Source organism: Anas acuta, chromosome 2, assembly GCF_963932015.1.
Source record: "Anas acuta chromosome 2, bAnaAcu1.1, whole genome shotgun sequence".
Classification (NCBI taxonomy): domain Eukaryota; kingdom Metazoa; phylum Chordata; class Aves; order Anseriformes; family Anatidae; genus Anas; species Anas acuta.
The window spans coordinates 77,353,932-77,426,020 of NC_088980.1; positions in this window are offsets into that span (position 1 = coordinate 77,353,932).

Here is a 72,089-nt window from a genome sequence, read left to right on the forward strand (position 1 = left end):
CCCTTTTTCTTGCCTGTTGTCCCAAAATATTACTATAGAAACCATCAAATATTTTCTTTCGGCCAAGTACATAAGGATATTTAAGAAAATTAAAATCAAAATAATTATTTGCTAATATATTTCTGTGACTATAAGAATTGAGAAAGTTTCCACTATAGAAGCTCTTTTCACTTGGCATAAATGAAATTCAATCAACAGTGAACACTGGTAGCTAAGGGTGGTGAATAAATATAAACCATAACCAATTGTCCTATGTTCAGTTTAACATATTTGGGTTAATAGGCTGCTTAATCACAGAGGAAAGAAAATGTGAAAGCAAGAGAATATTTTTGAATGGCTTCTCTAGACCTAGGAAATGTTAAATTGGGGCAGGGTGGTGGTGGTGATCAGAACAAAAGCATACATTTTTAAATTTAAAACATCCTTTTTTAGTTTTAAGCATTTTCAGTCTTTATATTTCCAAACCTGTTCTTTCATAGTTTCCCTCAGTTCAATACTTTGCTCTCCTCATTTCAAGAAATATCTTTGCAAGATATTGTTATAGATATTATATTTTTATTATATTTCTCTTATTTCTCTATCATATTCACCACACATTTACTAATTATTTTTATTTTATGCCCTCTTTCAGAAGGATTATTATTATTATTATTATTATTATTATTATTATTATTATTATTATTATTATTATTATTATTATTATTATTATTATTATTAAAATAAAGTACATGTTTTAGTGGAACTTCTTTAATGAAATAAGAAAATTTATCTGGGAGATAAGCTTTGTTGAATTATAGAAACTTGTTTAAGGAGTTGTCCTTTCGGTTTTCTTCATATACCTTATTTAAGTTTGCCATTTTTGCTGGAGGAGCCTACACCCAAAGTAGGGTATATTATCTCCACTTACAGATTATGCTAAGACATCTACTTTGTATTGTTGTAGAGAGATTTACACGTATATATTACCTGCTGAAAAATTCTTTGTGGGTATAGAGAGATTCTCTCAGTTGAAGTGGTATAAAAGAATCCAGGACTACTATTTTCTTCATTTCCACAGCACAATTTGCTGAGATGAGAGAGAAATATACATATATACATATATATGTTTTTATTACAATTGGTAATGTAAACTAAAAATTGAGTTAATTTTCAGATTCTTGAGATAGTTACAAAACCTCTTATATCTGTTGAGACAGACTTGAAACTTCTCAAATGAAACATGCAAAGTTTTATTTAACCTAATTTTTAAATATCAGAACAATAGTCTGTCTGGAAGTCTAGAATTTTCAGTCACCAAGAGATGACAAGACAGTATCTAAAAACTTAAATTTCATGAGAAAATATAAGAAATAATAATAATAAAGTAGTATCTTCTTTGAGCTGTCTTTATCCTAAGAACAATTGAGAAAAGATAAACAAGTCTTCATTTCAAATTCAAGAATCTGACACCATGCAGATTATAAAGTCATCTTTGTGATTATAGCCATACGTAAGTTGCCATAATAACAGGTTTTGACTGAAAAATTTGAGAATAGTTCTAAAGTTAAAATGGTAGTTCTTACACAAAATATTTTACCTTTTCCTCCTTTGGCACTCTTTTCAAATAACTTTCAACAGAAATGTTGTTGATTAATCAAATTTAGAGTTTGGAGCCATGAGATGATGAGAGTATACAGCATAAAAATAAAATTAATTATTTCAGCCATCTTGAGCAAGTTTCAGTTCATGAGCAAACTTGGTTCATGAACAAACATCCTTAATGTCTGTAGTCCCGAAGCTTCCATCTCTACCTGATATTTGCAGCTTCACAGAATCACAGGATGGTTGAGGTTGGAAGACTTATCTGGATACTGTATAGTGCATCTCTCCTACCCAAAACTGTCAACTAGAGCAGGTTCCTAAGGGTCATGTACTGTTGGGTTTTGAATATCTGCGAGGATGGTTACATACAATCAATTTTGTGTCCATCATGATGTTAAGGATTCCTAGTGATGTCATTGGAGCTGGATGGAATTGATATGAGGGATTGGTTTTACAACACTACACCAAATTCATTAATCTAGCACCTGCAAATTTTTGCCTCCATGACTGTGAAAACAAAACAAATTCAACTGACAGTTACAATGGTTAAATAAAAGTTACAATTATGATCTTACATATAAAATAACCAAAACTCAATACATAGTAGCACATACAATTAAAGCAGAGATAAGAAGGAAAAAAAAAAAAAACTACTTCACCTAAATTTCAATAGTTTACCAACACAGAATCACACACAGAATCACAGAATTAATCACAGAATTTCTAGGTTGGAAGAGACCTCAAGATCATCGAGTCCAACCTCACAGCTAACAGTCCCCACTAAACCATATCCCTAAGCTCTACATCTAAACGTCTTTTAAAGACTTCCAGGGATGGTGACTCCACCACTTCCCTGGGCAGCCTGTTCCAATGTCTAACAACCCTTTCGGTAAAGAAGTTCTTCCTAACATCCAACCTAAAACTCTCCTGGTGCAACTTTAGCCCATTCCCCCTCGTCCTGTCACTAGGCACATGGGAGAACAGACCAACCCCCACCTCACTACAGCCTCCTTTAAGGTATCTGTAAAGAGCAATACATCAATATACATTTAAAAAAGCCCAATGTAAATGACAACGTGGACTGATGAACAAGATATACAAGGTCAGAAACAAAAGCACTGTGCTTGGATCTGTAACCCACATAATGTACAAAATAAATTATAGAATTGTTTTCTATTTCTGTTCTGAAGTGCTTTCCCCTGCGCTGCCACTGAGGTACTTGAAATTGCATGAGGAAATCTGCCACTGTGATCCATAGACCCAAGTACGGCATCCACACTAGGGTAATCCTCTCTAGGATTCCAATCCAAAATCCAGTGCAAAAAAATCCAGTTTGTAATATGTGACATCATGTTTGCAGTTACAGAGTAGAAACTAGTTTTTCCTTTTATTTTTTTTAATTATTATTATTTTTTATTTCTGTAGGTGGCACCACACAGCATTTTTTATTTGGGGTGGAGATTGACTTCAGCAGTTTTATTATTACAGTTTACACCATTTTCCACAGAACTCCAATACGTTCACAGCAAAAGAAGATTGGATTTCCCACAACTGCTTAGATCTGTATGAAACTCAGCACTTTCTGTTCAGAATATAAAATGCCAAACCTTTTATATAGTTAGACAGATGACCATTAGTTTTTCATAGAATTTTAGGCTCTTGGATTAATGTAAATGAAAAACAAACAAACCCAGAACTATGGATTTCCTAGAACTTTATCACCAAACAATAAATCATCTATTTAGTCATATTCTTAGCCAAAGCTGGTCCACATTTGAGATTAGCTAATAAAATCTTGCACTTCTGTTGATGGGTTAGTTCTTCAGCTGATTGTGTAATGTTCTTGCTTTGGCATTTCTACATCTATTTTCCCAGGAGACAGAAACTCTACAGGTCTTACTGGTAGTACACTAGATCAAACTGGATCAAACTAGATCATTGGTGGAAGATTAAAAAACATATTAACTAAGTGCAAAACCACAAAATCTGATACACAGAGAATTAGGGAGGATTTTTTCTTTGAGAAATTGCTGCTTCTGATGGAGATGATAACTAGGCAGAATCACCCAGGTGGTGTGAATGGCTTTTAATGTATAGGGAAAAAGGCAGGGAGAAGACACATAACTACCTCCAAATTACATCCTTCTGGAAATAAGAAAGGATAGAAAACATCTTTTCTGGTAGTCACTACCAAAATTTTAAAGATGAGGAGAATAGTCTTGTGTTCATATCCTACTGATGGCTAGGTAACAAAGTCTCATCTCATAGTGATGCTTTCCTAAATGGTTCTGTTGAATTATGTGAAATATTTAATAGGGACCTTAAGGATCATTTACTTCCAACCTTTCTGCCATGGGCAGGGACACTTCCCACGAGATTAAGTTGCTCAAAGCCCCCATCCAACCTGGCCTTGAACACTTCCAGGAATGGGGCATTCACAGCTTTTCTGGCTATTCTGCTCCAGTGCATCACCACCCACACATGGTGAAGAATTTCTTCCTAATATGTAATCTAAATTTACCCCCTTTTAGTTTAAAGCCATTATCCTGTCACTACACTCCCTGACAAAATGTCCCTTTGTAACGCTGCTAAAAGGTTTTCCTTGAGCCTTCTTTTCTGTAGACTGAACAACACAATCTCTATGCCTGTCTTCACAGGAGGGGTGCTCCAGCCTTCTGATCATTTTCATTGCCCTCCTCCAGACTCACTCTAGCAGGTCCATGTCTTTCTTATGCTGGGAGTCCCAGAGCTGAACACAGTATTGCAGGCATTCCTCTGCTCATGAGAGCAGAGTAGAGGGGGAAAATCACCTCCTTTGACCCATTAGATATACTTCTTTTGATGCAGCCCAGGATATGAACAGCTTTCTGGGCTGCAAGTGCACATTACTAGCTCATATATTATTATTGAAGTTCATGAAGTTCAATAAGAACTTCATGAAGTTCAATAAGAGCAAGTGCCGGATCCTGCACCTGGGATGGGGAAACCCTGGCTGCACGTACAGACTGGGCGATGAGACGCTGGAGAGCAGCCTAGCAGAGAGGGATCTGGGGGTCGTGGTAGACAGCAAGTTGAATATGAGCCAGCAGTGTGCCCTGGCAGCCAGGAGGGCCAACCGTGTCCTGGGGTGCATCAAGCACGGCATCGCTAGTAGGTCGAGGGAGGTGATTGTCCCGCTCTACTCTGCGCTGGTGCGGCCTCACCTCGAGTACTGTGTGCAGTTCTGGGCACCACAGTATAAAAAGGACATGAAACTGTTGGAGAGTGTCCAGAGGAGGGCTACGAAGATGGTGAAAGGCCTGGAGGGGAAGACGTACGAGGAACGGCTGAGGGCACTGGGCCTGTTCAGCCTGGAGAAGAAGAGGCTGAAGGGACACCTCATCGCAGTCTACAACTTCCTCGTAAGGGGGTGTCGAGAGGCAGGAGACCTTTTCTCCATTAACACCAGTGACAGGACCCGCGGGAACGGGGTTAAGCTGAGGCAGGGGAAATTTAGGCTTGACATCAGGAGGGGGTTCTTCACAGAGAGGGTGGTTGCACACTGGAACAGGCTCCCCAGGGAAGTAGTCACTGCACCGAGCCTGTCTGAATTTAAGAAGAGATTGGACTGTGCACTTAGTCACATGGTCTGAACTTTTGGGTAGACCTGTGCGGTGTCAAGAGTTGGACTTGATGATCCTTAAGGGTCCCTTCCAACTCAGTATATTCTATGATTCTATGATTCTATTATTTTTGTCCACCAATACTTCCAGTCAAGTTGCTGTAGCATGTAAGTGCCTTAGTTTAATCTTGAAGGAATTAGCTTCTGCCACCTGGGATTACTTGAATGTAGTTGCTTTCACCCCTTTTTTTACAAGAACAAAGTTGAGAGCATTTTATATATATATATATATATTTTTTTTTTTTTTTTTTTTTTAAGGTAATCAGAGGAACACACCTAGAATATATTGACATAATTTTACTCCTTACAGAAAGGCTACAGAAGATCCCTTTTTAGACAGCAACCAAGTGGTGTTTGGCCTTAAAATCAGGTTTATATTTCACCTATCGGAGGATATTCAATATTGTATCTTCCACTATGCAGAACTGTTGTCATTAGTCTCCTAGCAAGGAAGAGGTAGGATTATTTCTTGGAGGGAAGTGAAAAAAATGTCACTGCCTTAGCTGTTGAAGCTGATACATGCTCTACTTGTGAGACAACATAAACATAATTTTCTAACCTAATAGCAAGGACATAGCTCTGAAGGGTGGCGAGGGGTGGTGGTGGTGGTGGAAGGGAGGAATTCTGTGGTTCTGTGTACCACTAATATATTTTATACAAAACACTTGATAGGAATATAAACTGTTTCTTGGAACCAAATCCAAGAATCTGATACTCATTTCTCGCAACAGAAATCCCTATTTTAGTTGTCTGTAGTGTCTTCTGTGTATCACATTTACCTGCTTGCAACTCAGGGCAAAAGATTTCCGAGATGTCCAATTCATCTGGTAGAGATCAAAATTGTATATTGTATATTGTAATTGTATATTGTATATAATTGTATATAAATATCTCCATATTCTGCATGATTACTGCAACTGGCCACTACCTATCCAGACACAATATTTTTACAATCTTCATATAAGTTAGATATATTGAGAGCTGAAAGAAAAGAATATATAGTTTTTAGGTGTTGATTAAACATTGTCATAAACAAAGTGCTGAGCTATGCTGTCAGTCTGCCAAAACTGAGAAACTCTGGAGAAATCTTTAAGTATTAGAGGAAACTAGGGAAAAAAAAAAAAAAAAAAAAAGTGATATTGAAAAAACAAAAAACGTGAAATTCAAAGCAAGGTTTCAAAATCAGCAGTTTAAGTTGAAGAATATGAATTCTCCATAGGCTCTACATTATGTAGTGAGGTCCTTTTTTTGATTCGCCATCTCTTATTATATATCTGCTGCTTCCAGTTTTTCTTTTGGGGGAGATGACAGAAAATTTTGGTGAGGAAAGCATAGACATAAGTCCATTTCTACTCATCTGCACCACAGACGAGTCTATTTGGTCTGCTCTGAGGCATTCTATAACCTCATAAACTCCTGTCTGAATGAGATTCAGGATTCTCCTGTAAATTGCCAAAGAACTCACCGTCCAAAGTTACATCCAACCAGTTTCCATACAGGGTTAGTATGGGATCAAGACAACATAGGCATACATCTTCTGTATCCTAGTTCCTGATACACAGAAGTTACAAAGTGCAGTAACTGACCTCAGACCAGTTACTGTAAATACAGTAAAGTTTTTCACATACTCAGATACTGTTTTGAAGTTATAGTGAGTAAATGTTGTACATAAACATATTCTTCCTTAGAACATCTCTTTCACACCTTCCAGTCTACCAAGACTGGACTGTCAGAAAGGCTTCCATACTGAATGTGTAGCTCTGCTCAAGCCTAGTGTTTCTGGATCTTAAAGGCCCAGTAGCCTTTTAGGTATTTTTAATAAAAAATTCCTAATTCAATCAGATTTTACAGTGGTAAACTAAACAGTTTTGTACTAGGGAATAATGCTGTGGAGCAGTGCTTTACCATAAAGTTACATGAAGAATGATAAAATGTCAAACAAACATGCCATAAAGGAAGGCTCAAGTTGTCATTGATGACAGCTGAAATATAGCTGTTGACTCATTTTCCTTCAGTGACTTAAGCAAATTTAAATTATATACATGTGCAGTTTGATTGATTTCCTGTTAAGGTAGGTCCTGTGAAAAATTCATTCAAGTTAAATCAGCTAAAATACTGATCATAAATCAGCTAAATTGCTGGTCATATTACTGTTAACCTTTGAAAATCTATAGAAAAGCAGCAAAACTGTGACCATACAAAATGGGATGCACCTGAAGTTTTAGTTTAATTCTGCAAGGCTAAAGGATTAATAACTTAAGTGTCTTGGAATTTGTCACCATATTTGATAAAACAAATTGATATTTCATGCTGATTCTTCTAGCATTCCTAATCTTTCCCAGTCTTTCTTTCTTTTCAAGAGTATAAAATATAAATGCTTTAATCTCAGTTTCATGTGTAGACCTCTTACCTTCCTTTCTCCCAAGATCTCTACTTTGCTTCTGCCAAATACATATCACCACTAGCTTTTTGAAAGCTACCTTCTGTCTCACTTTACTGTGCATCCTGACTTATTTAATTTTTGCACTAACAGCAACAATCTTGGATTAAGTGTGTTATTTTATGCTGTTTATGTTCCAAATCATTCTGTTTTCTGTGCATGTCCTGGCAGGAGTAGACACATTAGACGTTGTGTCTGCCAAGGAGTTAATAAGATTTGAATTCCACTTCTAAGTGGTTCTAATAGTTTGATGCTTTGATATTTAGAGTGGTGTCTAGCATAAAACAAACGTTTACCAATTTTGACGCTTCATTAGATCCACTAATTCAATGCTGTGATCTGGAGGAATTTGTTGAGGTGCTAACTTCCTTTTGGCTCTTGTCTTGTCTTGTCTTGTTTAGTCATGTAGTCAAAATATATTTTGAAATGGTGCACTTTTCTGAATTAACAAAAAACAAAAAAGATATAAATCAACATATATTACAAGACTAGTAAGAACATTTGTGTATACTTCAGCATTGCTATAGTATTTAAATGAAAATGAAAAAATAATGCTAAGTGACAAGAAGAACAATTCATTATAAAAATGATTTTGTAGGAATATTTGCTTCACTTCTGAAAAGACAAAAAAAAAATAAAATTCTACCTGTATCGTTACACAACAATAAAATGCAGGGAAACTGACTTGTGGCTTAAAATTAAGTAGCTTTTAAAATAAGGGAGAGAGATCAATCTATTTCCTTAAGCCAAATACAGTGAGGTGCTTAATCTCTTGAATAATTTTCAGATCATGTTTAGTCCTGTTGTAGCTTAAAGATCACAAAATCATGTGACTGAACTGTAAAGATATATTATTTTGGTAAATAAACATCTATATTTCTAGTTTCTCTTTTAAGATAATACTTATTAAAAACATTTCTTTGATTAATCTTCGATTAATCTTTGAGTAAAGGTACCCATCCCTGAAGGTACCTGAAAATCTGAATCCTACTCTTCTTTTGTACCAAGTTAGGAAGTTTGGTGATAAAGTTATGAATTTTATTCAGAGAATAAATAAATAAATAAATATTAGGATTTAAACTCTTCTAAAAGTAAACACTGTAAAATATATTATATTTTCTCATGAACTTGTAAACCCCAAAGTGACGTATTAGTTTTTCTGGCGCTGTAATATATCATAATGTTTTCTAATGTAAAGTTCATGAGTAAACAGAGTGTGCAAATACTCAGATAACTTGTAGATCTGGTAGAGGACAGTTTTTCATAAGTAGAAATATACCCCAAATGAATTGTCTTAATAAACTGTTCTAAACAAGTTAAGTGCAAGAAATACAACATTTTGGAATTCCTTTTCCATAAAATACTCCATGAAAGAAAGTATACCTATAGTTTTATTATTACTATTATTGCAAATGTCTTGCTATAGGGTCTAAAAAATAATCTCTAATTTTTAAAGAGGTAGCTTTCAAGCTGATAGTGTAATTCATTTGAGTAGAACTTAGAAATTAAATGCATATATTTTCTTTACAAGAAACCCAGATTCTTCATGCTCTAATTATTTTAATGAAGATTTTTCCTTTACTACCTGGCTTGCATTTTTGTTTTTCATTTTCATCCATGTTATCTTGTGATAGATTTCTTATCTGTTATTGCACACACACAAGCTAATAAACTGTTCATTTGTAGCCTTTGAATTGATTTTCTCATTTACTGATTTTGTATAAAGGTGTAGGACTATATACATATAGCTTAGATGGATACAACAGAAAGCTCCTCAGGCTTGGCTGTTTGTATTTTCCAGGCAAAGCCAGTACTGCTGCAAAGCAAAAAGAAGAAAGATTAAATATATATATATATATATATATATATATATCAAGGTGGCTTTATTTTTAAAATGTGGATAGAGAAAAATCAGGGAAAGTCAGGGGTTCTAATTCCATCATGGTTTATAAATTTTACATTAAACAGTAAAAAAATAGAAATTACCTTGAAAGTAGGCCTGTGTTTCTCACTTCTTTAATACATGAAATCTCAATAAATTTAAAAATAGAGAAAATATGGCTGAAACCAACATAGATTGTATAAATCCAGCTTCCAAAGTGTGTTTAAAACCTCAAATTTATTACATTAAACTTAGGTGGTGTGGTGTCATGAACATTGATGTAATGGCTCTTTTGCTCTTTTGGCAGCCAAAATTTGGAAAGGATAAAAAAAAAAAAAAAAAAAAAAAGCTATGTTCCGTTCCTTTGAGATCCTAAATCGCAAAAATCTCCCTCTCTGCAAGCCTGAAGGAGGTACCTAAACTCCAAGATAATTTCCTATTAGCTGATTGTCTGCTCTCCACTCAGCGTGAACGTGGTTCTGAGATTGTTATGCAATTCTTTTTCAATTCCAATTTTTTAAACACACTGTGCAGTGAGCCTAGGGATGTAGATTCAGGTTTTGCATTGTTCTTTTTGGACCAAGCAGATGGTGAGGTGCTTAAAAGTGCCTAAGCCCTTTTTATTTGGCTCTAATTGCTGAGAACCATTTGAGGATAATATTGTATTCCAAAAAGCATTCGATTGTGTCCCTTAGCATTTTGCAAGAAAATTTTCTCTAAAATTCATGTCTCTTTCACAGTTCCATAACTGGAGAACTGCAACAATCTTAAAATGGAAATATCCTTATAGAATAAACAAATTTTATTATTGAGGCGCTGATTAACTGCCTGCCAATCATTTATGTGATCACACGTTTTCTGCTATGCACATTCACTTATAGACAAATGGATGAATGTTATATATAAAAATAAAGAAATACGTGATATATTTAATGTTAGTCTAATTTTTTGAGCTATTCCTTAAATGGGCTGGTTTTCTAAGAATATTACTGCAAGCAATCTTAAAGTAAGAAAAATGCATTAAAAAGAATGATATTTTCAGGAGATTTTATAAAGCCTGATTAAATGTGAGTACCTAGTAGCATAAACTATTTTGTGCAGGAAGTTCTTATTTCACCTCCCACCAAACATTCTTTTCTTGGCTATCACTGTTCTTTTCTAACTCTTTCTAACAATACATATCTATGTTTCTTTCCTCTTCCTTTATGTTTCTGCCTACTATCTAGTATTCACCTTTTGGAATCCTGTCATCACTTTTCAGTTGCTCATATTTACTCTCCTTTACTTTTAAATATTGTTGCATTCTTTCTTTTTCAAGGTATTTTATAACTTTTGTATCTCAATATTCAGAAAAGCAAGATAATTAAGCAGAAAATAAACGTGATGGAAGCAGATAAGAAATTTACTTTGAGGATTAATGAAATGCCTATAACTAATGCTGTAGGAATGCAAATATAATAACTAATTTTGAATTCTATATTCAATTGTCTTTTTTTTTTTTTTTTCAATGTCCTCCTCTTTATTTATTTATTATTTTTTTTCCTAGCTCAAAAACAACAGTATTTGTCAATGGATTTTCCTATGACAACTAATATATTCTACTATTTTTTTAAAACGTTATTTTCTTAGAAGGTATTTTGAGGAGACATTCTTTAAAATAACTTCTAACTTCTTACAGTGTCCGGATGGCTCTTGCATATTGTGTGGCTTTTTTGACTTGATATCTCAAATGTTGAATCTTTTTGGACATGGCAAGATCTACGAAACACATTGTATTTCATTACAGGGTTTACACCGAAGTAAAACCTACCTGAAATATATGGGGTTTATATTCTACTGATTAAAGGTACTTATACATAAGAAAACTGTCCTTTATTTGATCATTGTTCCTGCTCTTTTCTTAAACTTTCAACCAGGAAGGATTTAACTTTTAACTTTCTGGATGTTGTTGAGTTTATAGACTAATAAATTGTGCTCCATTACTCCCTTCTACACAAACACCAAAATGAATACCGTTAGGAATAAGCAAAAAATGAAGTCTTCCTCATAAACTTCAAAACATCACAGAAATGTATTGTTTTCAGCAAACCTTCTTTACACCAAATGTTCAGATATTTACTAGGAGAATAATGATAATCTATTTTACTTTCACCTGTACCAAAAATGAAGGTCAAGGGTCTAAACTTTGATCCTCTGGCTTAAATTTGCAAAGTGCAAGATGTCTAGTAATTTACTTATGACTCAGCTGCAAATAACTTTTGGAATTTAATTGGGAATTAATTCTCCAACTTAGCAACTTCTGAAAATCTCAGAGGGTGTTTATGTTCATATTTTGTCATCTAAATATCCCTCACACACATTCTTAGAAGTCTGGACTCAAATTTTCTTTATATTTTTGGTGAATAATTTGTATTTAAATGGTTTGCTGAATATCGATTTTAGCAGTTGTTAAACTGCTTTTCTGAATTGGGGTCAACTTGAGACATTTTAGATATATGCTAAATTGAATGGGTTTATTCATGTAGCTTCTGTACTTAAAAAGCTGTAAAACTGCTGCTGCTGCCTATATGTAGGTCCAGAGAATGTATTTTATTTTATTTTATTTTTCCTGTGGATGTAAGTACCTTAAAAAAAATAAAAAATTACAGACATTTTTTAGCCTGATTTCAGTGTGAACATGCCTAGGTCCAAAGTCACTGAGCTCCCAGTAATAGTTCCTCAGTGAAACTTCCATTACTCAATCACTCAAACATACAAATTATCTCATGTTAAAGTGTTGTATCTGCATTGGTGTGCGTAACTATTTTTATTTTTTTTTTCCCCTTGGTATCATCTGAGCTATTCGTTATTTAATAACGTTTATAAGGTATTAATTGTTTGTAATAAATTTATTATTAAACTCTTCTTTATAAGTCTTTAACTACATTATATAATTATATTTATAACATATTTATGTATAATTATAAATATATTAATATATTATATATATTATATATTTTATGTATTATGTTATATTTTATGTATAATATATATAATTATATATTATATAATTATAAATATATAAATAATCATAAAATCCTAATATAATATAAGACTTTGTAAGTCTTTAACTACATTACTACATTAACATTTTCAGTAGCAGGAACACTATTTTGTGATATTGTACGTCACTTGCATCTTAGTATCATAATTACAGTATAACGTAGAAGGTTTGCCACTCAGGTGTTCATGTAACAAAAGCACTTTTGTCTGCGGTACAGAAGCTTAATTCTGTAGCTCATGTTGTTCTGTATTTAAAAGAAAAATAATCCAGAAGCTTCATGTTCTTACTGTCTCTTCTGAGTAACTGTTAGTCATACTGTTATTTAAGGTGATTAATTATTTTCCTGAAAAGGAACTATCTGTCTCTTTGGTCAACAGTAATAAATAGATAACAGTAATAAATAACAGTTAATGAAACATGTTGTTTTCTGTCTTTTTAGTGCTTGGTATACATGTAACTGAGGTTTTTAAGTCAGATAACAGAGTAAACAAAAAGAGCCCAAACCTCCCAAAGAAATCATAATAGTAGTATTAATGTTACACTTTCTAAATATTTCCAAACTACTGTGTTAACTTTCCCCATAGCATTTGGCATAAGGACTGAAACAGTCAGATCATGTTTGCTGGAATCTAAGTGTGATTGTGCATGGTATTGCTTATGCCAGCTTACCCTTTATCTAGCCCAGCAGCAGTGGCTTAGGTCCTTTTTTGTTTGTTTGTTTGTTTGTTTCTAGAAGAATGTGGGAAACATTTCTAATAATTTTTCAGTGTTCAAGTGCTATTTCTTGCTGCTAGGAAGGCTTTTAACATTTCTAATCACCAACTCCTCTAACTTGAGGTCAGAAATGGTAATTACATCTTTAACATATGGTAAGACATTTAAAGTGCAGTCTAAGACAGGCCTACTAACATTGCAAAATCAGTCCATGAGTACTACAGAAGCCCATGGAAATACCTCACATAATCTGTGTACAGTTCTATGTGCTTCTGTATGTTTCCAGCATAACTCTCCCTCTCAACAGCTGTCCTCTCCAATTCCACATGGTTTCCAGAACTTGCAAATACTCATGCTGCTTCCTTCCCAAGGCCCTGCGCTAGGGAAATCAAGCAGAAACAGTTACATTGAATGCTTTCTCTGAACTGAAGATAGAGAGAACTCTTTCAGGCAAGCAGACTCTCTCTCTCCCTCTCTTTTTTTTTTCTTTTTTTTTTTTTTTCCCATATCCTGAACTTATGTCAAAGTAAAACATGGGAAAACACCACAGAATTTCTCTATTTCCTCTCTACTTGTTTACTGTGGATTCCTTGAGAAGTAAATCGACATGTGCATGTCATCCGGTGCTTTAATTTCAGTGCAAATACAATTTTGTGCAGTGCTGAGACTGGGAGAAGAAACTTCCTCTTGGATTTTCAGTAAGCAGAAAGACCAAAAAGACCACTGCCTGAAATTTTGATTCCAAAGCACCATGTGAGAAGAGTAACTTTAGTACGCATTAACAATACTTCTGTGGATTATTGGAAGAACACAACAGGTACTTACCTAGCATTTTTAATATTAACCTTAAATTAAATCCTATTGTCTCCATTTCCTTTACTTTTTCAGGCCAGGAGTTTGCAAGTGAAGAATTTATGTTTTGCTATGATTCGCCCACTGACTTGTGATTGTTGACATTACTGTTAATTTTATGCATAAAACTTACACCATATTTAGTAATGAGTTCTCAATGAACTTCCTATTTACATAATATTTGATTAATTGCAATTGTTTTACTGAAGGGCTATACGTGTCGAACTCGAACTTTTTTATTGTGTGTGCCTCTGTGTCTTCTAATATTTTTATTATGTGGCCAATGTAAATGAAATGGAAATTAGAAGTGAGAATAAAATACCCACAAAAAAAAGTGTTCACCTTAAGCTCCCCTCCATTCAGCTGTCCTTGTACTTACCTTCTGGAAATATGCCGTGAGTTTTTATGAATTTTAGTGAAAATGTTTTCTTAACAGAAAACCACTTGGAGAAGCCACACACAGTGATGATTCAGACACGGGCTTTAACTCATTCTAAACCTGTTGTGTCCTGCAAGGAATGGCCTGCCTTTTCTCTCCCTGGTCTCCACCTCTCTTCCTTTCCATAGCAATAGTATGAGCAGCACTGAGTGTGTCTGCTCAGTCACAGATGCAATCTGACTGGACATATTGTTGTTATGTGTATTTTATTTTATTTTATTTTATTTTATTTTATTAGTTTACTTTTTTTTTTTTTTTTTTTTCTCAGGGGGAAGTAAGGGGATCTTTCATCAGCAGCATAAATTTAGGCCAGCACAAGCTGTTTTCTTATATTAAATATTCTTATAGGCAAAAAGGAACATGCTGTATATGTAGAGTTAAACATTTAGTGTTTTTTTAATTATGTTTTGCAGTTTAACAAAATATACAGGAACTTTATTGTCATTAGTTTAGTTCCAATAATTGCAACAGTCACATAATTTCAGAGGCTTCACTGTCTTACCCACTGTATCTACCGCTTCCCTCTGATTTTGAGCTAACTCTTTTTGGGTCCAAAGGTCTACACTGTCTGTCCTTGTCAAGCAGAAAGCTGGGGCTGATACAAGTCACCAGCCTTCCAGGCTCTCCAGCAAGAGTTCATTGCTTGTGGTGGCACTCTGGTTATTTTTATACTTCCTCATAGCAAAGTCTACTTAATTTTAATTAGTTCCCAGCTAAAACTTTAGAGCTTTCTCCATCCCTTACTAACAGAACAGGCTACTGGTTGTTACACAGTGACTCAACTGTTTGCTAGATTTTAACTATATATGATATCCACAGAGTAAAGCTAAAAAAGGTTAAGCACTTGACTTGATGCTTAGATAAGTGTTATCACAGACAACGTGAACTCATGCCAGGAAAAACTCAGATAAGTCCTGAGAATCTGCACTGTCGGGTTAATACAAATTCTGTGGACTTTTAATATTAACAGCTAGAATCTTATTTATCAGGATAGAAAGCTGATATTGAAATCACACCCTAAATCCAAGATAACACTAAAGAGTGTTAACACTGTATCCTTAGAGGAAAGAAAAAATTATTCTGAAATGCACACACCTACACAACATTCTAGATAATAGTTAATTAGGAGAAATTGAGCAGTTTATCCTGTCACAGCTAACCCATAATATTGCTTTGAATATTTTCAATCAAAAATGCATAAAACAGAATTAGTCATTAGTAAACAAACAAAAACACATCAGAAGAAATAGCATGCTGTAGTAGGCAGCACGCTAAATAGGATGCCATTAGATTTTCTTAGATGGCTTAGAAGCCATCTAAGAAAAAAATGTGTTTTGAAGATAATGGATGAATTAGAAGTGAAAGAGATTTTTATATTTCTTATTGCAGTTACAAGCAAAGTTTATTAATTTTATTATGATCAAGATAAGTCATTGCCATCTTTAGCTCTGGAGAAACCTATTACCTATCACCTATTACCATCTTTGCACCTATTCTTGCAGAAATAAGTAGTCTGCCTGGAGAAGACTTTTCAACATTTAGGGCTTCAACTGAGAAGCCAATACATTATTATTCATGACAAAATATTTTTTGTGTGTGTACGTATATATTTTTGTGTGTACATATTTCCCTCCTAAGAGACATGGAAAGCTGTCTGGACATGGTCTTGGGCAAATTGCTCTAGGTGACTCTGCTTGAGCAGGGGGCTGGACCAGATGAACTCCAGAGGTTCCTATCAACCTCAACCATTCTGCAATTCTGTGAACACTATTATGCCAAAAAATCAAAGTAACACTTTTTGTCTCAAACACTAGTTCCATTTGAGGTCATCAATATCATTAAGCTACGTCGTGAGGCTGGTGTTATAACAAACAGAATTGCATGTTACTGCATTATAGCATTCCACCAAGGACTAGGAGTGAAGAAGATGGTCTGAATGAGGTGAGCATTGGGAAGACTAAATAAATGTGTCAGAGACTGAAATTATTGTTTTATAGTTGCCAATATCTGTGTTTATTAGAATGCATAGCCATCTGATTTATTATTTGCTTATATACATGATTTATGCAGTAGTCCCATTTTCCTGAAGATGTTCACTTGTGTTTTCCAGCAACAAGCTTCTTTGTCCACCTGAAAACTTTTTAAAGCACTGATCTTCAGGCTTATGTCTAAAGTCATTGGTCATTATCTATTTATCTAGCAATGGCAACACGTGCTAAACATTCTAACGACCAGATGAGATAACCAAAATTCTAATACTTTACAAGAATTTTTAATGTCTGAAAATTCCCTACTTTGGATAAATGAAATCTTCTTTCAATTTCAATTAAGTGAGGTTGGAGAAATATTGAGGGTGGGATCAAGAGAAATGTTGAGTATACACATTACATTTGCAGCAACTTCCATGACACTTTTTATCATGACTTAAACTTCCAGACATTAATAAAATCTATTCATTTAGAATCTATCTCTTCTGAATATGATCTCTATAGACTAAGATTTATGGCATTTAATATATTTTAAAGTTATCCCATAAAAGTAATCCATCTTTCTAAAAAAAAATATTTATATAAAAATTAAAGGATGATAAAAACTTTGCTATATTTTAAGTCCAGAGTCCTCTCTGCCTCGTTTTACAAAATCAGTCTATTTCTGTGGACAAAAACAAACAATCTCAGGGGAATCTCTGAAATATATTTTTAATAAAAACATTAGCAAAAGAGAAAGAGAATTCAAGCAGTAATCAAATAACAACTACATAGTCATTAATAGAGTAGCTAGTTGTGAAAACTGAATCTTTGCTTAACCAGGACCTTTAAAATCTACTAGACTGTTCAAAACATTAAACAGATATTTTTATGAGACATAAGCTTACTGTCAGCATGTCACCTTAATTTCTGTGATGCAGGAATACAAGTAATTTTGTTACATGTTGTATGCTTTTTGAGCAAGGAAGAAGAGGAATTCTGATGAAGCAAACTGCAACTATGGCAACATCTCTGCCTGTTTAGAGCATCATAAGGTTCTTAAGAAACTTAACATAGCCAGGAAAGTACCAAAACATGTCATGGGATCTCTTGAGTGTCAAGCAACCATGCACTGGCAAGGTAATCTCTTTCACATAAGCCTCATTTGTAGCTTCCACATCTGAGTTCCCGAAACCCATTCGACAGCAATTTGACATCCTCAACATTCATATTCAATATTTGAGCACATGGGGTTAATAACGTCAGTGTTAATCCCTGTAATCTGTGGTCCTCTTTGATTTAGGTGCTAAATTTATCCCTATGTTCCTTGGAAATTAGCCACCCTTCCGTTAATTAGAAATTCATTCCAAATATCGACCAGTAGGAGGCAGCAAGTGCCCGCAGACCCTGAAAGACCCGACGTTTTCTACGGACGGTAGATTTGAATTAGAGTTGCAAAGTTCCTTCCACCACGTGAAGGTCTTCTAAACTCTCTTGTTTCTAGGTGGAAATGCTTCTGATGTCTTTTGGAAAAGGCTTTAATTCTATTCTGTCAAAGCCCTTAAGGAAGAGCGGAGTTGCTTTGGACATTTGAAGTCACCTTTTTCTAGAAAAGGGAACAGGTGGGATGCTTCCTCCTGCATTGTGAGAGCTCTCAGATTTTATTTGTCTCTCATTCTCCCTCTCTTTTTTTTTTTTTTTTTATTTTTTTTTTTTCCCTGTCAATTCTCCATGCTCTAAGATGACAAAACAGAAGACTGGGCTGAAGGCAGTCACCTGTTAAATACTTCACTTCCATTGAAAAGTCACAGTAGGCTGCCAGCATGATTTCCCTTCCATATCAGAAGCTGCAGTGTAGGAGCACAGAACGAGAAGTGAAGAGAGCAGAAAGCTGCCAGACCTCTAGCTTTCTGTGCACTGGTGGAATAAAACCAAATCTCTTCTGATCATCTAAGTAAGCTTGTAATATCTCTAGATTGGAACTTGATAGTGTAATTTAAGCTTGAGATGGTTTGGTTAACAGGTACATACAGGAGAAACTTTATTCATTCTCTGACTAGTGACCTAGTGCTGTTCTCAGCCTCTAGGTAAAGCAAATTGATAAGTACAAGGCAAAGCAACATGACTGTACATAACTGTTTAAAGCCTTTCCTCGTTCTATTAGTCTCAGAAATTATTTCTGGATAATGCAAATATAAAAACATCATTATTATTTTTTTTCTTCTAGGGAATACCCCAAAAATATTGAGTAAGTAGTGGCCTGGCAATACAATGACAATAAAAATACATCTTGATTTCTTAAGCTGACAAGGTCACCATTTTCCTGTTATCTCATTTCCCAAGATTTTTCTAGCTCAGAAAAGGCTTTAAATTAAAGGTTTTTATCTAAAGACATGTGTTGCTCATTAGCTCTGCTACAGGCACACCTGTGCTGTTCTACAGTTTTTAACATGTCCTTGCTCAGACCAGCCCCTTGAAAAGTACTATATTTGCTATTGCTGGGATGGTTGAAGGCTTTCTCTGCTGTTATTGGTATTTCACAGCTTTGGTTAAGAAAACTAGTTGGAAGGAGGGTAGTTTAAGGAGGCTAAAGGGGTCTGACTTGGTGAGTAAAAGAAAAGGTCTGTTGAACTAAAAGTTAGGGAAAATGATTTGTTTGTGACTAAGTTAATGTTCAAGAACAGCTGTTCTTTTTAAATAGTCATTTTCTATGAAACTTTATAGAAACTTACTACTAGGAGTAATTTATCTTTTCTTAAATTGCCTGGATTGTAGAGAGTAGATTAAATATTTCTGCATTTTTTAGCTGGCGTTTTTGGCTTGAAATAGAGTTGTGGTGGTTTTACTCAGGTGGGCAGCCGAGCTCCACCACAACCGCTCTCTCACTCCCCCTCTCCTCAAAGAGGAAGGGGGAGAAAATACAACACAGAGAGCTTGAGGTTTGAGATGAGAAAGGTTTAATCAAAGGGAAAGAGAATGGGGAGGAAAAACAGAAACAAAAGAAACAATCAGTCCGCGCGGAAGCACAGAGAGAGAAAAAATTATTCTCTACTTCCCATCAGCGAGTGGTGTTTGGCCACGTCCTGGGAAGCAGGGCCTCAAACGCGTCATGGTTGTTCAGGAGGAACAGCCCCTTCCCCCATGAGAGCCCCCCCTTTTATTGCTGAGTGTGACATCAGGTGTTATGGAATATCCCTTTGGTTGGTTTAGGTCAGCTGCCCCAGCAATGTCCCCTCCCCATCACTTGCCCACCCCCAGCCTGCTGGCTCCTGGGGGCTTGGAAGGAGTCCTGATGCTGTGCCAGCACTACGCAGCAATAGACACAACGCTGGAGTGATATCAGTGCTGTTCCATCTACGAGTGCAGAGCACAGCACTGTGTGGGCTGCTGCAGGGAAAAGGTGACTCCAGCTCAGACAGACCCAACACAAGAGTTGCCTAATAATTTAGGCTTGGCTATGATCTGTTTATTCATGCTTTAAAAGCAGGTAGGTGTATTCATCTCTTCTGTCTTCAGTTTTCAAGTGTGAAGCCTGGGTATCCATGCTATACAGTCAACAGGTAAGCAGTTCTAGATTTATCATGTCCTGAGGAAGATGCTTGAGTCTGGCAGTTCTTGACTATGTGAAATCTAGATGATTAATGGGAGTGATACACATTACTTACTGACAATGAAGTCTGATGAACCTGGTATAAGGCAGCTATGTCACCTAGCACTAAAAAACTGAAATTAGCTGTAACAGGAAGCAAGAGGAGAAATACTGCTTGTAGCTGGTGAAAGAATCAAGTGGATGACATCTTGGTCTTGTTCCTATTCAATGAGGTAGTATTGTGCTTGATTTTACTCCCCTCCTTTCAGACATGGTTCCTTTTAGAGAAATTTGGGAAGGAGGGAGAAGGAAGGATATTTTTATATAGAACTGTCTTTGGCTATTCTTGTGGAAGAATAAAATATCTTCTTTAATAATATCAGTAAATGGAAGTTTCATGTTTTAGCTTTGCCTGCTGTTCAGCATCCGTGCTTAGTTTGTTCTGAATTATCATTATGCTATATTTGTCTACCATTTTGTATGAACCCTCTTTTTGTGGGACCAAGAGGGAAACACTTCAAATTAATGAAGTTCACTTTCTTTCTTGAAACACTTACAGAATATTTAAAAGTGAATTTTCTGAGACATTTAGGAAAAAATTATCAGCAGCAAAACTTGCTATCAGGATGGAACTCTTAGTGCATGCAGGGTCTGTGGAAATAAGTGGCCAGTACAGTTTAGGATGGGAATAATAAAAACAGTGCTTCCAGTGAGAGGCTCTGCCATAAGGTCCGATATTAATCATTTAAGAACCCAAAGCGAAGATGTCTATAAGAATCAGACATGATCATTTTCAGTGCAGTTACTTTAGTATGCAGGAAGTCTGTTGAAGTAAAAAAGCTGGTCTTCATGTAATGGCAGGGTAGTTGCAAGGGCTGGAAGTAAAACTGTTCAAAGAAACTGTAAGGAGGGCCAAGGGGGCAGTGTCCTCTACAGTTATGAGTATTTAACTGAGATTATTTACTGTAAAACATCTGGTTCTAAATGTCTGAAATCCTACGTATCTTACTTTTCCTCAGTTCCATGTCTGTAGGAGGACATGAATAATTTTGCTTTGATCAAGTTTTCATAGTCATTGTTATTCTTTGTGAAGCACTTGGATGTTGGAATAATGAGAGCTATAGAAAAACCTACTAAGCAAATTAATAATTCTGTCTTCATAGCAGAGCCTGAACAGGAGATAATAAATAAATTTTGAGGTCATTCACTATCCTTTCTGAGTTTCTCATTTAAGCAAGGATCTTGTGGAAAATAATTTCATGATTTAAAATAGTCATAATACAGGTAGAGAAAGGAACCAAATTAGGATTGAAAGCTGTCTGACATTTCTGAAGTTCTGAACACCTCTTTTATGATCCTAATGTCCCATATGAGTATGTGTGTTTGTTATCGTATTATCAATATGATAATTGATTTCTGCATTTCTCTAATGTGCTGCTGTGGGAAAATAGAATTCCCAAAAAATGTGTTAAAAAGAGTTGGGGCCGAGTGGGGGGTGAGGAGGAGGAACACACAGCACATGACCTAAGATGCAGATCTGTTTACATTAACTAATTTTGGCAAAAATATACCCTCTTCACTACAGTTTCATATCGCCCTGTTACACAGCTCTTGAATCTGAAAGCAGTCAAGAGAGCATAGTTTGACAGAGTGAAACAATGCTGTGACAACAACAAGATCAGGAGCCTTTGTTCAAACTCATGGAAAGTGACTGATTGATAGGTAACATGGGTAATCTGCTGCTGGGAGCTCTCTCACATCTGTTTGTGGCAACAAAAACACAGCTGTTCAGCTCCGGCTAGGGTAGTGGCTCCTTGGCAAGGCTTTTTTTTTTTTTTTTTTTTTTTTTGGTAATGCTGTATCAGCCTTTGAAGTATTTAAGATAGAATATTAAATTCACACTGAAATGCACATATATTCAAATCTTTCTCTTAGCAAATGCTCTCATAAACATGCATATTGGTTTCTGTAACTGACCTTATTATAGGAAATACATGGAACCAAAATTTGACTGGAGACCTTTGCTCTACCTCTGTAGTTCCATGCAAATAGTTGCTTTGGGTTCTACGTGTTATTACTATCCTTAATCTAATTATAACTCACAGATACATTGTTTTCAGATATGTAGAAACAGAACAGAAGAACAAAGAGTTATTCAAAATAAGTGCTTCCATTTCTTCTATTTTTTTTTCTCAGCGTGTTGGTTTTGTACCTGTTTACCCTCCTTGTTACTTTGAAAACTTCAAGAACAACTTGTACAATGGTTCAACTTGGTGACATTCAGCCTGCACGTCTTCATACAGAGGATTCAATACAAGAAACAAGCTGTGTTGGAAAGTATGAGACAGCTCTGTGCCACAGCACGGCTTTGGATAACTTTGCAGGTAGGATAGGTGTGGATCTTTGTGTTCTGCCAAGACTGCCACCAGGTACTGTGTCTTGCAGAGATGGTGTTATAGGTCAGGCAACTTGGCTGAATTATATTTTTAAAGGGTGTGATGTCATGAGCAGCAACATCAAAGGTACCTGTGGTGCTCAAGTTCCAGCTGCTCATAGATCTGGTGGTCATCCATTAATGGAGCACAGATGATTTATGAGTGGAAGTGTAGGGACCTGGCAAACACTGTTCTTGAGCCTTCTTCTATGCCTATAGTCTATCTACTGGTGTTGCATTGGGAATGAACATGGAAAAACAATATGAAGAATTGTATAATTTATGTAATTTGTATAATCCAAATAGGTAGGAGATGAGAGGGTTTGAATTAAAAAATGTGTTACTAAGGTGGATCTAATTGTGAACCTTCATCCGCTCTTCCCTTTATGCAAATGTTACTTTTCTGTACATACTGCTGGAGGCTCCCAAGTATCCAGTCTCTGTCCTGTTCCCTGGCATTCAGTTCACCTAGCCTTGGTTCCCAATGAGGAGTTTTCAGTAATGCCTTTAGATTAAATGTATAATTCTTCTGCAGTAACTACACACCTGAAAATGTTACTGAGACTATAAAATGAAATATTAGAGCAATATGAAGAGAGAGACATATTTTATTTCAATGTATCATTTAATTGGGTATTTGTCCAGACGTGATTTATCAGGGAAACTAGAATGTTTCAAGTAGCTTAAGTGTTATTTCCTGTTTTATTCTTTGGGCAGGGGAATAAAATGAATTTGGGAAACTAACTGGTCGCTAAATCTCTTGCTTTTGCTTCTTGAAGTACCTAATCATTTCTCATCTGCCCTTTCAAAAATACATCTGATGCTCACTTTAACTATTATTCTGCTTCCTGCAGCTGTCTAAAATGGCAAATCATCTTTTCTTGTTAATTTTCATGTATGCCTCCCACAAAATGGAATCATGTGATGTCTGCGAAATCTTTTTGTCTTTATAAAGAGTTTTTCTGTGTCTTCAACTGTTCCAACTAACTGTATTCTAAATTTCTGAAACTGTTGACATTAGTAGTGCGACAGACTCCAAAGGCTATTATAGGCAGGCAGGTTGGTGTTTCTTCTTCTTCATAGAATCATAGAATGGTATGGGTTGGAAGGGACCTTAAGGCTTAAGGATCAACATTCCAACCTCCCTGCTGTGTTCAGTGATGCCTCCCACTAGACCAGGTTGCTCAAGACTCCATCCAACCTGGCCTTGAACACTTCTAGGGATGGGGTATCACAACTTGTCAGGGAGACCTGTTCCAGTACCTTACCAAGCTCATAGTAAAGATTTTCTTCCTAATGTGTAATCTTAATCTACCTTCTTAATTTAAAGCCATTACCCCTTCTCCTGTCATTACATTCCCTGACAAAAATGTCCCTCTCCAGGCCCCCCTTAGGTAATGGAAAGCTGCTATAAGGTCTCCCTGGAGCCTTCTCTTCTTCAGGCTGAACAACTCCACCTCCCTCAGCCTCTCTTCATGGGGGGGGGGGGGGGGGGGGGGAGGGGGGTTGTAGGGGGTAGGGCATCAACCAGCACCCCAAGTTGTCCTTTTCCTTGGGCTTGCTCTCAATCCATTCTATACTCTGCCTATGTTCATGTTTGGGATTGCCCTGACATACATGCAGGACCTTACACTTGGCCTTGATGAGCTTCATGCAGTTTAAACAGGCCCTCCACTGAAGCCTGTCAGGTCCCTCTGTATGGCATCCCTTCCCTCCTGTATGTCAACTCCACCACATGATTTGATGTTGTCAGAAAACTTGCTGAGGGTGCACTTGATCCCATTGTCCATGTCACTGACAAAGATGTTAAATGATGCTGGTCCCAATACCAACCCCTAAGAAGCATCACTAGTCACTGGTCTCCACTTGGACACTGAGCCATTAACCACAACTCTTTTCCACTGATGGATCTATCTGTCAGATCAATGTCTCTCCAGTTTATAGACAAGGATGTCGTGTGGAACATTGTTAAATGGTTTACACAAGTCCAGTCTTCAAAACCACAAGTAAATTTCAAGACACAGGCTGAGACTTATTCAGAAGACTGATTTTCAGATGGGACTTCTTGTGCATCCACCGAAAATTCAAGCAATATCAGCTCAACACCAGCTCATTTTAAAATAGTTTTTGTAAAGCAAGAATATGTAAAATCTTCAAATGATATGTGCCCAGTTTCGGACATTTGGTGTATACATAGCTTAAAGTGACCAGATAACAGTCATTTAATGGGTTGTGGATTTTTAATTTTATTTGCTTTAAAAGAAATAGAGACAAAGAGCCATAAAGCTGTGTACCTAGCTGAAGGAGGAAAAGACTGGCATGGGAGCATTGTGAGTACATTCATTCTGCATGTTTATACTGCTGTTGAGAGAAATGGGACTTTGAGTATGTGTCTGTAAATAAATGAATTACTCTGAGAATAATTCTGTTATTTTTTTTCCACAATTTCCAATCCACGTGGAACCAGCCCAAAAGCCTAACATTTTCACAGCAAAGGGTAATTACTAGAAATAAACAGTTTGCAAAAGAACAGTAAAGTTGCTAAGCCAAGCAGTAAAAGGGCAGGAAATTCTAAAAAATGATGTTGCATTATGCAAATAACCATAATTCTCTCCTGTTATATGTATACATTATGGTACAATCTATAATAATATCAGATCTAGTGTTTTGTTCTTTTTATTTTTCTGTTGGATAGATTTTTATTTTCTGCACAGATGTGCAGAGATGCTAAAAACTATCAGCTGCACACTTGAACAGACTTTTTTCTAAAGGAGTGAAAAAAGTTGCACCCATTTTCATTCTTAAACATGACTGACTGATTTTTGGCTTAGGCTTCCTAAAATACCTTGTCTGAGGCACATTGCCAACATAGAAAACCACCAGAAGAATGGAAACTAGCACAGTTAAAAGGCAACTGAAACCATATATGAGTGTTGTCTAGTGGACCTTGTTATGACACAAATAACATACTATCTATATTTACTGGAGAAAGAAATGTAGATGCTGGCCCCACAATGAAACCAATTGTGGAAGCCAAAAGTAACACAGTAAGTAGTTTCAAATCAGATTAAAACAACCAGTAATAAGAAGCAGATTATTCTAGTGAAGATTTTAAGTGATATTTCATATCTAGTTTCATTAATCTAGCAATTTGTCTGTAGATAAGATTATCCTAATCATGGGTGTATACAGAATTCCTGGTTTCTTCTTCAGGTGTTCTGCTATAAGAAGCTGCACTGCTTTTCTTTAGTTACATGCAGTTTTCTAAACTTCAATTCAAATCAATAGCAGTTTCAGCTCAAATATCCTTCCTGGACATCCAAATGAGATTAGTGAAGCATGGTGTTTTATATGAAAACAACCAAGCACTGAAATATGGAAATGAAATAAGATGCTACAAAATCCTGTAGCAAAGAAATGACCTACTATTATTTCTTGATTAAGAGTTCCCTACCTTTTGGGGATTATTGAATATACTTAGAGCTGAGGAAGAACATAATCTTAATATGATTTCAAATACAAACTTTAATTCTAAATATACTATGTAATCAATCATTGTTTGCACTTGCATACATGAGAGAAAGAGGAAAGCTTGGAACCTGTAGTGTCAGCTGCTGCTTGCTGGTTAGCAAAGGAGGATATCTAGCATAAGTTGTATCCGTTTTTCCTAGCCAAAGCCTTTTTCCTTTCCTAGAGCACTGAAGATCCTAGCATCTTCAAAGCTTTTCCCTTGTCAGTGGTGTGAATATCCATTATGTCAACATAACTAATTTTTTGGAACAGCTTTTGTAAGATTTAACTTTGAGTCTGCCTCTGTTAGTTTTGAATCATTCCTCTGTTTTTTGTTTTTTGTTTTGTTTTGTTTTTCATTTATGCACCCACTTGAATTTTTCCTTCTGTTAGGAAAATAGTTCTTTTTCTTCCTATTATTATTCCCCAAATCCAAAGGTAAAATGATATACTGTTCTGTATATTAAGATGATATTTACATTTTTTTTCTTTTTCATTTGCTCTTTCTCTGCTCAATAAAATTTGACTTTGAATACCAATCTCATATTCCAAAATGGATGCCTGTTATACCAGATTTCAAACAAAAACCACAGGAGACTTTGGCTCTACAGGAGTCATTGAAGAAACTGATTAAATTGTGGAGGACACTTGTGTTTGCTTGGTTGGTTTGAAAAGTTTTTGCAGGATCCTTCAGTTATTTTAAGAGCTGTTGTACTGGGTCTGGCTGGAATGTTAACTTTCCCGGCAGCATCCTGAGGTTGGGTTGAAGACCATCTTTAAAGGATGAAACTTAAAATAATCAGAACTCATGTTTATGGAAGTTACTTTGATACCAGGATATTACTCATGCTTCAGCAATGGAAGAGATTAGACATGGATAACCTTTTGGATATGCTGTATAGGCTGGACTTCACTTTTAGTTTTGCTGATGTTTAATTTTCAGTTCCTGAGCATTTTGGTGCCAGGGACTTGGGTTAGGCAATGGCTACTGCTTTAGTGGAGATTGATTTGACTCACAGGAATACCCTCTCTGCTGTTTTATTTTCCTATTGGTTAGCTACTATTAAAGTTAACTAGGTAAGAATAGAAAACCAATAGGAAAACCCAGCTAGAAGTCAATTTTTCTTTGTCAGCTCAAATTCCTCTGGTTACTGATTCAGACAGCAATTGTATGTCCCATACTCACTGGTATTTTTCCTTTGCCTGCAATTTTTCCTTTGCCCTGCAAAGAGGCAGTAGCAAATTAATTGATTTCCCGCTTGTGTCCCAGGCTTTACTACTGAATTTAGAAGGAAAATATATTAGAGAGGATAGAGGGAAGGTTGGCTGTTTGCGTTTTTTGGTTGTTTTGGTTTATTTTTTGTTATAAGTTTGATTTAATTGCAGGTTTAATTGCTCCTATTAGGTATTTCACTTTCAAATATGCATATAGCATCTTTATTCAACTGAAGAGGGCAAAATGGGGAATGGTAGATATTCTTTAGTTATTACTAAATATTCAAGGATAGGTCACTTGATAGCTGATAATGAAGTTTTAATCACAGTTGTATGTAAGATTAAGATAAAATAATAAGCAGTAACATAAAATATATTGTGATTTTTTTTTTATATATATAATTACATCTTTGCAAGAATTTACTTAGGATGTAGTGTCCTGACAAAAACATGAGTTGGTTGGATTTGTTTGCATACATGATCAAAATGGGAACAATGCTGTTGTATTTTATATCACTAGAATATGGCTTAGAGCATCAGAACGTGTTATGGCTTAATGAGAATGTAATGTCAGCTGGTCAGAAAGGGAACAAAAAGTCTTGACTTGGGGGATTTTTGCCTTCCAGCTGTGTGCCTGATGAAGGCACAAAATCAAAAATAAAATAAAATAAAATAAATAAATAAAAGTAGTAGATGCTTGTCCTTCTTAACTGACCCACATCTTGTGTTCTATTTCCTCTCTTCCTTGTTGAAATAAGACCTTCAATTTTAGAATAAGCCCTCTCCTAAAAAGGCATCCAGTAGGAACATATGGATCACTGACAAATTCCATATTTGTAAGTATGGAATATTATATTTACAAGCATAGTATTATAATGTTATACATCATTATTTAGTAATAAAATATAGTATTATACTATAATATATTATAGTAAATAATATAAGTGGCTTCCTGTTTAGAAGAGCAGTTTTCTACAAAACTACAAAAGCAGTTTTCTCCAAGCTCTGTCATTCATTTAGTCTTTAATTCTCCAGGTAAAATTTGAAAATGCAGAGCAGCTATTGTTCTATTCTGCTTCAAAAGGTTCCCTTCAGACTCATTTCCATATTAGAAATATGTTTATCAAAGGAGGTAATGCAGTTTGTGAGATACTGTGAACTTAAACATTTAGGATTTTATAAAGAGCTAATGTTACAGACAATATCTATAGGGATGTCTTAATTAAACCATATCATTTATCCTTTACATTACAAAACCTATTTCTTTGTCCTTCTCACAAAGAAGGAAAATGAATGCATAGGAGAAGTGTGCTAATTATACTGTAACTGAAAGAATTAATTTAAGGACAAGATGAGTATGTTGACTGGTATCTTTCAATCTTTCTGCCAATAGCGTAACAGATTTCTGTAACCATGCTGTCATTTTTTCCCTGTTTCTATTTAAAATAAATAAGTAAATGAAGTAAAAGATGGAATTTACAATTGCGGTTTGATGTCTTTAACATTCACGTCATAGCAACTGCTGCTCTGTTTGATTTAGCAGTTTTCACTTCCAGTGGAAAAAATGGTGGGAGACATGACCTCACTTAGAATGGAAAGGAATAGCAGAGAAACAGTCAAAGTGAGAAGAATAACGCAAGTTGCAGCAAGCTACAACAACCTTGTACAGGGGAAAAAACAAAGTGGTAAATACAAAATATAGAAAGAAGATAAAGGTGGTTTTACAATGGTTTCTGGATACCGGCAACTGAGAAAATCAGGAGTGAGTAGTGCTCAGGAAATGAGGCCACAATGAATGGGGCAAAGACAAGGACTGTAATGGAGAGGGCTTTCACTTCACCGTTCTTTTCCACACTGGCTTTTTTGATACCTTGTATGCAGGAAAAAATGTTGGGAAAGGGTAGCAAATAATAATTAAAAAAAAAAAAAAAAAAAAAAGGAACATGGGGAAAAAAAATAGATTGCTTGCATGAGTTTATTTTGTGTATTTTGTGCAGAAGGTTTCTGGTTTAATTTCTGCTATAGTGCTCCATTTTTAGAGGGGCAAATTGTCTTAGGGCTTCTGAGTGCAGATGCTATGTAGGTTATTCCTGATATTCTGCAGTTGTGTGTCTAACAGTTATGCAAAGTCCTGATAAGCATCTTTCCATTAAAATCTATTTACTAAAGCAAAATTTAGTGTCAATTCCTTTTATTAAGTCAGGATGCAATGGAAATCTGCAGGTCTTTTAGAGTAAAACCAACAAAACAACAACAACAATAACAAAAGAGATATTGTAATCAATCCTGTTTTCATATTGATTCTTTCTTGAAGTTTTAGAGCACTAAGGCTATTCAAATTGTCTTGCTTTCCAGAAATGGCTGGTCACAAGTAGAGATCATGAAACTTGTAGAATCTATCATCATTCAATATTACTAGCTCATAAAAGAGGGCGTTTGTAGTAATATACATATGTATAAGTAACTGTGTACTCCTTGGCTATTTAAAATTATTAGTTTTATGTTTGCCGTGTGTTCTTATTGATTCATCTGCAATTTGGCTTTTCACTCGTGTAAGCAGTGACAAATATAAAATGATCAATACTTTTTAAAAATATACCTCTTTTTAAAGATATTTTCTCAAAATAAACCCTGACAATTTTTTATTAATTTTCTGTAATGATTTTAGGTAAGTTAATAGAAGCACTACTGAATCTGCTGGTTTGCTAAAAGCTTATGCTTAGCACTGAAGCCAGGCTTTTGGTTCAGAAAAGTTTTAACAAATTTGCTTCAAACAATTTTTATGTTTTCTGTGTGGGTTTCTTTTCTTTTTTTTTTAAGTCACCAAAGCAATGACATTTGAGAATGGAGAATAGAAGAAAAGAGTGGAGAGTACACTTGTTCCAAACTCATCAATTGGCTTTGAAATGTGTAATATTAATTAATTCGCCTCTATCTCCCCACTGTACTTCTATTTTAGCCAGCTCCCTCACAAGCTTTCTATAGAAAATTAGAACAGACTTCATCATTTCTGCCCCAAACTTGATAAACTTTGTTCCAGGCTACTGAAGTATTCTACTTAAAACTACCTTTTGGAAATAATAGGCTAACTTAATCCATGGAGTTCTGGAGGCTAAAAACTATTTGTCTTTTTTGCTGAAAGAAAGCTGCAGGGCCCGACTTGTACTAATTACTGGATTTTCTGTAGGCATGTCTGCATGGTCAAATCACTACCTCACTGTACTGTTAAGCCAGTAAGTCTAGGCTGTGTTGAATTTCATTCTCCTGAAGAGCCTAAAAACTGAGAAAATTCTGTCCTCTTTAATGTATTTTTTTTCTTCATTCTGTATGGTATGCTATATAAAATGTTGGACTGAGATTGACATGGATTCTTGGGTGCAATAAGGAACATCTGAGCTTGACTAGCGTCTTGAATGCTCTCTCTGCTATAATTTGCAGCTAGTCCTTTCCCATAAAAAACATTGCTACAGATGTTTTCAATGAATTGTAAGTAAATGGTTGTTGTAGTAGTAGACAAGCATTCACCCAGTCAGATACAACTGATGGATGACTGAACAAGCTGTTTCTTATTGCTACTGTGTTGTCAATTGCCATTTCCAGCTGAGATGTTTTTTGTGGCTGCTTGATAATATGCACACTAAAGCAACAGGTAAGGATGCTCACAAGCTAAAGCCCTGTGTCAGGCCCAGAAAAAAAAAAAAAAAAAAAAAAAAAAAAAAAAAAAAAAGTTGTAGTGTGATAGTGTTGTTCTGTGTGATCTGATTACTGAAATAGCTAGACCTGCTCCAGATAACCTGTTGTGTGAATGTATACCCAAGCTGGTATTTGCTAATAACCAGGACTTTTGAGTTGACTTAAGTGTTTTTCTCCAATGCATTTTAATACATGTGAACATCATGAGTTACATGTGAACATGTGAACATGTGAACATGTGAACTCCATGTGAACATCATGAGTTACAGGATGTTATGGTTATCTCAGTCAGCAGTCCAAAAGAGTGGATTCAGTCCTCCTAAGTATTCAATACAAGGTGAGGGGGGATACTCAAGTCTTTATGTAAAATTTCATAGAATCATAGAATATCCTGAGTTGGAAGGGACCCACAATGATCATCAAGTCCAACTCCTGGCTCCACACAGGTCCATCCAAAAATTCAGACCATATGACTAAGTGCACAGTCCAAACGCTTCTTGAATTCTGACAGGCTTGGTGTCATGACTACATCCCCAGGGAGCCTGTTCCAGTGAGCAACAATCCTCTGGGTGAAGAACCTCTTCCTGATATCCAGCCTGAACCTCCCCTGCCTCACCTTGACACCATTCCCTAGGGTCACATTGCTGGTCACTAAAGAGAATAAACGGGTCGGCACCTGCCCCTTCACTCCCCCTTGTGAGGAAGTTGTAGACCACGATGTGATCCCCCCTCAGCCTCCTCTTCTCCAGGCTGAACAGGCCCACTGACCTCAGCCACTCCTCATATGTCTTCTGTGAGCCCTTCTCTAGGCCCTTCACCATCTCTGTAGCCCTCCTCTAGACACTCTCCAACAGTTTTACATCCTTTTTGTACAGTGGTGCACAGAACTGCACACAGTACTTGAGGTGATGCTGCACCAGTGCAGAGTAGAACGGGACAATCACTTCCCTCAACAGACTAGTGACAGTGCACCCCAGGATACGGTTGGCCCTCCTGGCTTCCAGGGCACAGTGCTGGCTCATATTCAATTTGCTGTCAACCACAACCCCCAGATCCCTCTCTGTGGGGCTGCTCTTCAGTGTCTCATCACCCAGCCTGTACATATAGCCGGAGTTGCCCCATCCCAGGTGCAGGACCCAGCACTTGCTCTTGTTAAACTTCATGTGGTTGGTGATCGCCCAGCTCTCCAATCTGTCCAGATTTCTCTGCAAGGCTTTTCCACCCTCGACAGAGTCAACAACTCCCTTTAATGTCATCAGCAAATTTTCTCAGAATACCTTCTAGTCCTACATCCAAATCATTTATAAAAACACTGAAGAGGACTGGCCGTAAAATGGAGCTTTGAGGGACCCCACTAGTGACCATCCACCAGCCTGATGTGACCCCATTTACCACAAGCCTTTGAGCCCCGCCCATCAGCCAATTGCTCACCCATCGTATGATGTTTTTGTTAAGTTGTATGCTGGACATTTTATCCAGTAGGAAACTGTCAAAAGCTTTACTGAAATCCAAAAAGATCACATCATGTGGTTTCCCTTGATTGACTGGATGGGTGATCTTATCATAAAAGGAAATCAAGTTAGTCAAACAGGACCTATCCCTCATGAGCCCATGTTGGCTGGGACTAATGACTACATTGTCCCTCAGGTGAACTTCAATAACTTCAAGGATCATCTTCTCCATAATTTTACCAGGTGCTGATGTGAGACAGACAAGTCTGTAATTGCTAAGGTCTTCTTTCTTGCCCTTCTTGAAAATTGGCACAACATTTGCCAGCTTCCAGACCTCTCCAGATTCCCAATGTTATAAATGGCTCAGGATTCAAATTAGGATTAAATAAAAAAATAGGATTTATTAAAAGAATATAAAGGAATAGAGGTAAGCAAACAGCGCTGGGTGCACCGGGAGTCTAAGCTCCACCAGGACGCACACCAGTTACATCAAGCAGCTGATTTTTATGCTCCTAGACTAATACATATTCATTACTACTTCTAAAAAAAATAGATTATTATAATTAGCTTCCGGGGTCCAGTCCCTCCTACTGGAGCATGCGCATCAGTCTCCTCTGGGGGTCTCTAGGGGTCTTTCATGCTGAAGGCTCGTAGTCTTCCTCTCACCTTTGTACTCACTCGGCACAATTCCAAGTTTATAGAACACTTTCTGCAGGTCTTGTCTCCCAACAGTCCTTCAGCTTCTTTTTCCTTCCTCTTAATCTCTTGGCCCCCTGGCCAGATACCAAAGATCCGCATAGTATCCCATAACAGTCACTAGTTGTTATCAGTTGTTCTGAAACTCCCAGACATCAAACACAAACAGCTTTCTTATTTGATGCTTCACGAGTAATTAAAACATTCTTCCCCAGCCATTCACAGACACATCTATAGCAGTGTTAAGTTAATCTCGAAGAAGACAGGAAAAAAGGCTGTAACTGTTAGAAATAGAAGTCCAGAATAACAAAAGCAAACAGGTTCATAAATTTAAGGAGTGTTTTCTGAAGACGTGATAAATTGACTAGAATGAGGGGGAGACTGGGACACACTGCATCTGTGGTTCAAGAATTAAATTGCCAGTGCAGGACCCAGAGGCAGACAGGATTCAAATAGAATTGTTCTTTATGGACACGAATTGTTAAAACATTCCTCACACCAAGATCATTGAAAAGCAATTTAGAGAGGTCCCGCGATGAAGTCAGCTAGCTCTTTAAGCACCCTGGGATGAATCCCATCATGGACTTGTATGGATCCAGGTGGAGCAGCAAATCCTGCGTATGTCTGGGGTCAGTTGGGAGTTTATGATTCCCACCATCACGGTCCTCCAGCTCAGAGCACCCTGGGTCCCGAAGCCCATCACCAGCATTGAAGATGGAGGCAAAGGCGACATTAAACATCTCTGTTTTGCCTATGTCTTTATCTGTGAGGAGACCTTCCCCATCAAGTAGCAGACCAATGTTTTCTTTGGTCCTTCTTTTTCTGTTCACATATTAAAAAATATATATAAAATATTGTCACCCACTGCCCTGGCCAGCTTCAACTTTACTTGGGCTTTGGCTGCACGAATTTTCTCCCTACAGACATTAACAGCATCCCTGTATTCCTTCCATGTTCCCTGATCCTCCTTCCAGCAGCTGTATACTTTCTTTTTCTGCCTGTGCTCCAGCAGAAGATGCCTGGTCAGCCAGGCCGGCCTTCTGCCCTGCCTGCTTGGCTTCTGATATTTTGAAATTGCCTGATCCTGTGCTTTTAGGAGGCAGTGTTTAAAGACTGACCAGCACTGATGGACGCCAATGTCTTCAAAAGCAGTTTCCCAGGGGACCTTGCTGACTAGTTCCCTGAGCAGCCTGAAGTCTGCTCTCCCCATATCCAGTGCTGAAGTTTTGGTGGCAGTTTTCCTTCTCTAACCATAAATTTTAAACTCAACCACTTCATGGTCACTATGACCAAGATGACTGTCAATTGTCATGTCCCCCACAAGACCCTCTCTGTTCTCCAGCAACAGATCTAGGAGGGCACCTTTCCTAGTTGGCTCCCTTAGCACTTGCACCAAGAACTTATAATTGAGGTGCTTTATAGACTCCCACAATGATATCCCCTTTGTTTGTTCATCCCTTAATCCTTACCCAGAGGCTCTCAACTTTGCCATCACCATTTTCAAGTTCTACACAGTCCAGCCCCTCCTTCACATACATTGCCACCCCTTCACCTTGCCTGTCCTGCCTGTCACTCCTGAGGAGCCTGTAACCATCTATTGCAACACACCAGTCACAGAACTCATCTCACCAGGTTTTGCTTATGCCCATGATGTTGAGCTGTGGGACTGGGCCAAGACTTCTAGCTCATCCATTTTATTCCTCATACTGTGTACAGTAGTGAAGAAGCATTTCAAATGTGCTTCATTGCACGCAGCACCTTGTGGAGCAGACCAAAGAACCACACTAGCACACAGTCCCTCTGATTCTAGCGTGCCATCCCTTAGCTTATCACCGGTGGGCCTGGTTTTATCCCTTTCCCCCTTTGACTCTAGTTTAAAGCCCTGTCTATCAGCCCCACTAACTCCTGGGCAAAAATCCTTTCCCCTCTTTGAGAGAGGCACATCCCATCTGGTGCCAGCAGCCCCAGTGTCGTGTAGACCTTCCCATGATCAACAAATACAAAGTTCTGCCCGTTTCACCAGTCCTGAAGCCACGTATTGATAAGACAAGTCTGTTTGTCAACATTGATCCCTCCTATCAGGAGGATAGAGGCAAACACAACCTGTGACCCTAATCCTTTAACCAGTCACCCCAAAGTCTTAAAGTCCATTTTGATTGCTCTCAGAATTCTCCTTGCTACTTTGTCACTACCAGCCTGAAAAAAAAACAGTAGTGGGTAGTAGTCAGTGGGCTGTACCAGGCAAGTGAATTTCTTGGCAATATCTCTTATCCAAGCCCCAGTGAGGCAGCCAACTTCCCTGTGTGTTGGGTCCAGATGGCATATTGGTCCCTCTGTCCCTTTCAGAAGGGAAGCCCCCATGACAATAATCCCTCTTTCTTTCTTGACAGAAGATGTAGTGACGTGGGGGGGTAGATTGCCTTGCCTTAGGCACCTCTTCCAACTGGGATGGGCTTTCGTCTACATCGTTGTTTTGACTGTCATATTCTAGAGTGTCATACCTGTTAAATAAGGGTAGCTGGGAAGGTGAGGTGGGCAGGGAGACGGCTCGCCTACCACCCCAAGCAGGAACCTGATTCCATTACCCCCTTGGCATAGGTCCCCTCCTACTGCCTGGCAGGATGGGGGAACTTTTGTCTTCTGCATAGCAGGAGACACTTGTGTTTTGGCTGGCTCATGAGTCTGTCTCAGGGAGGGTAGAGTATGCTTCCACCAGCCAATTTCCCTTTCTGACTCCCTGATGCTCCTTAGTATACTCAACTCCTCCAGAAGCTCCGCCACCAGGCAGAGCAATTCTTTTGCGCCAGGGGAGTTTTAGGTTAGATGTTAGGAAGAATGTCTTTACTGAAAGGGTTGTTAGACACTGGAACAGGCTGCCCAGGGAAGTGGTGGAGTCACCATCCCTGGAGGTCTTTAAAAGATGTTTAGATGTAGAGCTTAGGGATATGGTTTAGTGGGGACTGTTAGCGTTAGGTCAGAGGTTGGACTCAATGATCTTGAGGTCTCTTCCAACCTAGAAATTCTGTGATTCTGTGTGATTCTGTGATTAACATGGGCACACCTCCCACAGGCATACCCACCGCTGCTGCTGTCAGACACTGACAGAAGACTTGGGCACATGCTGCAGACCAGGACCTGGACATCTATGTGTTTCCCTGAGACCTCCATCTGGGTAGACACATTGGTGACTGTGGCTGGAGAGGCCACAAGAGATGCGGAGGCCATGGTGTACTATCTGGTGGATAACGTCTGGGCTTTTCATAAGCAGGTTACAACCACCATTGGGAAAGCCCGTTGGAAACGAACAGTGAAAGTGCCCTCCCTGCTCACCCTCCCTGCACGCACTGCCAAACTGACGTGCCACACCCTGTTCCTGTTTGCCATGCTCCTGGTCACTCGTGCTCCATAGGGGCTGGCTCTGAACAGCTGGGAAGGGGGAGCTGCTGGCTCTGCCCACGCCTCATTAGCCTCCCATCACCAAGGCTGCTGGGTCCTGGTGGCTCCCTCAGCTGCCTCGAGTAGCCTCGATGCCAAAAAAAAGCCCTGCCCATCTTGATCCCCTGCTCCACTGCAGAATGCATCTGCCAAGGAGCCAATTGCCTTGGCAAGTGTCCTCATAAATATGAGGGGGGCCACTCAAGACTTTATGCAAAATTTCTTCTGTCTGGATACTCAGCTAAGGTTAAAGTTCATAAAGCTGATCTTCCAAGACTTAAAGAAGAGAACCAAGTCTGCTGTTTTTAGCACTGAAACCTTGACATGGTCCAGGAAAAAGCACTGTCATGATTGTGGCTGGAATAGATTTAACTTTATAGGGACTTACACAATGCTGTGTTTTGGGTTTTTGAAGAAAACAGTGGTGATAACACACCAATGTTTTTATTTGCTACAGAGTAGTGGTTACACAGAGCCAAAACTTTTCAGCTCCTTGTGCTGCCCTGCCAGTGTGGAAGCTGTGGGTGCACCAGGAGCTGGGAAGGGACACAGCCAGGACAGCTGTTCCAGGCTGGCCAAAGGGACATCCTATACCTTATTGTGTCAGGCACAGCAAGAAAAGCTGGGATAAATGATGAGGAGAGGTCTGTGTGTGTGTTGGGGGGGTGGACTGGGGGCAAGGGGAAGGGTGGGTTCTTTTGAGTGACAGTGATGGTGTTTGTCTTTCCAAGAAATTGCTATGTGTGGTGAGCCACACTTTCCTGCATGTGTCTGAACATGGAAGTGTGCCTGCCAAAGGGAAGTAGCAAGTCAATTCCTTGTTTTGCTTTGCTTGTGCATGTGGCTTTTGCTTTACCTAGTAAATTGTCTTTATCTCAAACCCAGAGTTCTCACACTTTTATCTTTCCAACTGAGTGAGCAAGCAGCTCTGTGGTGCTTACCTGCCTGCCAGGTTAAACCACAACAAGCACATTTTATTAGTTTCTTTAATCTTGTTATCTTTATTCTTTACACTCTTCCATATTTCTCACCTATTTTTAATTATCTTAGAATAATCATAATCACCCAATCAAAAGAGAAACTAAAAAGTATTAGCCCACAAAGATTAAAGAAAATGCATGTAATAAAAATACCTCAGAATGCAGGCATGAGTCCCCCAGCGGAGCAGGAGACTTAGCCAGTTTGTTACAATGTGTAGCGTGTATATTGACTGATTCAAGGGACAAGTTCTGTGTTTGCCAACGTAGTTCAAGAATCTCCTGGTAGTGAATGAACAAGTTTGTGATCTTTAGTTGGGGATGTGCTGAATTTAAGCAACCTAAGGAAACAGAAAAGGTAGTCTCATCTCTGCAGGGTAGTCTCATTTTTGTTGTGACAGCCTCTGTACTACAAAGAATCAAGTCTCCAGGACGGAGAATGCTCCACTAGCAAGGTGTGACAGTCTTGCAGATGAGATTCATGCTCCAGCAGAGATCAATGTCCTCTTTTACTAAAGATACTCCTGCAGCAGAGAGGTGTCAGCAAGTAGGAAGAGGCAGGTGGTACTAGTGAGAGGTTCAGTGACATGTAGGTAAATAGACTTCTTAACATCCAGGGGTATTCAGTGGTAACTTGTGTGCTAGGCACAAAGATAATGGACATGAAAAGATGTATCTTTGGAAGTGTAGGGGACCAGACAGTAATTATGGTCTGTGTTGGTATGAGAAACATATCAATCAAGTGTAGGAAGTGTGTTTACAAGTCTAAATTTGGCTGCTTAGCAGAGTCCAGAACCTCAACAGAAACATCCGTGTTTACATTCCAAGTGCCAGGCAGAGATTTGATGCCTCTGTATATGGATGAGGCAAATAATGTAGGGATGACCAACTTAGTTGTATTAGGAGTTGAGGAAACTTTCTGGACAAGTGGAACTATATAGGAAGTAGAGGCTTCACCTTCGTCATAATGGAATCAGGTTGATGGCACTAAAAATTAAAAAGATTAGAGAGGAATAAACAAACTAGAAATCTGATGAAAAGTTGAGAGGCACTAAAGACCACCTTGTTTAAACTGAAGAATGACCGGTGCACTCCTGCAAAGTCTGATAGAAATAAACAGTACACAAAAAAAAGCAAATTATTTCACCTATAATGTTGATAGATTCATACGTGCAGTATCGAGTGGAGAGAAAAAAAAAAAAAAAAAAAAAAAAAAGTATTTTTACAACAGCCTGAAACACTGAGAAGTAAGATAGGAGAATCAAAATAAATAGCAGGAAGTGGCAACTGTAATATAGCAGGAAAGTGTTACCAGTGTACCAACTTTATGTGAATCAAAGTAGTTTACACCAATGGGAGGGTGAAAGGAGTGGCACCATGTGTGTAACATTATGTGAAGTGTAACAGGACAAACATGAAAGGAAAAGAGAAGCATGGAATTCTTGTGTCCAGATTCTAATAATAAGAAGATTGTACTGATTGTAATAAGATCATGTTGTTCACAATGTAATTAGGAAATATAATTAACACAATGTTAAACCAAATTAGCAAAACCACAGTTTTGAGGTGGATAGCAATAGTGGGAAACTTCAGCTACCACACGCAGGTCAATTCCATTTTTAGATGTAATAACTGACTGCTTTTGAGGCCTGCTTTTGGAACCAGAAGAAAATATGCTGTTCCAGTTTGGATTGAGCACTGCTCGACACCGAGTTCAAGAGGTATTATGCAAGAGCTATGCTGTAGTAGTTTCTGTAGTACAGTTAGGTTTATTGTTGTAGCAGGAGACAACAGGCAAAATAAATCCATTGTATGCATATTCAATTTTCAGAATTGAAACTGTATGAAAATTAGAAACTGTCAAAAACAAACAACCTCCTTCCTCCCCACTAAGGAAAACAAAGAAACCCAGACCTGCAGTGGAGATATTCAAGCAGCCTGGAGGCTGTTAAAAATACAATTTATTGATTGTGTTGGGGAATTAGATCATCTCCCAGTGAGAATTATTGGAAAGCCCACAAAATGCGCCATGTGCTATGCTGGAGATTACATTAAGAACTTTTTTAACAACTTCAAAATTAAGAAGTCAGGTAGGTAGTTGGTGGTATTGTTTGATGATAAAAGAGTCAGAGACAGCAGAGAAGAGACATTAATTCTCTGCATTGGCCTTTGCTGAAGGTGTTGGTGAGGTTGGCGCTGACCCATCCTGTTTAACAGGCAGAGCAGAGAAGCTAGCTCAATTTGAAGTAAATATACAGGTATATATTAGATCTGATAGACAAGTTGCATCAAGTAAGGCTAAGACAGTATTCACTAGAGGACTCTGAAGGAATTCAGATGTGAAATTACAGATCTTGGTGTGCAGCCCAACATTACAAATAGCTGCTGTACCAGAGGACTGGAATATTGCCACTGCAATCCTATTTGTGAAAGGGCTCTAGAGGACATCCTGTCAGCTACAGAGCAATGAGGTTGGCATATATCAATGGTAAGATGGCAGAATCTGTAATAACAAATATAAACACATGAATAAATTCTGCCTGGGAGTCAGTGTAGCTTATGTAGAGGGAGGACCTGCCTCAGTAACCAGTTTTGTAACACTTATGTGAATGTGGTAGAAAAAGGGTGGATAAAGGAGATCCAGTTGATATGATGTAATTCTAAGCAAAGAAATTAAATTACTAAGGCTTTGGGAGAATGTCTTTCTTGGACTGTAAGCTGGTTAAAGGATAGGAAGGGTGGGCCTTAGTAATTTTTTCAAGATAGTGTCTGGGGTAGCTGGTGTGGGGGTGACAGTGGAGCCATGCAAGGTTGATGATGGGATTGTTTTTATTAAATTTGTTATAAATGAAGTCTCAACTCAATCTGAATTTAGTAATATATAAAAGAATATTTAAAAAGGTATAAAAGTCAAGTAAACAGTGCTGGGTGTGCGGGGAGTCTACGCTCCACCAACATGCACACACAAACATCAAACATTCTAAATATACAGAACATTGCTTTACATACTGAACCCAAGTATGCCTATACATATGTACAGGTACAGATGTCGAGAAGATGGTTGATATTAATAAAGAAGGGGGAGATGTGGGAGTGTGGCCATGGGGGTCGGCAAGCCCCATCATTGATGATAACATCAGACTCTTAACAATGAGGCCATCAGGAATGTAAAAGAGTTTAGTGGGAACAAAGAAGCGTGATTCAGGAGACTCCATGCAGTCTCAGGGTTGCTTCTTCTCCAGCCGTTAAGACATGGAAGTTTCTGGATGTTTGCTGTTGCTGTTATATGCAGAGTTGTTTGACCAATGAAAAGTTGTTTTTGAAAAGGACTGCTGTGGGGAGAAGGGTATAAGAGGGGAGCCTGTCCTCAAGATCTCGAGATGAAAAAAAAAAAAAAAAAAAAAAAAAAAAAGCAACAAGATGTAACAAAGTTATATCATCAATAAAGAAGTAGAAAGAAGGAACGAAAAGGAACAGGCTAGCAGAATGAAGACCAGGATGGGAACAGGCACAATGATCTCCTTATGAAGATAGGTTCAGCCAAACTCAGCAAACTGCTCAAAGAAGCTCGTACAGAAAGTCGCTGGAAACGGGTGCTCCGGAGCTGGAGAGAAGCTCAAGCCGAGAGAAGCAGACCTGTGCACACAACTGTACCTCACTGGTAAGCAGTTGCGCATTATGGGGAATCTACATCCTTAGAAACAAAGACTGTCCTGGTAACCTTACAGCTTATTCTCCTTATTAACAATCAGACAGTTCATGATCCTGAAACATGGGACCAAATTGAGGTCAAGGTGTGGGACTCTGCAACTGAAAACAACAAGGTTGCAGTGGAATTGCTCAGCACCTGGCGAGCAGTATCTGAGGCCTTAAAGAGCCATGTGGGGCCACAGTCAGAAACATGTGGTTTGCCAGACAGTGAGGGAACTGTGAGCTCGTTTACTGTTCCGACTGCTACGCCATGGGCCCCTCTGCTGCTACAGCCATCAAAGACTGTTGCTGTTACGCCCCCTGGTGACCTGGACATGCCTTTTGACCCAGGCCCTATTGGCCTTGAAAAGGAGATGGGTATGCTTTTCTTCTATCCTGGAAGAATGGGATACATGAGGCCTGAAGGCCGAGTTGCCTGACAACTTAAAGCGAGACGTATTGTTCAAAAGGAATGGAAAATGGAGAGTTGTTTGTAATTAAGAAAAGGAATGGAAAATTGAGACTGCTAAGTCATGGAACTTAAAGGATTGTTTGTTACCTTTTCTGATTGTACATATGTATAGGCATACTTGGGTTTAGTATGTAAAAGCAATGTTCTGTATATTTAGAATGTTTGATGTTTGTGTGTGCATGTTGGTGGAGCATAGACTCCCTGCACACCCAGCGCTGTTTACTACCTTTTCTGATTGTACATATGTATAGGCATACACGGGTTTAGGATGTAAAAGCAATGTTCAATGTTCTGTATATTTAGAATGTTCGATGTTTGTGTGTGCATAGCTCATGTGTTCATGTGTCTACCGATGTGTGCGTTGGTAGAGCATAGACTCCCTGCGCACCCAGCACTGTTTACTTGCCTTTTATAAATATTCTTTTATAAATATTACTAAATTCAGATTGAATTGAGACTTCATTTATAACATGGTCAAGCATCACTCGGTGGGAAATGGAGAGTAATTTCTTTCCTCTGCATTTCCACACAGCCTTTGCTTTGTTGTTGTTGTTGTTGTCATTTTTCTTTCTTCCATTTTCCCTTTCCCTTTCCCTTTCCCTTTCCCTTTCCCTTTCCCTTTCCCTTTCCCTTTCCCTTTCCCTTTCCCTTTCCCTTTCCCTTTCCCTTTCCCTTTCTTTTTCCCTTTTCCCTTTAGTTAAATTGTTTAATTAATAATAATTTTCCCTAATAATTATTTTTCCTTTAATTAAATTATCCTTATCTCAACCTATGATTCATTTTTTTTCCTTTTTTTCTTCCCCTCCTCTTCTGAGGAAGGGTTGTTAGAGAGCAGTTGTGGTGGAGTTCAGCCATCTAGCAAGGTAAAATCACCGCAGATATTCACTAGGATGTGCCCTTGTTTACTAGGTTTTTGATGACATTCAGATAATGTGTAGTGTTATACAGTGACTGAAGGCAGTCTTCTTACAGCGTGTCAGAAGTCCAAATTTTGCAGTGCTGTTCTTTCACATGTTGGCTGATGAGGCAGTAGAACATGGTCATTAGATCTGAACTGAAAAGCCATGCACGTAGTACGACATTTTCAGGTTTAGAAACACCAGCACAAAGTGTGGGCTCACCCTGACAGCCCAGCATAAGATGAGTTTCCATTTGTTATCTGAACCATAATGATCAGCCAAGTGTTCCTAGTCTATTCTAAATGTAGTGATTTAAACCTGAATAAAAGATCACTTGCACACTTCCTTTGGCAAAGAGCTTGCATATTATCCAGTCATTGCAGTTGGCTTAATGAGTAGCTACTCAGTTGTGTTCTGAGCCCTCACTATGACATGGCTTCTCTGGATTAAAAATCTTTGTGATTTCATTATTATTCATTGATAATTAACACTTATGGAACAGGGAAGGAAATGTGCAGCCTAGTGTATTTTTTCTTAGTTCAAGCTTCATTAATTCAACTTCATGATTTTTCAATATTTCTCATAAAATATTCTGCCTCTGAAGGACAATACAAGTGAGGATTCTCATAGTTGATAAACAGCCTGATAAAATTTTGTCACACCTTTTTAAACAGCTGCATTGTAACAAAACTTCAAGAGCGTCCTGTCTGTTATTCTGCTAAACTGTTATAAAGTATCACTTATTTTCCATTGTATTTCTGCATTTCCTTCGTATTAATGTTGCTGTATTTGTCAAGGTCTAAAGACATATTGGGTCAAAGTCTGGTTATAAGGACTTTATCTTCTATTGCACAAGCTAATAGGAAACAAAACAAAAAACAACCAACCAAAAACAAACAAACAAACAAACAAACAAAAAACTTTGTACTTCAGGAAACTCTTTGTACTGCAGGAAATCATATTAGCTTTTATAACACTTTTCCACCAAAATTTGTCTATACCTGTGTGAAACACTCAACAGAGGAATGTAGAACTCCCTACCCCCCAAAAAATAAATAAATAAATAAATAAATAAAAATCTATATTGCTTATTCATTTAAAACCTTATTTTCTTCTCTCCCAAAAATGTTTTCCCCTCTCCACCTCTCCACCTCTCCATCAATATATTTTTCATAATTTTACATAATTGACTTGACTGTTCTTAATGATAGATCTGTAAAGTTCTTTGGAGGTAAATATGATTCTATGTACTGAGAGGATATCCTAAGTTATAATGCAGTATCTATCTTCAAATCTGTGGTGAAGACAAAGTCCCTGGTAAATTTCAGTGGTGATGAGAAAACACAGGAGTTAAAACCTCCCTGGAAAATAACTGGTGGCATGCTCTTTAAGGATAAATTTATTTTTGTGTAAGGAACTGGCAAAGGAGTTACCTATCATTTAGACTTATTTTAAAAAAATAAAATATAGTTTTCAAAATCAATATTTTGGTAGTTCTCTAAAGATGTTTCACTCTTAAAATACTGAAGAAAATATACCTTCCTTGGAAAAGGCAAAATTAGCATAAATTTTGTTTGTTAGTTGAAATCTGGATAAAGATTTTGCACTACCTTTCTTTTGCACAAAAGGTCGGCTGTTGTTTTGGCTGACATTCTTAATATAGTAATATTTCACAGCTGGTAATTTGCAGCCAGTAACAGCCAGATGGTGCTTTTCTAAGGTGAATTTAGGGCATTTTGAGCAGTCGTAAATGTGAGACTCATTGAGATGGGGGTGTGGGACATGACCAAAACAAACAAAATGAACAACAAAACAGACAATTCTGTTTTTCTGTATTTGATAGCATACCTGATCTCATCCAAGACTATGCATGTTTTACATGGTAACCTGTAATAAGGGAGCTATGATAATCAGGCATAACTAAATTGTTTCATTTCTGACCTCTGTCAGATTTAAACTTCAACTCCCAGAGCTCATTTCTTTCCAGCTCTCCTGACAATGCTTATTTTGAGTTTTTCTGAAACTTTGTAAATATTTTGGCAGACTTTATCTTAAATCACTGCCTCATTATGCAAGGTTTTCCCTGGTGCCTGTGCAAAACATATTATACTACCAGACACTAATGTTCTTAAATTTTGAAGAGCTGGAAGAGGAGATATAAAGGCAAGGAACTCAAAAAACAAACAAACAAACAAACAAACAAACAAACAAAAAAACACAACCAGACAAATGACTTCTGTGTTTACTTGTTTACCTTGTTTACTATATTTACACAGCAAGATAATGCAATACTAATTTTAATTTATATAATGCAAGATATTATATAATTTATATAATGCAAGATAAGATAATGCAATACTAATTTTAATATTAATTAAGCTGCTTGCAGAGAACGAAAACTTGTTACCATAGTCATTTCCAAGCTTGAAGTGTTTATAATGGACAAGGGAATTGTAAAAAATGAGCTTCCTTTTGTTTGTTTGTTTGTTTTTTCCTCCAGTTGGTAGTCTTTTCTGAACATTACTTATGAATGTGGCTTGACATGGTGACATGGTAAGATGTATCCTAAACTGTATCCAGAGTTTATTTTGGTTAGAGCCATTTTATAATAAAGCAGACATAAAATTAAGCAAACTCATCTAATTATCCTTTATTCTGTGATTCAGTGATTCGTTGTGTATATTTGTGATATCACAGAATAGTTTGGGTTGGAAAGGACCTTAAAGATCATATAATTCCAACCCCTCTGCCATGGGCAGAGACAACTCCTACTAGACCAGGTTGCTCAAAGCCCCATTCAACCTGACCTTGAACAGTTCAAGGGACATCCCTTGGGCAACCTGTTCCAGTGTCTCACCACATTCTAAAGAACACCTTTGTAATATCTGAATGCAACTTCTTGTTATTGTTCTTGGAACATTGGGGGAACAGCTATAGTTACATTCTTGGCTGAATAAATTAAAACTCTTACTGAGTAAGGATTATTATCTGTAGTAGTTCACAGGTCCCCAGAGAAATATGAGTACCAGGACCAGTTGTAGTTGGTGGTCAGTTCTGGCAAATCATGACCTGGAAGAATCACTTGTGTCTGGCAGAAGGCTAAACCTTTGATGTTCTGTGGTGTTCCACCTTTTGTCTTCTTGCAAGGTATTTCTTATTTTGTATGGTCCTGGAGAAATGGCTGGGTCCACAGGTGCTAACTATCCATAGCCCCAGGCTGGAGTACCATTTAATTTAAATGAAATACCATTTAATTTAAATAATAAAAAAAAAAAAAAGTTGCAATTTAGAGAAACTTAGCCCAGAACACCCATACTAGAAACACAGATAACTATTTATCTAGAAAGAGGAGAAAGTAGATGAATGTTTGTATTTCAGGTGAATTTTATTACCATTGAACTGTTATGTGAGAAGTACAGTTCTGGAACATGGAAAACAGCTGGGTAGTTAGTTCTCCAAACTGAATCTTTTTTATTATGAAGATTATTTTAGCTGTTCTTATAGGTTCTTTCTATAACACCAAACCATTTTTTATTAACTTAAAAAAAAAAAAAAGTTTCAATAAATGAGTAGTCACACTGAACCAAAATGAATCTAATATCATTAAAAATATAGTTGAACAAAAAGGCTAATAGAAAAGCTTGGGTTACATCCTCCTGACCAACTTTTGAGAGTTTATTTTATCTCTCTCTCACCAGGCTGAATTCTTTTATTAATAAAGTGTTTCAGGATGACTCCTTTTTATGTACTTTTTCATTCATTAAAATTAATTGTAAAGGTATCTTGTTTTACATCTCCAGAATAGTTGGTTTCTGTTTTCATACATCTCCCACAACAGGGAAAAAGCTCATTTATGTAACAGTGTATCTGAATATTTGTCAAAAGTGCAGAAGTTTGTCTCTGTGCTTCGTATTGAAACAGAGGCCAGGTGACAGTTGCAAACCTTGTATCAGTGGTGAGCACCCTAAGCTTGGAAATGTGTCAGGAATGTTTACATAACTGACTTAGAATTATGGAAAAACTTCTTAAGTATCTGTTTTTAAGCAACTTGGTGCTCGAGGTTTTTCCCTTTTGATTTTAAACTTCAATTAGTTATACTCAGAAGCTGTATTTAATTTTTGTTTGATTGTTTGTTTTGGTATCACAGGAATCTTCTGTTTGGAGCAGAAGGTAACCTCAGTAATGCAGTCAAATACTTCAAATCTATATAGACAAATTCCTGCATGGATATAGAGTCACAAAGAGAGGCCATTGCATGATTGGGATCTAGGGGAATTCTTTGTTCTTATGAGTAGGTCAATGGCCAACTCGTTGTACTTTTAGAGTGCACATAAATGAATAATGATATAGTTCAGTTTTCTGAGCTTCTGTTGAAAACTTAAGTATCTGTCAGAGTTTTTTTGTAATGTGTAAGGGTATTTTTCCCACAGAAAATAATTTTACAGTAAATTGCATAGAAGTTTTGAGTAAATGCATTCTTTCCTTACATGGAATTGCATAGAAGTTTTTATATTCCCCTGTTTTAGCAATATAAAATTTCACTGTTTCACTTTGCAACTGATTGCTGGAAGAAAATGCCAGGAAACCAAGTCACATCATTCCAATTACCCTCAGATATTATGAATAATCAAGGACGAGAGATGAAAAAAATATCAGAAAACGTGATATTTCAAAATAAAATAGTGTTTTTTTGTATGACCCTTGTATTTTTCACATACAGATATATATATTCATTTGGGTTTAGACACTGTTGAATGATAGATTCCCACTATACGCAGTGAGTTTGGAAATGCATGGTTGGAAGATAAAGATTTATGAGACAAAAACTGCAGGGAACTTAGAGGTGTTGTAAGGAAACATCTAGCCTAGTGGCATCCCAGTGAGGGTTAGACCTTTGAGGTGAAGTAGTCATAAGAATGAAGTGAGTTATTCTATGGGATATCTAGGACAGAGAGAGATTATCAGCAGGGAAGGAACAAAATCTATTTGTGCCTCCAAGATACTTTGTTATAAATTTGATCCATTTATGCTTCTAAAAGGTTGTTTAAAACCCTAATTAGCAACAGGAAACCAGAAAGACTTGAACAGCAATATATTGTTTTGTTTAATGGGGAGCGTGGTAAGTCTTGCCCAAAGCATCAAAGACAGCAGTAGGAAAGCTGCTTGTTCTGAGTATAATAAAGTGAAATGTGTGTAGCCCTTAACCATAGCTTTTTCCTCAAGCCTTTAACATAAAGAAGTAATTTTAACAAGGTGGAATTCATTCATTTTACCTAACTACAGCTTAGGATGTTTGGTAAAATTGCTAATATCCATGTCTTCAGATGTAGAGTGACTATTTGTGCAAAGACAGCCTAAGCAGAACTGCTCTTAAGAACAGCATCTTCCATGACTTACATTTGTTAAGTAGAGAGCATAAAATGTTCTGAGTGTATAATATGAGTTCATATATGCTTTAATCTTAAATTGCGATAACTGTAATAACTGTCTAATCAGCAAATATCAGAGGACTTTATACACCAATTTCTCACAAATTTTTGGTTAAGAAATGAGACAGACAAGGGAAAGAGCAAAGTGCAAGATGTTGGTATAATGTATTTAAATTTTTATTACTGCTTCGCTGAACTGACCAGCTATTGAATCACTTTAAAATTATTTTTCTTTGATTAATAGATGCTTAAATGTTGGTTCTGGACATACCTGAGGGAAAAAAATCTTTGACTATGGAAAATTAGAGAAGCCAGCCCTTCACATTTATTTCATGCAGTTGTGGATTTATTTTTGTTTGTTTTCATATCAAAATACATCCTTCTGGAGAAAATATATGCCCATATGTTCCTAAATCAGTGCAAGAAATACACAGGTGACAATGTTTTGGGTGATAGAAAAGATTTGGAAGTTTTAAGCTTTTATCAATAGGTGAAACATATTTTAACCATTGCTAAACTGACACGTGCTATTTGTATTAACATTTCTTTTGTTCCCTATAATTTCTGTGTTGCTGTGATTCCAGATTCAGTAGCACTGCCATGTGAGAACAAGACATAAAAATAGCTTTTCTCTTAGGTGAAGTCAGCATGCTAAATTTCGTTGTCCAACCTTTCTTGAAATTTAAAAAGATAATGACTGGTTGAGAGAGAGTACACATACAATTTCTAACAGAAGTTTCATTTTTATTTATTTATTTATTTAATTTCTATGTAAGCAGGTATGGGTAATAGTTTTAATAATTAGTTAAAGATATTGGCCCATATACTAAACTGACTTTAGCTCAGTAGGTTTCACCATTTGAACTTTGTATTCATGCTGTGATATTTCTAGTGGAGATCTGTACGTGGGCAGTAATAATAACTTTAAAGAATCATCACTAAGAAAGGATTATAAAAAATCTTATTCTCCCATCCCCACCTCCCCCCCAAGAAATAAAGCTTATTTATTTAATTGAAATACTGACATTAGAGGTGACAGAAAGACAGGATTAGTTCAGATCTCAAAATTTTCATCTGGAGATACTTCTGCTAAAACAATTATCACTAACCTCTTCCTCTCCTTCTCCCTTATTGTGGTCTCCTCAGCTTACTACTTGGCAGTCATGGTGTCATGTCCCTGTTGAAAAAGGCATGTTAATTTTATCAAAGCTTGTTTGGCAGCTTTAACTTATTTGCTGATGGAACCTTGATCCATCAACATATGCCTGCTACATGATATTAATATTTTTAACTGTCCAAAGCAACGTGTTATTGTAACTGCACAGAATCTGCTTTTTCTTCTCTATGTTACTATTTTTCTTTGAAGTCTAGATTGTATTTAAAGGTAAACACCTATACTGGTAATCAGAATAATATAGGATAAATACTGATGATAAATGACCAATATGTTCAGTCTGGGAATAGGTCGAAACAAACCAAGCAGTCAGAAATGCTGTAGCTGCCACATCAAGAAGTGCCAGAGTCAATTTTCAGTACTCAATAGAGTCTTCTTGTGTGCTTGTTGTTTTTGTTTTTGTTGTTTTTTTTTTCCAAAACCTAGGAATAATGCTGTCTTTATTATTAGTATAATAATAATAATAATGAAACTATAATAATTTATTATTATTATTATAATTTTCAGTTTAGTTAGTTCCAACCACTTATCTGTTCAAAGATACAGACAATAAAATAACACATAGTATTCCCTGAACCAAAAGCAATCTCTGCAAATTGTCATGTGCAAGCTGTCAAGCAATCTTTAAATTAAAAGAAATGTTCTTTTTGCTGGTGTATCTTGTCTGTTGTATCTGACCAGTACTTCCTCAGGGAAATGTGGAAGGCAGTATTCATATACATATATATTTTATTTATTTTAACAGTCTTTGTATGTGCTGCACAAGTACTGTGGTTTAACCTGGCAGGCAGCTAAGCACCACACAGCTGTTCACTCAACACTCTGTTCAGTCTACCTCAGTAGATGGAGGAGAGAACTGAGGGAAAAAAAATAAATAAATAAAAAATAACCTCATGGGTTGAGATAAAGACAGTGAAGGAATACAGACAATAAAGGAATAATAAAAGACTATAGAAAGCAAACGATGCACTTTCTCACCATCCACTGACCCATACCCAGACAGACCCCAAGCAGCAAGCAGTCCTCCCAACCCCCGCCAGTGACTCCATATTTATTGTTCAGCGTGATGTCATATAGTATGGAATATCCAGCTACCAGAATAACCAGCTACTAGGAAAAAATTTAACTGTATCCCAGTTGAAACCAGAACAAGGTAGTCAAGCTTCTCTCATATTTTGTTTCAGAGGAGTTATGATACCTTAAATTTGTGGTGGAAAATATGGTTCCTACCTTTCTTTTTTTTTTTTTTTTTTCTTGTGGAGGAAAAATATCATGAGTTTGCTACCAACATTGTTAAGGTATTTTCTGTCACTTTCTATGGCAAGACTTTTTTCTTCTCCTGCACTTTTGTCTCTCTGAAGTTGGTTTCGTTTAAACTAGCTCCATTACATTTTTGCCAATGGATGCAGAAGTTAATGTTCTGTGCATTTGCATGTACATATTTTTAAAGATGAAGATTAGTTTTGTTTTTTTTTTTTTTTTCTTTAAAAATTAAGTTACTTTTTTATCATTGTTTGAGATATCACTTCATTTTCTTCATATCATAGCATTTGTGGTCATCTAACATACTTGAGCTATTCATCCATCAATACCTCATTTCAGTTCAGACAATGAGACAACTCATACTTCATACTGGTTTTTCCTTCCAAATGAGAAAAAGAAGAGCAAGAACTGTATTATACTGTGTTTTTTGTTTGTTTGTTTTCCTAATTTGTATTTCTTGTCCTCCTAATTTTCCATTTTTCATGAAGAAATATCCCTGCATATAATAGACTGTAAAAGAGAACAGTTTATCAAAGGACTGTGAAAGAGATTCTCTGTAACAGTGTTGCCTAGAAATCATAATTTGAAGTTCTGGTTCAATAGCATGGAAGTTGAGATATTACAGAAAGCCACAAGCTTCTTTAAAGGGGGTTTAAAACCCTCCTGTCTTTTTCCACACTCTCACTTTATCTGCAGATATGCTGAATAATGGAAGCTGCTTTTTAAATTTGTTTTCCCTTACATACCTAAAATTTGTGGTTATTGATATTTGCGTGCTTTAAAAAGTACTGTGTGTCTTTTAAAGAAGAAAACAAATTTTAATCAGCAAAAACTTGATGAAAATTTGCTAGCTGCATATTCCTTTGCATTACACAAGTACCAGTATAATCCAAATGCTGAGTCACTGCATAGAAGCAAATGTTCTCTGTGAACTTTCAGTTAAGTTTTTAGAAGTTTTTTCAGTGGAGAAATAGTAAAAAATGTTAGGAGATTGTAGTGCTTATAACACTGGCTTTTTTTCAATATGAAAAGGAATTGGTTCAAGGTTTCTAAATTTGAAGCATTTCTTTTGAAAATTTAACAGATACTTTTGCTAGACTAAATTTTAAACACTCATATGTGCCATAAGTCACCATCCTACTCTATTTTTTATAGGCAACAACTGCAATTAATTTTCCCCAAATTGAGTTTGTTTTGACCTGGATAATAATTGGTAAATTATTTCCCTGTCTTTATCTTGACCTATGTGCTTTTCTATTTTATTTTCCTCTGTGTTCTCTTGAGGAGAGGGAGCAAGACAGCTGCTAGGTTGGCATCTGGTAGCCAGCCAAGGTAACCCACATACAGGGTTGAATGAACATTCAGTTCTTAAGCCTGAATCTGACACACAGTCTTCATTCCACCAAAGAAATGCAGTCTAGGTAACCTCAGCTGGTCAAAGCATGATGCACTGCTTGGGTTCACGTATCCAACAGGAGCTGTGATAGTGAACCTTGAAGTTGACCTGGTTGTTTTGGAGATAAAAATATTTCAAACGGGCATTTTTCAGTGTTGTACTGACACCACGGTCAGGTTTAATGGCATTTCTTTCCTATGTTGTAAATCAAAAATAGACTACAGCTATAATTTACATCCTTCTGATGATGCATAGTTAGGTCCAGGGCAAATTCTCCAAGGGTCAACAATATCTGGTACAGCATACCACATAATCTAAATATAAAATCCAGATGCACTGAGAGGCTTATATAATATTATTTCATGCATAATTTCCCATTTCCTGCTGTTTTATTTTCCCACTTTCCTGAGAGCAGCTATTAGGCTTATTATGAATTATTGGTTTAATATCTACTGTGAACCTCATTTAAAAAAAACAGACAAAACAAACAAACAAAAAACCCTCCTCTTAATGTTACTTTCACATTTTTATCTTTACTAAAAACATGATAGAATGTTATTATTATTTTTTTCCAACACAATATTGCAGTATTTGAAACTGTTTTTATTTTTTGTTTGTTTGTTTGTTTTTTATATAAACAAGTGATTTTCTCAACATCAGAATACTATCAGAATACTATACTTATTCTACTGAAGTTTCATTTTCAAATTCTGGATGAAATCTAAAAGTAAAGTTCAGATTTTTCTATGGTCTTAGTGCAGGAACTGTTTCTTTCTTGATGTTTGACAAGAGGCTCTATTGTGACCTTACTTGTGAAATAAAGACAAAATAAAATAATTAAATTCACCTAATGTGATACATACTGTAAACTGTTGTCAAAAAGAAACAAACAAACAAAACAAACAAACAAACAGAAAAAACTCTTCAGAGTAGTTTAGTAGATGACTTCTATTATTTTGAAAACTTTTCCTTACATATGAGTTAAAACTCTACCTGCATATGTTGAAGTGCAGACATAAGTATTTCTTGTTGTTGTGCATGACTAATGCACAATATTCATGTTAAAGCATTCCAGAAGCCTGTCTGCATTCAAACATGATTAAGGAACCATTATTATGGTGAAAGTCTCTGAAGTATAGATCTGAAGGAGTCTCTTATTGCGGTGGTAGGTTTGGCTTTCTTCCTTTCAAAAACTGTTTTGGTAGTTTCTTTACCGTTTGTGTTTACAAAAGCAAGTTAAACAACTCAGTTTTACTGTGTTTCTCAAAGGAATGGTTTGAGATGTTCAGTGAAAGAAAATTTTGAAAGTATTTTTTCAGATTTCAGTAGTTAAATGGGACTGGATTTTTCCAAGTCATATTTCTCCTCTAGTGATGTTCTAGTTTCCATATTGAACTATGTAGAACTATTTCTACAGTTCTCACTTTTTAAGGTGAACAATTAAAAAAAAAAAAGTCTGTTCCGACAAACTTTGTCAGTTTGTCTGTATACAACATGAAGATCATTGTAGTTGAAAACAGTCTACAGAATCTTTCAAATATGGTTGAAAGTATTAGACTTTTCCTCCTACTTCTGTTACTTCAGCCCTTCATGTTACATTATCTCTTTCCTCTTTTTCTTTAAAATTGGAAATCATCATATTGTCCACAGTTGTCTCTTCCTCTCTGTTCAATATGTGCTTTGCCTGTAACTTTCTACCTTAACTACCATGAATTCTGTCATGATGTGAAAGTCATATTAACAAAGCTGTTTCCCTGCTCTTGTGTCAACCATTGATTTTCAAAAGTAGACTGTGGGTTTTCTTTAAATCACCAAGATATCTTCAATGAACGGAGCAGAACTTTGTCAGCTATAATGTTGCTGTTTTTTTGTTGTTGATGTTTTGTTTTTCTTTTATCTTAATATTTGGTCTGCTTTGAGGTTTTTGGAGAAAGCACCACCTTGTTTGAAATATGCTGTAGCCTGTAGCTCTGGCACAGAGGCAGATGAGTGGTGAAATATTTGTGCTATTTAGAAGGTCACTTTAAAGTATTAGGATACATTGTAACTCAGCATAAGGGAGAGCTGATTATGTTCAAATGTTTTAACTGTGCAAAAATGTAAGTTGGGAAAATTTAAGCCCAAGCAGCTTGCTTGGAATAAGCAAATTGCCTTGTTGACAACATAGAAACTAAATATGAGAGGTTATACTGACCTTGTTGGCTAGAAATGAAATTACGGATGTGACATTTCTGTTAATGTAGTCAGTCATAATCTGCGATTACTTTTTTGTTAACAATGAAGTGTGAGGGTAAGATGGATTGGTAACAATAAACACTATAAGAAGTAATGGAATTTTCTGATGCAATTCTAACAATGTGATTTGAGGCCAATAACAATCATACTAAGGTATGGTAATGAATGTGTTTTAGTGAAGCTTTACAGTCAATATGTGCAATTGGTAAAATAAGTCATAAGGGCTTCTTTAAAAAGTATTTATGTTTCTGCACATCATGCAACACTCCTGCCATGCAGTGTACACCATTTTTTGATCTCAATAAGAAATATTAGCTCTATCTTTATATTTCTGATTAAGTAAACCTGCAACCTTTCCTTTCTATGAGTGTTAATATGACCAGAAAAGGCAAAAACAAATCAAAATAAGAAATGTCTGTCCTTAACTGATATTAATCCACACTGTTCACAGGTGAAGGAAAGAGAAAAGCAAAAAAGTTGCCTATGGTTAAATTAATGTACTAATGAGAAAATTCTAAGCTGAACTGATGATGGAATCATTCACTCTGGACTCTGACCCTTTCATTGGCAAAGACGGAAATTCCATATTTGCTGTCCTATGTTTGCCTGTAGTGACCTTCCTCTCTTACAGGTAGACTGTAAGACCAAATCACTTTGGATGTGCTGCTCTCATTAAATTTAAAGGAATTTTCTAAGGTATAGAAATACTATTTATTCATCCCTCAGCAAATCTAATAGTATAAATCATATTGTAAGGAAATATCTCATTTTCAGCGGCAGCAAATATAAACACAATCTCCATTTTTCTATTGTAGCTAAACAATCTATGCAATGTTTTTCATAAGTTTTCACAAGATTAGTAAACGGTCATGTTATAGCCTGATTAAATTTAGAAGTTTGCATGGGAGAGAATGTTCCCATGGCCATCAGTCCCTTCTGTACTAAAGTAATAAGTTACTGTATTGAACTATCTAGCAGGAAGAAAATGCTCATTCCCTTGATATTTATCCTTCCCTCATGGCTTCTGTACAAAACTTAATTTTTGAATTACATAAAGCTCATTCGAACAATTTTTTAAAAAATATCATAAAAGTAAAAAATAGATTTATTGGATAATACAACTAATGTAAAAGTTTAGTGGTCATAATTGGTTTGAATCACAGTTTGTGTTTTCCATACAAATTTCCTTAGGGCTGGCAAGATTAGTTTAAAAAAAAATATAAAATAAAATAAATAAAATAAAATAAAATAAATAAAATAAAATAAAATAAAATAAAATAAAATAAAATAAAATAAAACTATAAAATAATATAAAAGTAAAAAGTTCATTTCTCTTTATCAGAATTGAAAATATTTGCTTTTAGATCTTCTAAGGAAGAAAATACAGGGTTTCTTCTAAGGAAAAAAAATACATGCGTAGGAACAAAAAATAACCATATTAGTTTGAACGTAAAGTCAACAAGCCCACTCACCTGCTCATGAGAATGCCTAGAAGGAAAGACTAGAGGAAAATATGTAAAATAAATATATATATATACATATATATACACTGATATTTTTATATACCATTGGCTTTCATCAATTGTGAATTTTCAAAGTCTGAGATTATACCTTCCTTTGGTTTACAGTTCATGACAGATCACTTCTTCTGGCAAATTAATTTAAAAAAAAAAAAAAAAAGAGTGCGTGTGATTTTCTTTAAATACCTGATAATCTGTTTTTGCTTATTCTAGTTTGTATGTTGCAAGGAACAATGAAAAAAATTACTTCTTAATCTTTTTTATCAATTGTTTCAGTCCTTTAAGAAATGTATTGGTGTGATTGATGGAACTAAATCAGACAGCACAAGCAAAGTGTTTTGAGTTTTGTGATTTTATTTTTTATTTTTTATTTTTATTTTTTAAAGTCAGCCCTGGGTACCTTTTCAATTAGTTTCACTTTTATTATTTTACTTACATCCCATTTTGAAAAGGAAAATGACAAATAGTAATGGCAAAGAAAGAAAACACAATGACAATGGACAGTATTTTTATATTTTTGTCAAATATTTAACTTTCCTTTTTTTTTTTTTTTTTTTTCAGGCCAGTAATATACTTACTGGTTAATTTTTTATTTTGTCAAAATAATTTTCCACTCACATTCTTTGAGTTTAGTCTTATATTTCCTCTTGTTATATTCTTAATATTCTACTACTATCCTCTATTGTAAGTGTACCAAGTATACTTTTTTTTTTTTAATATAAATTCAGGTTTTGTATTTTGCTCTAACCTAATAAAAACCTGAACATTACATGTTGTCTTGCTAGCAGTACATATTTTTTTTGTTCTGTTATAAAGACGGATGTAAATCTTGAACTAGTGAGAGACATGAAGGTAAAAGTAGTTTTACAGCAGAGTAAAGTTGATGTACATAGTACGAATATTTTGAAAATCATAACAGATTCTGGTTTTCAATGGTTTCTAGATTTGAAATTGTAATATGCCTCAAAGCTTCCTAAATGACTTTTCAATCTCTTCAAAAATTGCTTTTCACTTTTGTAATGTCTTCCATGACAGAATCATCTTTTTTTTAAGTGACTTGAGTGTTACTCAAACATAGACATGAGCTTTGAAAAGTAAAAAAAAATTGACATTTTTTTTTTTTTAACCTTATTTATATTTCATACCTCGAGGAGGAGGTAGGGGTGGTATAATTGGGAGGTCAAGGTAACAGTCCGGATAGTGCCACAAGTATTTTTATGTTTACACCATCATCTCTTATCAGTGCTGATGACTGTGAGATAGAAGCACTACCATTTTTTTCAGAGTGCCCTGTAAAAATCATAAGCCATGAGATAAAGTGCTTACAGAGAACATAAACTCTTTCAAGACATTGGCAGAGTTTATAAACTCCCCAAATCATCTTATGTTCTAATTTATATTAATGTTTCATGTATAAATTGTAATATCTATTGGCATAAATGTTGTTTTGTAGTATTTAAACTCTCAGCCTTCTTAGAGGGATCAGTGAACATAACAAGCTTATAGGAACTGGAAGAAGTGCATGTAGACTTTGTAAACTTTCCATTTGTAATGCAATCAACAACCAAAAAATGGGTGAACAGGACCTTCTCAGGATCTGTAATCCATACAGGGATACCTAAATATTTAGTGACAAAATATTAAAATACTTTCAATGTATCTGCTATTTCCTTTCTCTATGTAAATTTCTAAATCCACGAGAGAACTTGAGTGTTTTGAACTGAGTTTTACATGTCTGGAGTTTAGGTCCAGAACATGAATATTTAAATTTTCTGACCAACCACTGAAAACCCATTAACATTCTTACAGCTGAAGTCATTTTTATAATTCATGTTTCCTTTCTGTGCAGATCTAGAACTATCTCGGTTCTAATGCTTTTGAGTAACTTGGCTAAAATTTCATGTCCAAATCCTGTGTTGTGAATAAATATATTTGTCTAGCCTTTCCAGACTCCTTTCCAGTGCCTGTCGATCTGTGCAGAGTTTTAACATTCCCAGAAACATTATAAGTTGCAGAGTGTAGTAGTGAGCTGTTCAGCCACCAGTAAGTTTCCTGATGGGTTGGGATGCCGTGTCCGTTGTGGCACCTGCCATCACACAGCACAGTCTGGCACCAGGTGCACCAACACCTGCCCTTGATAAGGCAGGGGCTGCCCCAGGCCTGCCTGTGAGGCCCAGCAGAGCAAGCCTGGCCTGGCCAAGGTCATCAGCTCCTCAGGACAACATCTGCCAATATAATGAGTAACTCTATCCTATTGAAACCAGGACAGTATCTCAGGAGTGCTAAGATAACTTCAAAAATCTTTGCTTCATCTTATATATGTATGCTTTTTATTTTTTGTTTAATATAATTGTTAATAGCAAGGACCTGCAAGGTCACTGATAGGTAGACAAAAATACAAGTGATACATACAAAAAATACAAGTGATACATACAAAAATACATAGACACACGTTTTTGTAAGGCAACTAACTTAGCATCATAAAATAGTGAGAACTCTATCCACCTTTCACTATTCAATAATCTAATCTTCTTTAATATTTCTATTTTTATCCTTCCTAATTTATTTTTATTTTCTTCCCCAAATCCATGAAATTATCTAATTGGGAGTTAGGTGAAACCTTTATTGATCTTTTTATTTCTTTTGCATTGCCAGCATAGCATATCAGATGAGATATTAAAAGTGTCGAATTTCAAGGGCAATTTTATGTCGCTTAATAGTCTTTCCGGTGGTTAACCACAGCACCCTTTCATTAACAAACAAGCAATCATCGTTTTCTTTCTTTTTTTTTTTCTTCAGCCATTAAGATGGTAAATGAAATAAATAGCTTGTTAATGCTGGATTGTGGAAACTTCTTGAGACCTAGTGTGCTGAAAAGAACAGATTAATGCCCTTACCACTGTCTTTGTATGTAGCTCACAAATGATACACTTGAATCTGATTTTCTGTAAAGCAGTGCAGATTCATGTAAAATAACCCATACAGATAAGAGACAAGCACTAAAAATAAAAATACATTTGTAAAAAGGTTTTGTGAAGCAAGAGAATTTGCATTACCCCATACTTTCCTGCTTGGAAAAAAAAAATATATATATAAAAAAATGTATATATAAAAAAAATAAAAATAAAAGAGAGAACTCCATGCTTAGCACATCAGTCAAAATCATTGAAAATGCAAGAACCATTTATCTGGGAAATGTATTTCACAATAAAATCCTAGAGTAATAATTAAAATTGGCAGATCCAAGTCTGCTATTGGTGGCAGCAGTCTTACTAAGGGAAAAAAGATACATAATTTTTGTAATGTTCCATTGTGCATCAGGCTGTGTTAATTTTGGACATGGTGTGCTTCACTGAAGATGGAAAGGAACTACATAAAAATTACTGTTGTAATTTGGTAAAATAATCAAATCCACGATTTGTTTTAAGGAGAATGAATAGAGTCTGGAAACAAAAGGCTCAGAGAAAGATTATTATTGATTTGCATTATAGGAACCACTTCAAGCAGACACGGGAAATCTTTCAAGGATCATGTGTTGGCTTGTATTTTCCTTTCCCAAAGGGGAGGTTCAGCATGCTGCTTGAAATTCCCTGGGAACTGGAAATGCAAACCCTCAAAAAAGCAAGATGTTACTGCTAAGTTTTTTCTTTCTTCTTGTGGATCTCCAAGCTTAAACTTAGCAGGCCCCTGACATTTCTCACATACCATCCTCTAGATGCTGCATGCCTGTCTTTACTTTGCTTAGAATACATCCTGTACTCAAAATTGTTATCTCTGTTTTGAAATTTTTAATGAAGAATATGCTCTTGTTACTGTCATAATATGAAATGAAATCATGGCCATCAGGAGTTTAGTCTATGTGTATGAGGCAGCATAAAAGAGGAATGATAAGGCAATTAAATTCTTCACACAAGGCTGTATAAGACATGTCAAGGGAATCCTGGTGAGGGCCTAATACCTCAAGATCTGATCCAGCTCTGTGCTTCACCTGATGCAACTGGATTTCTCCAACTCACAAGCTGGTCTGTCCTTGGTGATGTGTGCATGCTTCTCGTATCTGGTCTTGTACACAGCTTGGGCAGCTCCACCTCAAATCTGCCCTTAGTCAATTCTGGGAGGTTGACTGAGGAATTTATAGCTCCTCTCCTCTATGCGCTCTCTCTTTCTTTGCATGGTTTTACTTAAAGAATCAGCCCAGCAATAAACTTCAATTCAGAGGTCTCATGAGCTGCAATCTCAGTTATGCTCATTTTCATTTTATTTTATTTTATTTCATTTTATTTTATTTTAATTGAAAATTAAACATATAGATATAGATAGATATTGATGATATAGATAGTGGTTTACTAAAGAAGATGTTTTGGGCTTGATGTTTCTTGTCTTCTCGTTGCCTGTGTTGAGTCTTCTTCTCTTAGGCTGTTTGATGTCCTCACAGGTTGCATGTCTGTATGTGTCCCTGTAGCTGTTTTCTTTTTTCCATTATTTTGACTACTTTTTCCATAAGTATCACATGCCTGGTGAAACTGTGCACATTTGCTGAGTTCCCAAGTCACACCATCATTCAGGGTAATATTGCAGAAGACTGTACTGTCTCTTGAGGGCTTTTTGAAAAGACAAGAAAATCCACTTTCATGCTGTTGAGGGCCTGTATTAATAATTCAGTTGCTGTCTTTATTCACCATTTTGACAGTAAACTAACCTAGAAAGAATACATATTTTTTGTTAGTTTTGATTCTTACTGAAAGTGGGGGAGGCACATTTATCAGTCTTCTGGTAAAAATATCTTTCTCTACTGCCTTCCTCCTTCTCCATCTCTCTTTCATTTCTAATGTTTCAAATTATATTTTTCCTAAAGGAAAAGACAAGAGTGTTGCATTTGAACTCAGTCAATTCCCTTTCTCCCACTCAGGTCTCAGCCAGTGTGCATCACAAAATGCATTAGTCCTGTTGATTTTATTAACTCATGTTTCAGTAGATCTTGAATCTCATTCTAAGTCACCTCTGATCATATATAAGGCTCGTGGTATTTCACCCTTTTTTTTTTTTTTTCTTTAATCTCTCTTAAGCTGTTTTTTTTTTCCTGGCTTCCTATTCAACACAAAACTAATCATGACTTTGAAGTTTGTGTTGTAAAGTGAGCTGCATAATCAAACATTAAACTTGTGACATTCTGGGTTTTATTCATAACAATTTGAAATTCTGGCAAACATTCTTTTGCACATTGTAATAAGTAATTATTAGTCATAGGTCTTTAAATTCAATGATGAAGTAGCCTACTGGTTTAGGAATGTGGATGGTTATGGATTTTTTTTGGATTGTGGTTAAGCTTTCTTTAAGTAAGAAACAACTGGAGGAAAAACAAACAAAGTGGAAACAATCTAGAAAGGAAGGGATAATATCAATTTTGAAACTATAGCTTCAAGTGATAATGGGAAGTTGAGCACTACTCTGGTCTAGATGGATACACACAAACAGTCTTCATGTGGCATGAAAAACAGTGTGTAATATTGAGGCATTCAAGGACTTGTACTCAGAAGTTTTTGGGTTACCAAATCCATTTTGTTCTGGGTTGATTTGTGCTGAGTTGTTTTTTCAATGTTTGTACTGGGTTGATCTTAGGATAAAATGTTCAACAGTTTGACTCAGAACATGCCCAGAGAATGCTGCTTTCCAGTCAACCCATAATCACTTCCCACTTGGACTGGGGACTAAGAACTTACTATGAAAGCATGTACCTCATTTATGTTATTTTGAAATGTCATTATTTTTATTTTTTTTAATTCTTTAATTGTTTTAATTAAATAAAATGTTATTATTATTACTAAAGAACATAGGAGACTTTAGTTCTCAAATTCTTGAAAATGTTTAAGTGCACAGGAAATCATGAGTAATGTTATTAAGCGAGTATTTCCTATTACCAGAATAGATGTCAGATTGACTGTCAGATTGTATAGTTTTCAGGAAAAAGTGGGTACAAAAGCTGCCTCTAATTTTTTTAGACCCCTAAAACAATATGCTCATTCTCCCTAAAAGCCAATAAAGTGTTAAATACCTTTAATTTCTCATTAAAATCTCAACAGATGTCACTACTATTTAGTAAGTTAAATATAATATCTAAGATGGGTAGCTAGAACTGTTTTCTGAGAGTTCCTCCAATCTTACCACATACATAACAGCTAAATTAGTAATTTTCCTTGTTCAGTATAAAGCCCTCCACTGTTCCACATAAATACTCAAGCTTAGCAAAAATAAATAAATAAATAAATATCTAGCACCCGGCATTAACAGTTTCTGATCTGAGAATTTTGCTGATGGCCACCAGTTCAGGGCAGGTTGTGAGACTGTCTTCTAAAAATTCTTTGCCCCTCAACTCCTGCAATGTTGGAAGTGATCAGTACTTGCCATAGAAAATAATTGAATGAGGTGTATACATCAGGGACACAGGGATGCAAGGGTAGATTTCTAATCTTAGACAGACTTTATTGAAGCAATTTATTTTGCTCTTTATTTGAGTAGAGTAAGACACAGCTTTACCACTTCCTAAAGGTTTTTATTTATTTATTTATTTTTCTTTAAGATAAATGTTCTGTTATTCTTTCCTTTTCACTTTCTAGCAGCTTTCAAAAGCAGCACTAGACAACTCAGTTGCACAGCTTGCTTTGGACAATAATATTAAATGGATAATAAACCAGAGTAGTTGACTATCTAGGAACAAAAGACCTAGATTACAAAACCACACATATTTCTACTTCTTTGGTATCAGTTACTGAAATTCCTTCAAATCCTTTAAGATTTCAGAGACTTTTTAGGTGCATACTTTCTTACTGAGACAAATAAATTGTTCACAGGAAAGTTGATTTGGGATGCTCTCTGGGCTTCAAGTGTGTATGTATATATGTGTACATGCAAATATTTTATAGTGTATACGTAATTCTTTATATAACTACATTTTCATTTTAAAAATATGTTATAGATCACACAAGAAAAGCTGAAAGTTTTCAGCGTTTTAAAATATAGTTTGACACGTTTAATTCTGCAAACCTGTGCTAGCATAATAGATACTCAGGAGGGTCACAAGTAAGAGGTGGCAATAGCATAATGTTTCAGAGGTCAACTGGTCAATTACAGTGTGTCTACATCGGTACAGAAAATTTGCAGATGAGCATAGTTCTCTATTATCAGAATCTCAGTAGGGAGAATTAAAGTGATTTAGATATTGTGCTGATCTGTCATGACTCGGGTAAAGGTGGATTTAATGAGATCACTGGCATTGCTTTGCCCCTGTTCGGTAGCTCACTAATCAGGAGAGCTGTGAGAATTTCAGGAACCAAAAAAATATACTGAAAGCCTGAAGGGTCTTGGTGGATGAAGAAGCAGTCAGTGATTTGGTTTTCTAGCTTATCCTATGTATCCTCTCTGTCATAAGGAGCAGTTGATGTCTGATACAGCATCATCTGTTAAAAGCAATGTTGGAAGTTATCTGAGGAGGCTGATGCCCTGGTTTTGCCCTGCTGTGACTGATGCACTTAATGAAACATTTTATGTCACGTTGCTATAATTTCAGTTCCTGTCATTCCTCTCAGGTTCTTTTTACGTTACGGAATTCAAGATACCATGTAAAAAAATATTTTTTAAAAGATGAGAGAAAAACATTTTCCTTTTTTTTTCATTATATTTTAATAAAAATGAAATAAGCAATCTTATTTTAATATTAAATTCATTAAGCTTTAGTGTTAATTCATTCCTTTATCTATAAATACTACTACTAATAATAATTTTCAAAAATGTATGATTCATTTCAGTAATATGAACTAATTATATACTTTCTTGGCATCTGTTATACTAAGCGGTCCAAAATTTGTTATGAACTGATGGAGAAGGGAAAAGAAGAAGGTGGGGGGGAAACTTCCATACACACTTTTGAGTTGTGGCTTTGTTTCCCAGCTCACCTGCCAGCCTATTTGGTAACTCTGTCCAAGTCATTTCACTGAGGTCTTTCTGTGTGCTCCTGTCTAGTTTCCAGGAGGGCTTCTATCACACTGCAGCATGGTACTATACTGTACATAATTAGAGCACAACACTGTAATCCCATCTGTTTTGAACTCCTGTATTAAACTCAGATAGATGAAAAATTATACCTGCTCCAGAGAGATTTATGTTGATATGGAGTATGGTTTGGAACAAATTAGCAGTGATAATATAATAGCCGAAGGTGGGCCATTAAGAGTTACTATCTGTTCCTTTCCCATCTCCCTCTGTCTCTCTGTGAAAATGCTGTTTGTTACCTTATGGCTAGTAAAATCTGATATTGCTACCTTCACTTATATTTGTACTTCTCTTTTTCTCTCTCTTTTTTTCTAGCTATCTCCTTTTTGTGTCATGCTCTCAGCAGTTAACTCAGAAATGAAATGTTTTATTTATCTGCATCAAAAAACAATAAATGTAGCCTTAACATCTTCTTACTATGAATTGCATTGAGAGCAGAATGCCATTCTTCAGCTTTAAAGGTACTTTCTGATTTTTGAAGTGCTCCTTTCATTTGTGTTCAAAAGTTCTTTTTTTTTTTTTTTTTTAAGAACTTCAACTAAATTTTACAAAAGATTTTCCTGAAAGAATGGTAATTGCTAATTTACAGTTTCATTTTCCCTTCTTTTCTGATTTCATAGGCATTATGAAGGTATTTCCACTGTGGAGTATTATTCTCCAGTTGTATTTTTTCTGTATTTCTGTTTTTTCTTGAAATATCTTTTAATGGCTACTGCTAGGGCTGAGATTCTAGGTTGGACAGGACCACAACTGGTCTGTGTGACAATTTTAAAAAAGTTTCATTATCAAGTTCTAATTTGAAAGTTAATTGCTTAACAGGACAGTGACTATGGAAAGGAATGAGGTGAGGAAATTATTTTACACTTCTTCAGATGAATTCTTTAACAAAAAAAAAACAAAATAATGAAGTAGATAATCAGGTATGCTAATAATAGAAGTATGAATGCAACCTTGAACCTGGAGTAATTCCTGACACCTAAACAATTTTATGTTGTTCTAAACAAACAGGAATTGATTTTATTTATTTATTTATTATTATTTTTAATTACAAGAGATTAAATGACAAGATTAATTCCCTAACTAATCCTGAACGCTAGCAACATCAAAAAGTTGTGTAAGTGTTAGAGCAATATTTCTATTCAGATTAAATTTACCTCAATAAGAGTTTTTCTTCAGTAGAAGAATGCCATTGTATGTTGTTTCCACAACAAATTGGAGCATGAACTCTCTTTTCTTAACACAATTAAAACAGTGCTTTAATGTGTGTATATATAAGCGTTCTTTTTAAAAAGTAAAACACACACAATTAAAACTGTGCTTTAATACAACAAATGTGGGTATATGTTCAGAAAGTTCTTTAAAAAAAAATATAAAAATAATATAGCTATTTGGAAAATAAAATAGGAGAAAAAATAGCATCTACTGCATGGTCTTGGGAGGCCTGCAACTTTAAAGCAGAATTTAAACAGTCAGTTTGTTACTTTGACTTGTGTCAAGAGACTAAAATCATGCATTCTGGGCATTGTCATGGCAAAGTGCCACACTATTGTAGGTTTTCAGAATAGTATCTGCTCGATTTTTTACCTACTGATTACAATTTTGGTTAACTTGGTAGTGATTTAGTTTCCCTACCGAAAAATAGTAGTTTTCTCATTAATTTCTCTGTGGAAGGCAATTTGAAATCTAATAGTAACATTTTTTTTTTTGCCCAAAATGCAGAGCAAAAATGATACCTTCTCTTTTATTCTGTACCACAAAACCGCTTTTCCTTATTTTTTTTCTTAACATACAGTTATTTATTTATTTTATTTTTCACACTGTTAGATGTGACACGATACTGTGAGAGACAGATATCAAAGCAAACCATTCACTTAGATCTTTCTTTTGTGCTGTGACAAGCATATTGGCAAGACATTAAAGTGAAAGCTCCTTATTTTTATTTTGTATTAATGTGAATGTTTCAGAGAGGGAAATACAGATATGACCACTGAAACCATTGTAATATTAAGAGAACAAAAGAATGAATATAAAAAGATTATGCTAATTTTTTTTCTGACTTTATTTCTCAAACATGAAAGAACACTGTATTCTATGTTGCTTAAATTGTCTATTTTAAGTAAAAATACTTTTATTTTGTGCCATAAACAGATTTTTCTTGAATGAATATTGTTGAACATTCATGAGAGATGTAAGACGGAATTGCCCAGAATTACTGGGCAAAACAATACAGTATAGTACAAGTGCATACAACTGCATTGATTTATGCATAATTCAGTGACAATAGCAGAGAATTTGACCACTGTTTCTCTGAAACTGTATTGACTCCTTGGGGATATTGGATTCTCTCTTAGATTAAACGATTATACATTTTAAAATAATAGTTGCCATTCCATGTATTCCATGTTCTTAAAGACAAGGTATCTGAAGTTGATATAGCGTATTTATTTAACTCAACTGAGAATTTAGTCTTTATTATGAAAAGGAATTTAAACTTATTTGTTTATAGCCAATACTGTGAATCTTTAGGGGGATTGTCAGCCTGGAAGTGAAGTTAAGGGATGGTGTTGGGGAAGGCAGAACAGATTTCTTTTTCCCAGAAGTATGTTTCGCCTTTGAATAGCTACATACATGTCTCTTAGTACTGCAGGTATTCCAATGCCAATATTGTTAAGGATGGCATTGTTAAGGATCCCCACTTAAATGCCATAAACACTGAAATAAATGAAGGAATAATCACCTTTCCTTCTCAGTTTCTTTCAGCAGCTCACCTCCGTTAGAACTTTTCTCCTCAGGGAATGTTCAGTTTAGTAGCTCTCTTTCTCTCTCTTTTTTTTTTTTTTTTAAAAAACTGCAGCACTTATAGTTTACTGTAATTAAAGCTACTGTGTTCCTCACCTATGTCAAAGTGCAACGTTTCTAAGTCAGACATATTAATAGATAAAATACATATTAACTCCTCACAGTTACTTTAAAGTCACAGAAGTGGCTTTTTGGTTTACCTTACTTAGCTATGCCTTTACTAACCAGCTTCAGGAATGGTATTGCTCATGGTAGCAGGAAAAAAAAAATAATAATTAAAAAAAAAAAAATCCATTCCTTGGCTGTGAGATGGTGGCATAAATTCTCAATAAATTACATATTAATGAAATAAATTCTCTTACTATAACTTTCTGACACAGAGGTAAAACAAGTAGCCATATGCACTTCCAAAACTTGCAAAGTTCCCGTGTTTTCTCAAGGATCTGTGGAAGAAGAGCAGAGTTCTTTGGCTGTGGCCTGCCTGCATTTGGAAATGCCTGGTCCTGATGAAGACAAAACCTGTGGGGAACCTTCAAGTCCAGTCAGGTAGTGGGAGACGTTTGTTTGTACTCCAGGTCATCCTCTTCAGCACAGGTATTCATAACCCTCACCTCCTCATCCCAGTTAAAGGCACCCTAAGGACCCTAAACTTTTCAGCACTGACTGTATGCATCCTGTGACTCCTGTATGTTCCTTTAGTTTCCTTACCTCATGGTAAGGAAGATACCAGACACCTCTTGCCATGATGCCTCAATTACAGGTTGTGGTTGCCAGGTCCCCTGGTTCTGTCCCCTATTCTGCTGGGTCACTGATCCTGTGACATGTGCTGCTCCTCATCTTCACTGGCTGTTAGAAGTTTTCTTTGCCTACTCCACTTCTGTATGACAATGTGGCAGATGACCATAAGACCTTTGTAAAAGTTTCAGTCAGCTGTTTCAGTTCTTAGCAGCAGTATATGCAGGCTTTCTCAAATGTTTTGATTACACATTTTTAAAGCACTGTACAGTCTTTTTGTTTGGGGGTGGGGGGAAGAATTAAATATGTTTTAAAACAAATTAAAAAATTTAAAAAGTATATTTTTATTTTTAAAATTCCCTCCAGAGTTGTAATTCTTAAACTACGAGGCTGCAATCTATTTCTTTTTGGGTGAGTATTTACTCTGTTCTGTTACTTTTTACTGCAACACAGCCTTTTCCATGCTGTCAAAATGGTAAATTTTTCTCCTCTTGCGACATGTTTTGAAAACATAATAAAACACCCCAAACAATTTATCATGTTCTTGATTCTCCCCATAGTGCCATTAAGTCATTGCTGCTCCTGTTTACCAGGTGTAAACAATTTTTTTCCCTAGAGTTTGCTGGGGACAGGGAAGCTGAGTTGCTGACACTTGTAGGGTTTGGAACCACTGAGAAGGGGGTTGCCTGTGACTGTTCCCCCCAGAGATAGGGGGTAAGTGTGGGGCTTTCCCTATTGTCCAGTCGTCTTTAGAGGTGATGCTAGAATGGAACTTACATGTTTCCTATTCAGAAAGCAGCAACAGATTGTTATGCTGAAAAAAATAAAAATAAAAAATATTGTGGTGATATCATTTATTTATTCATTTATTTACTTATTTATTTATGTATTTATTTATTTTTTCCTGAAAGAGAGTGAGAGGCAAAAGGAGCTTTTAATAGGACCAAGACATCAATATTTAACAATAATGTGTCTTTTGTGGTCAGTGGAGATGAAAAAGGAATAACAATTTTTTTGTTTTCACTAGTTTATGAATTGTTACATGTCAGTGAGTTCGGGTAACGTTTGTGCTATTGAACACTAACTTCTGTGAGGAGAAAAAAAAGAAAAAAGAAAAAGAGAAAAAAAAAAGAAGAAAATAAATCAGTTATCTTCACAAGATTTTGGTTTTCTGCTTTCCCTGTCAGGTCATTTCTTTCCATCATAATTACATCTTGTTTAGATTCATAGTGTTATCTGTCACCTGTACGTAGAAAAATGCAAAATCCCAAAGTTGAAGGAAAATGTCTGAACTGAAAACTGCTCAAGAAGTTGGAAACATTTTTTTTTCCCAGCTCCTACTCATTTTAAAATAAAATGTGTTGACCTCTGTCATCAAGTTGAGATCACAGTTTCCATTTTCAACAAATGAATTTGCATTAAAAATCAGAATCAAAAGCAGAGAGTTATTGTAATGTTGCTGGATGAGTATCAGCTATGAAAAAAAAAAGTCACAGTAAAATTACAGAGATTAAAAGAGATTAAATGCAATTTAAGATATTTCTTTGGCAATGTGGGGATACCAAGTACAAGCAAATACAAAAAGATGAAGTTTAAATTTAAATATGACTGAATATTCACACTTAGTTTTTAAGATACAAATCTTTGGAAGCCAGGGGTGATGTGCACCAGGGAAAGAAATGCTGGGAAAAAAAGTGAGTAGCTTTTATTCTGTGTACTAGTCATTTTTACAAATGTATAATCCAAAGATAGACTGCCACTTCTGTTTTGAAAATGCATATGAAATAGTGTGGATTTCACTGTCACCATCAGTCAAGTGGCAAAATACTGTGTTTTGGTTTGTTTTTTTTTTACTACCTTTTCTCTTCCAGCAATTCAGCAATTAGACATTGTACCAAATGGTTCAAATTATATGCTTAGTAATCTCATTCTGTTCCCTGCCTGAACATGCATTAAACCAAACATACATCATCAAAGATGTGTGTGCCAGACTTTGCTTTGTATAGTCTATGGTTCTGGCAACTAGATGTCTTGGAGAACAGCACAGAGAGAAATTTGCACAAGCATTGATTGAAGTCTGCCTCAATCCCCCTGCTGCCAGTTGATGGAGGCTATTCCTGCTGTTTTGCTCACTTACAGGAGTTCAGCATGGATTCACTGGTTTAAAATATCAAGCAAGTTTTGAATGTAGCTATTATCACTCTGTTTTGAAGCCACAGGACTGAACAGATTAGAAAGAATTTGTCTGTGTTAGATGAGATTTCTGATACTGCCAGTGGTAAAACCATCATGGATTCATTAATGCTGACAGCAGCAACTGTTTTCCCAAATAATTACAGAATCACAGAAAGGTCAAGGTTGGAAGAGACCTCTGAAGATCTTGTAGTCCAACACCCCTGCTACGCAGGGTCACCCAGAGCACATTGTACAGGATAGCATCCAGGTGGGTTTTGAATATCTCCAGAGCCTCTCCACAGCCTCTCTGTGCAACCTGTCCCCGTGCTCTGTCACCCTCACAGTAAAGTGCTTCCTCATATTCAGCCGGAACCTCCTGTGCCTGTTGCCCCCTGTCCTGTTGCTGGGCACAACTGAAAAGAGACCATCTCCATTCTCTTGACACCCTCCCCTCAGATATTTATACACCTTGATGAAGTCTCCCCTCAGTCTTCTCTTTTCCAGGCTAAACAGGCCCAGTTCTCTCAGTCTGTCCTCGTACAACAGGTGCTCCAGTCCTCTCATCATCTTCATAGCCCTCCTCTGAACTCAATGATATGTTGATATGTTTCCTTTCCTAGATATGTTTCTTCTCCTATTTTCTTAGAAACTAGGAAACTTTTCTAGTTTCCTCATCACCCAAACTAATGAGTGATTTTTTCTGGTTTAATAGAATTTAGCTGGTAGGTTATGTTGAGGAAAAATTGTGAACTAACCTGAAGTATTCTTTAAATTGAGTACCTGTGTACTTCATTACTATTTACAAAATCAAATCTGGAAGAAAGTACAAGCTGTTCTACTGCTTGGTGTTCTCACAGGTGAGTCCTTGAGTATATTTTAATGTGAATTTTGTAATGCTTTAATTCATTTTCCTTACTGATTTAAATCCTAATGTTGCCATTTAAATACTAATAAACTATTTTTTTCCAAAGTTTTGCATTATATTCTAATTCTGACATTTTTTCTTGGTCAAAGGTTATGAACTCTTCCATGGCTAATAATTCATTTATATATATTTAGTTGAGTACTTTTTCTTTTGTGAGTAAAATACCATTTTGAATTTATTTTCCATAAGAGATGACAGATGATTTTTCATATTAGAATCAGCACTAATGCTGATTTTTTTTTTTTTTTAATTCAGGTAAGAGTTTTTTATCCTTTGCACCATTCTTGTACTTGCATGTGAAATTTACATATTGAAAGTGACCATCAAGTAGGTAAATTGTGCTCCAATTTGAATATCAATTCTCTCAAAGTTATTGGTTATGGTAAAAACATATTTATAATAACATTTAATAATGCATATATATAATGTATAAAATATGATAACATTAGAATACAAAATAGTTTGATTTAATATATGAAAACAAGGAATCTTAAATTGCATTTAGTTCTAAAATTTTATATTGGTTAGAAAATCACTGACATATTTTACTAAGCTGAGAATAAGCATAACTAGCTGTTATGCTTATATCACTAATTCATTATTCTCTTGAAAATGAATCCAATTTTTCAGATACTTTCCTGAATCCTCAGCAGCAATGGGAAACAACTTCAGTGTTTTAAGCAGTAATCATACCTTTGTTTGGGCAGGATAAAACCATAATGGAAATCTTATGGATATCTTTTTTGATTAAAAATTTACTGGTTATTTTTTGCTTCCTGGCAGGAAGTCATCTTATGTTCTGGAGATGCAGCTGTCTAACAGAATGTCATGTTTTACAAAACATCTCTTAGGTGAAAATCTCAAAACATTTTATGCAGATGGACAAATATTGCTAACTCAGAGACATAGCTTGATTTCAGAAGATGCCTGCAGTCACCAACTGATCTAGGCAATTGCTCTCCTAATACATACCACCACTTGTTCCCACCTGTTTTCATCTGTTGGTTCAATGAGATGATCACTTGGGTCAAGCTGTGAAGTCTGCACTGGAAGTCTGCCTCAGCCAATCTCGTGTGTCTTTTGAAATCACTTTTTAGATGAACTGCTAAAAAGCTGAAGTGGCAGCTCCTCTTGCCACTTAATTCCTCTGCTGTGCTTTGTTTTTGCATTGCTATTGCCAGCAGAAGTTGTCTTCAAAGGCATGAAGACATGCAGTTAGAGTATACTGGGATTTAACTTTTCTTTCCAGCTTCTGGTCTTTTTCTTTCTCTGGAGGAGCATGAAATTTATTTATATTGTTTGAGCCTGACACTTTGCTTTCCCCACAGATTTATTTTTTTTTTTTAACACAAGGGTCAAAAGCCCTTTGTGTTTCAAACCAAATGAAGTGTGCAATGTTCTCTGAACCAGTTGTTATACACAGATTTTTATTTTTACAAAGTATCAACTTCTAGAAAATTTTGATTTCTCCTCTGAACAACAAAAAAAATTCTTAGCTGTTTAAGCAGTTGATTTCCGAACACACAAGTGGGAGAGACAATATTATGAGAAGGATACACTCTTGCCAAATGTTCTGAGAATAAAGTTTTAAATAAAGTAAGAACTCAAAACATCTTAAAAGATCATGAAAACTGAAAGAAGGGGAAAATGTTTTGAGATAATCGTGAGCCTATTTATTTTCCCAGATACTCAGCAAAACAGACAAAGTGGCATATTTTCCAGGAGACAACCACTCATAAGCAGGATACTTTA